This window comes from Meles meles, chromosome 15 (genome assembly GCF_922984935.1).
Source record: "Meles meles chromosome 15, mMelMel3.1 paternal haplotype, whole genome shotgun sequence".
NCBI classification, from domain to species: domain Eukaryota; kingdom Metazoa; phylum Chordata; class Mammalia; order Carnivora; family Mustelidae; genus Meles; species Meles meles.
This window is the reverse complement of record NC_060080.1, coordinates 40,168,699-40,238,870: the sequence shown is the minus strand read 5'-3', so window position 1 is coordinate 40,238,870 and position 70,172 is coordinate 40,168,699. Positions and strand designations below refer to the sequence as shown.

Below are 70,172 nucleotides of genomic sequence, written 5' to 3'. Positions count from 1 at the left end.
GTACAGATGTCTACGTCCTAGCTTTGCCCTGTGAGAGGGACTGGAAATAGTGACGTGACCATAGCTCTGAGCACACTCACCTCTAGATCTTGGTTTCTAAGTACCATCCTCTGAAACAGGGAAGCAGAGCTCCTTGGGAAATGGCTAATTCTAGGGCTGGAGCAGGAAAAATATAAAAGACCTTGGAAGACTTCGCACTGCTAGAAAACATGCCCAGAAACAATGAGGACATTGTTTCTGGGACATAAGAGGACAAAAGGACTTAAGAGCTACACTGAAGGGACTCCTGGGGGCCAAATCACTTTAGTGACAAAATAAATAACGAGGGTAGTAGATTACAACTCACAGAATGAAGTAAATATCCATGACCAAAGATCGTGTTGGTAGAAATAAATAATTGCGTAAATAAGTAAATAAATAAATAAATGAGGAGAAAGGGAAAGCTCTTCCTTAAAGCGAAATTCCAATTAATAAAGGTAGAAGGAATGCTGGAAATAGGAAACTGCTAACATTATGGTAATAAGTGTTTCAGGCAAGAGCAATCAAAGACTGCTCAAACGAGTGGGTAAAGGTATGACAAGAAACAAGACATGTTCATAGTGTCAAGCTATCTCCCCACATGGTACTTATTCATTGCCAAAGGAAAAATAGTAATGTTGCCGAGTATAAATCTGATAGGCACCACTGCATCCCAGTGGGCAAAATTCACCAGGAATGCGACCCTGGCATGATTCACAGAGGACAGGAGGACACAACATCCCTTCAGTGGTGTTCGTGCCCAAAATGCAGAACCTCAGTCTCGTTGTGGAAAAACACCAGTTGCACCCAAAACGAAGAACATTCTAAAAGATAAGGGGCCAAAAGTATTGCAGTCATGAAAGACGAAGACTGAGGGACTGTCCCAGACTGGAGGAGACCAAGGAGGCACGATTTACACAGTGTGAAATCCTAGGTTGGACTATTTTGGAGCAGAAGAAGGCACATTGGTGGGACAGTGGGAAAGTTGGAATGAGGGCTGAAAGGAAGTTAACAGTGCTGTGTCAGTGTTCTCATCCTGGTGTTGATCGTGATACTGTGGTTATATAAGATGCTATTAGGAAAGCAAGGTGAAGAGTATATATGAATTTTTGTACTATTTTTGCAATGTTTTTAAAGTCTTAAATTATCCCAGAATGAAAAATAAGCATGCAATAAAATATATATAGTTTTTAAAGTCTTTTTTTTTTTTTTTTTTTTGACAGACAGAGATCACAAGCAGGCAGAGAGGCAGGCAGAGAGAGAGGGGGGAAGCAGGCTCCCTGCTGAGCAGAGAGCCCTATGCGGGGCTTGATCCCAGGACTCTGGGATCATGACCCAAGCCGAAGGCAGTGGCTCTAACCCACTGAGCCACCCAGGCGCCCCAAATATATATAGTTTTAAAGGGTTTTTTATTTTATTTTTAAAGATTGTATTTATTATTTATTTGACAGAGATCACAAGCAGGCAGAGAGAGGGGAAGGGAAGCAGGCTCCCCGCTGAGCAGAGAGCCTGATGCAGGACTCGATCCCAGGACCCTGGGATCATGACCTGAGCTGAAGGCAGAGGCTTTAACCCACTGAGCACTCAGGTGCCCCTAAAGTGCTTTTTAAAAAGCATTACAAAGTGTATCAGGTTTTTGCTTACCAAAAGTTTGAAACCCCCCAGGCCAGAGCCCAAATTCTCTGGTGTCTGGTCTCTTAGTCTGTCGGATGAACTTCTCTGTTTGACGTCAACATTTATCACAGCCCAGAAGTAGAAAGAAGAGAAATATCTGGGCAAATACGGAGGAACACACACGTGAATGTGCATTAGCTGTTTTAGCTAAATTACAGAACACACATCAGGCGGGCCAAGCCCTCCATTCCAGCTCTGGGATATCCCGAGCACAGCTTCTGGCTTTTGTTCCTCCATTTCACTGACATTCCCAGATCTGCACCCAGCGTGATCCTGAGGACCCCAGGGCTTATGCTTCCTGCTTTCACAATGCTGGCCCTTAGGTGTTCCACTTAAGAGGGGAAAGGAAGCAGATCCTATCTGCTGAGGGCTTGAAATAGTTATGATGATGATAATGTAGGTAAGTGATCACGTGCCAGGCGGTGTTCCAAAGGCTTTAATGCTTACACCAACCCTGGGGGGAAGGGTCTATTGCTACGGACCCAGGCGGACTGCCTCCAGAGTGCATGTCTTGAGGAAGGAGAATGTGCAAGGGGTGAGGGGCTGAGGTGTGGGGCACTAAATGCAGGGTTCGCTGGGGGTTAGCCTCCGATCCCTCTGGGTTTGGTATAAATCCTTCTCACCGAGTCTCAGGACAGAAGATCAGAGCTGGTAAAGCCCCTGCAGGGCCCCTGGGAGGTCATTCTGGACCTGACTCTCATCTTCCGGGGCTGTAGGTAGGGTTGGAAGGGGCGTGGACTTCCCCATGACTCCAGCTCTTTTATTATTAGCCATTTTCCCAGCCACGTAGCACTTTCTGCTGTTAAGTGCCATGATTGGGACACTTGGAGGTTCTGACTCAGGGGGATTCCTGACACGCCCGCTTCTAGGCAAAGCCGTCCTTGACACCTGGGGTGCTTGAGGCTGTTCCTGTCGCCAAATACAGCCCCGTGTTGACCCCTGCAGTGGAAAAGCTGTCCTCCTGGGACATGGAAACTTAAATAGAAGCATATTGAATTAGCTACAGCACCCCCAGATTTTCCTTCCTCGTGCCTCCTGAGAAGTGTGTGCTGTGGAAGTAAGGGAGTTGATCAGGAGTCCCAACCTTGCTCTATGACCTTGAGCCGGACTCGGCCCCTGGGCTTTGGTGACCCTAGATGTGAACAAGGGAGCGGGACCTGGCGATTTCTAGGGTCTTTTCCGGCTCTTGCGTTTCGTGGCGCCGGGAGCTCATGACTGGGCAGAAGGAAGCCAGGCCTGTTCCGGATGGACTTGAAGGTGTTTGCTTTTGGTCCCATGGAAGAGCTTGGCTGAGGTGTTGGGGAGGGCATGTCGCTGCTCCGGCTGCACACAATTAGGGCCGAGGTGACTCAGAAGTGAACACGCCATGTGTTAAAATCAGAGTCGGCATTTCTGAGAAGGGAAGTCCAGGAGCCAGCCCGGATGGGATTAGCTGTTGATAACGGGCCCTGCATTGTTCTCGCTCTCCCCTGAGGCCCACACCACATCCTAGAAGAGGAGAAGCCAGGTCCCTGGGACCTCGTCAGGACAAAGTCGTGGCAGAGCTGAGAATGCGGCCCTGGGCGTCTGACTGGGGCCGTGGGCAGGAGTGCCGCCAGCGCCAAGGCCCCTCTGCTCTGCCCGGGACGCTGAGTGCCCTGGCCTGTCGCTCGACTTGATTCTCACTCCAGAGTGAGAGTAGGGCTGAGGGGGCAGCGGAAGCAGACACTGAAAGCTTAGCCCAGCAATTCCGTGCCCCAACCCCCACCCCTTCAAGGTCCAGGTAGAGCCGAGAGCCTGGGAATGCAGTATGGGGAAGTACGGGAGCTCTCCAGTTTAAGACTCTTCAGTCTCGGACAACAAAGTCTGACAGGAACGTGAGGAAACCACTGTTTACTTTGTTTTAAAGAGTGTTCCACTGAAGGGTGTTCTAAAATAGGTCTAGGTAGAGGACGATGGGGGAGCTGAGGCCTGGACCGTGGGAACTGGAGATGTGCAGCTCTGCAGAAGCCTGGGTGAGAAAGCCTGGATTCGTGAAGAGGCCATCTCTCCTCTAACTCCCAGGACAAAAGTCTTCACAGGGGAGGTGGGAACTAGCGGCTTGTGGCGTCAAAAGGGAGCCAGAAAAGGAATGGGCTTGGGGTATCTCGTAGGAGCAGCAAAGGCCCAGACTGATGCTTCAAAGAGTCTGGACATTAGTGACTCTCCCAGGGCTTGGCTGGTGGCAAGTGATAGACATCTATTAATGCTGGTTTAGCTAAAGAGGAAATTAGGGGAAAGATCTCACGGAACCTAAGGGTAGCATGAGAATGAGAACGGGAAGCAGGAAACTTGCGGAACAATGTCAGCCTCCGGGTTGGTGCCTCAGCCCTCCTCTCCTGGGCTGTCTGGCCACTGGGTCTTTGTTGTTTGTCTGCAGACCTGGTCTCCCATTGTGATTATTGCTGCTAGCGGCCTCAAATAATCTTTCCCCGTGTGGCAACCATAGACCCTGAGGCTCATGATCTTCCAGATGGAGCCCATCATGCCAGCTCCCCAGAGACCCTGTGGGTAATCCCCAGATTCTGTATTTGGACAAGGCTGGCCAGAGATGCACAGCTCGTCCACGGGAGTTGGCAGGTTCAGAAGAACGACGTGGAAGTGCTTCGCTTCTAGGAGCCGTGGCAGGCAAGACAGAAACAAGGGAGACATGGGGGCTGGGAGATGGGGCAGGACTGGAAGTAGAGAACCAGGGCCAAGGAAACCCCATGGCTGGGGCTCCAGGTGAGTAGAAGCCCAGCACAGAACCGGGAAGAAATGGGAATCCAGACCAAGCACCCATACCCATGAGCTGGACAATTTCCTCACAGACGATGAAGAGTGGTTTGAATTTTATAAGTGAGAATTTCCCTTGAAGAGAATCTATAATCTGATAGCCATCTATATAGCAAAAAGGTCTGATCTCTCTAGAAGGCATTTTTTGCTCAAGATAACTTCAGAGACAGAATTAGAGAAGTTTAAGAGGAATACATTTTTCTTGGCCAGGGGAGGAATTTCCTGCCCAGAAAGAAACCAGTGGGGAAAGGTCAAGAAATGTGTCTGTGTGTGTGTGTGAGAACCTGGGCACAACCCCAGACCACCAAAATCAGAATCTCTGGGGGTGGGACATGAACACCCTAGGTGGTTCCCACTTGTGTCCAGAGTCTCAGGACAGACAACAGGTCACCCCCTTTTCTCCATGACAGGCATCAGGTAATTGAAGCTAGCTAATGAACGTCAATGTGACAGATGTTGCTCCACTACCTGGACCTTGGGCTCTGCCAAGCAACATCTAAGGGCCCTGTGGGAGCAGAGCAGTGCTGTTGCCACCCTCGTTCCTGTCAGTGAAGCCGCCTAGCCTCTGAGCGGGTCAGCTCTGAAGCCATCTCCTCTAGGCATTCAGGGTGTTGGTAGGCATTCACCAAGCTGTAAGACCTTTGGAGCAACTGGTGCATCAGAAGTTTCTGGCAATATTGAGAGGTGGAGGCAGTGTTCATAGGTTCACAGCCCTTGTAAAGTGACCAGTTGTCCTGGTTTTCTGGAACTTTCCTAGTTTGAGTACTGAAAGTCGTGCATCCCAGGAAACTCCTCAGTCCTGGGCAAACTGGGACGGGGGCCATGCTGCTCAGCAGCTTACATGAGGCGGAGCACGTGTGGGAGAAGACACTAAATCAAGGATCAGAAGAGCCCCGCTGACTGCTTTTAGCACCTTCCCAAGCCCTGAACTCGCGGCCTTCTAGAGGCGTCTCTTACCAGGGCGTTCCAAGTCCTGCTTGTCTCTCAGCGCCGGGCTCTGCCCTGTCTTGGAGAATGTTGACTTTTCTCACACCCACACATGCACATACACAAGCAAAAACAAAAACAAAACAAAAAAAAAAACCAAAAACAAAAAAGAAAGAAAGAAAGAAAAAGAGTCAGGCATTGTTTAAACTTAGAGCAGGTTATATTCTAGGAAAAGTGGTGTAAGTAAAAAAAGATAAAAATTGGATCAATTTTCCCACAGAAACAATACCATGATGAGAAACTCTGAGCAGGGGAAACAATTTTATAAAGAGTCCTATCCTAGCCGTGAAAATTCCTCTAAACTTCTCTAATTTTCTAAACTTTTCTATTTCTCTGAAGCGACACAGAGCAAAACAGTCTCTTAGAGAAATCAGACCCCAAAAACAAGTAACTGAGAAGGAAATACCTGTACTCACGGCCGTATAAGACCCTCAAACTACATAGAGATCAAAGGAATGGGCAGATTCTGGATGAGTCAAGTGCAGTGTTATTCTATTTGTTGAAAAGGATCTCTATGTGAGGGGCTCTTTGAGTTAGAGCAGAGCTTCCCAAACATGGCTGTACACGTGGAATCACAGGGCATCTGGAAAGCCTACTGATGCCTCTCCCACCCTACAGATGCGGGTGACTTCAGGGGTGGCTTGGGAGCTAATGGGTGGTGGTTGCATCTGGGACTAGGGACATGGGTGCTGGTTGGGAGGGGGTGGAGATGCATGAGGTCTGGGGTCAAGGCCAGGGTCTTGAGTGCTGGAGCATTGAGACACATACTAACTGAAAATGAGACCTTAGTGGTCATTGAGGTCATTCTTCTTGTTTTGAAGTTAGGGAAACAGATCCAGAAAGGTGAAGAGATGTGCTTCAGTCCCTAAGCATTTAAAGATTTATTTATTTGTGTATGTGTGTGTGTGTGTGTGTGTGTGTGTGTGTGAGAGAGAGAGAGAGAGAGAGAGAGAGAAAGAAAGAAGGAGAGAGAGAAAGAAGGGGCAGAGGGAGAGAATCTCAAATAGGCTCCCACTGACCATGGAGCCCAATACAGGATTCAATCCTACAACCCTGAGAGATCATGATCTGAGCCAAAACCAAGAATCAGTTGCTTAACCCACCAAGCCACCCAGGTGCCCCTAAGCCCCTCAGCATCTATTTACTTATTTATTTTTAAGATTTTATTTCTTTATTTGACAGAGAGATAGAGAGCACAAGTAGGCAGGCAGAGGGAAGGGAAGAAGCAGGCTCTCTGCTGAGCAGGGAGCCCGATGTGGGACTCAATCCCAGGACCCTGGGATCCAGTCCCTCAGCATTTAGAAGTAAAATGAGAACATAAGGATTTTGACTCCTCATCCTGTACTTGTTTCACATTTTGGTGATTTAAAAATGCATCCACAAATTCCTTGATATTCCTCTCTCTGAAAGAGGGAGCTTTGTTCCCTTCCCCTTGAGTGTGGCCTAGACTTAGTGACTTATCTTTAAGGAGTAGAATGGGAGGGAACTGACAGTTGTGACTTCTAAAACTAGATCATAAATGCTCTGTCTTTTGGATCACTTGCTCTGGGGCAAGTTAGGTGACACGTCTATGAGGACACTCAGGCAGCTTTAGGGAAAGGCCGTGCAGTGACTCTGAGGCCCGAGGCATCCCGCCAGCAGCTTTCTGAGGGTGCCCTCTCAGAAGCAGAGTCTCTAGCTCTAAGCATGCCCTTGGATGACCACAGTCCCTGCCTGTATCTTGACTGCAACCTCATGGGAATCCCTGAGCCAGACCATCCAACGAAGTCACTCCTTAATTCCTGACCCACAGAGACAGCGAAATAAGAAAGAGTCATTGTTTTAAGCAGCTAAGTTTGGGGTAATTTGTTACAGAGCAATTGATAACGAATACACACACACCCCCTAAAATATTGTTCAGAGCCAGTTATACCCAATTCAAGCACCAACTCTGGTGGAGCAGGAGAAAAGAATTAAAGATATACAGAGTATACCAGCATTTTCCTTCTAAGAAAGGATGACTCCAGGTTGATTGGGAAACCACTGTCTATAGGAATCCTTTCTCTCTATAGAGGCCTGTGGAGGATGGAGAAAGGAAAGTGGGAACTTCAAGGTGTGGGGCAGGTCTTTGTTCTGTTGATGCTTACAAGCTAGAGTAGAAAACCTTTGTTTTAGCAGAGCTCTCAAAGCAGGTCTGAGACTCAGTAGGGGTGGAAAAAAAGGGACAGAGGAACTTTTAAGAGCCACTGTGCCTGACATTTCATCCTCTTTGGTGTCAGTGTGACGTGGAACTCCCCTGGTAACCTCTGAGACTCCTGTGAAGTCCACTGCCTTGGCCTTGAGGGGCTCCAGGAAGAGGACTGAGTTCTCTGTGTGGGTCAGTGCTGAGCTGGGGCTGGGAAGAGAGTCAGAGGGATGGAACAGGAGGCTATGGAGAGAGAGGAGGCTGGAGCTCAGAGCCAGACAGCAGAGAGATCCTGAAGGCAGGGTCAGGGCAGGCCAGGAAACAGAAGCCATTCTGCATCTTGAAGACCTTGGCCCGAAGCCCTGGCATGTGAGGGGAGAAACCGACTGGAAGCGGGAATGCTTGGAGGTCTGGGATGTGTCTGCATCAGGTGTTGGGAGTTGGGTACTGTGCTCGCAGACCCATGTGCATAAGACCTTGATGTGCTCACCATGTTCGGTTGTTTGGGTTCCTCGGGGGTCTGAGGGCATTCTACCAGCTTTTACTTGGATCTAGTGAATGTCTTTAAAGACAAAGCATATTTCTAAAATAAGCATCATCATCATCATTCTACCTTTCATTCTTTATGAATTCCTGTATCTCCTCTGCCTGTCGTCATCTGACTAGTAGAAAGCTAACAGGTGTCCATCCTGTCCTGTCCAGGGAATAGGGTCGGAGTCCACAGGCAAAGAGCCCTCAAAAGCAAGTAACACACAGATGAGACCAGTCCTTGGACAGAGGCTATGGGGCTCTGTTAAGCCCATCCCTTGTGAGGAAAGTTCTGGTGGGCTAAGGCATGGAGTCTGAAATGGGACTCTGAGATGGAATTTGAATTCTAGCTTATCTGTCAACTCACCATATGACTTTGGAAGAGACTCGTGACTTCTCTGAGTCACAGTATCCTTATCTGTGAGATGGGAGAAGGCCCATCCTCTCCACTTCTGAATTGTGTTGGGAGGACAAGGGGTTGGAGGCCTGGGGTTTTTTTGTGAGCAGTGATGAACACAGGGGTCTGTGGAGGGATAGCTGGAAATTGGGGAGTTCCAGACCAAGATCAGGGATCCCAGTAGCAGGGTGGAGGGAAATCCTGGATGGGAATCTCCCCAGATTTCTGCATCTGTAGGGACGGAAGCACCCCACCTTGACCTTGGGCTATTTCTAGAGCTGGCCAGGCCGCTCTCCATGACGGCAGCAGCTGGCTGCCTCCTCACTGGGCCTGGCTGCCCGCTTGTTGGCCCTTGCTGGACCTGCTCCATGCTGGGCTATCACTGGGTGAGCTGTCAGAGCTGAGCGGGAGCACAGGGCCCCCGCTGGGTCCTCGGGAGAAGCCCTGGGATCTCAGAGGCACTACAGCTGCTGCAGAGAATAAAAGACCTTGAGAGGAGTTTGAGTCCCTGCCACCTGCAAGAAGCCAGCCCACAGGGCTAGTCTGGATTGGTCAGTGATATGTACCTTTGCACAGTGTGTTACCCTTTACAACGGCCTTCTTATTCGGTCATTCCTCCACTCCATAAATAGTTACTGGAGGTTGAGGGCCCCCACAGTGAATAAACACGTAAATAAATGTGAAAAGCAAATACAATTCCAACTTGTGGTTGAGCTAATCAGGAAAGGAGCAGCGTCTTTTGGCCGGGGGCCTCCCAGAGGAGGTGTTCTTCAAGCTGAGGCTTGAAGGAGAAGGACCCAGTTCTGTGACGAGTGCAGGAAAACGTTCCAGAAAGAAGGTAGAGCATTTGTGAGAGCTCTGAGGTGGGAAAGGCTCGGTGCCTATCTCTAGATAGCAAGGAGTCAGGGGAACTGGAGGAAGGGAGGGGAGGAGATCGGGCCAGACAGACCGGCAGGGCTCAGATCTTACGGCCAGAGGCAGGAGTTTGGATTTTATTCCAGGTACAAGGGAATTCCAGGGAAGCCGCCAAAAGGTTTCAAGGAGAGAGTAAGAGAGTCTGGTTTCCATGGTAAGAAGGTTACTTTGTGTTGAGGGAGAGAAGAATGGGAGCAGGGGGCTACAGTAGGGTTTTGGGTGGGATGATGGGATGACATTAGTGTGTCAGACAGGATGGGCTAGGCAGTGCCACAGTTACAAACAGCCACTAACCTCGATGGTTAATATAATAAAAATTTTGTTCTCCTTCATGCTCAGTTTTTTTGTGGGTCAGCAGAAGGGTCCTGCTCGTCTTTATCCCTTGGAGATTCAGACTGACACGGTCCCCATTGCCACATGATTTCTACAATCTCCATGACAGGAGGAAGGGAACTGTATTGGCTTTTAAAATTCCCCACCAGAAGCCACAGACGTCTCTTCCTCTCTCATGTCATTGGCTAAGGAAGTCACATGGGCGTGCCTACCCTCAGATGGGGCAGGGAAAGCACCATTCAACCGTGTTCCCAGGAGGAGAAAAGCCCGACCACCGTCCAGGCTGTGCCAGTGCAGATGGAGAGTACGTGGGTTTAAGATAGATTTTGGAAGTGGAAGTGACAGGTCTTACTGATGAGTTATATACGAAGAGTAGGGGAACAGAGAGAAGATTCTAGATTACCCCCAGGTTTGCAGTTTAAGCATCTAAGTGGTTGGCGGTTCTGTTTTGCCAAGTGGGACATGGGAGTGTGAAACAAGTTTTGAGTGGAGGACAGGATGAAGGGTTGAGAGTTGACACAGTCAGGTGTGGCAATTCAATGACGGAAATTTTCGGGAGCTCCGAAAAGAGGCTTGGGCTGGGGACAAATTTGGGTGTCATCCAGGATTCGTCATGACTGAAACACCTTGGGACTGGAAGTGTGCACCTTAGGAAAAGGTGTGGACACAGAAGTGGGTGCAGGGTTGAGCCCCGGGAACTCCCAACAGGGTGAGACTGGGAAGAGGATGAGAAGAGTGGGGGCGGGGAGGGGAGAAGCTGGAGGGAAGAAGCTGGAGAGATGAGGGGGAAGTGGGAGACTGTGCCTCATGCACAGCGAGAGAGCGCAGGGTTCCTAACAGAAGGAGAGGCGGCTAAGAGGTGTTTCCTGATGAGGCAGAAAATGCCCCCCACCCCCCAGCTTGGACACGAGCAGGTCTATGGGTTGAGAAACACGGGCAGGGAAGCCTGGAAGTGGATGGGGTCATGTGTGGACAATGGAGCGGAGAACTACAGCCCGCTCTAGGCCCAAACGATATCCCTGGAGATAGTTTTCTTCCCCCTTCCTTGGCTCAGCACAGCAGACCGGTGTCCCCAAGGAGGCAAGAGGGCAGCCTCCACTTCAGCCCCATTTCCCTCTTGGGCCCCGGGGAAGGGAGATTCCTAGGGATCTCAGCAGCATTATCATTGCTTGCGTTGGGTCGTGTTTCTCTCTTTGCCTGAATTAACCCCAGAGCCAGGGACTCGGGGAGTCTGATTGTCCCAGCATGGACTGCGCTGCCTGTGGTTCCTAGAGCCAAGGGTGGGGTCAGTGACCCCAGACATTTCACGAGGAGGTTGATCCCAGAGGAAAATTAAGGCCCACATTCCAGAAGAATGAGTTGATATTAGATGGCGAGAGTAAGAGATGCTCTCTAAATCAAGTTAGATTTGAATTTCCCGTGTCGAAGTTGGTATTTGCTGTGCTGTTTACATAGGAACCAAGAGCCACCAGGGGGAGGAATTGCCAACAGCATGTTGCTTCAGGCCACACGGCACTTCTGCACAGAATCATTGCCTGTGCAGAGGGGCTGTGGGCCTTCCAGAGCCTGGGGGACCTGTGAGCCCTGGCATGTCCCAGGAAGCAGGTGTCCTGACCCCAGATGGTGCCAACTCGGCAGACACTGAAATACATTCTGACCCGTGTTCCCAGAGGCAGGGACCCCGGGAATGGGTGCTCTGCCTAAGTCACAGAGATAACAACTTCCAGAATTTCATTTAAAAAACAATTCTGAAAGGTATGGAAGGATAACATGGGGAAATGTCCTCTCAGTCAGTCCCACTCCAACTCCCATCTGTCATGTCATCTTACCAGAGTCAAACCTTGTCACCTGTCTCTTATGCGTCATTTCAGAACTTGTCAGTGCAAATGTGAGCAGATATGTGTACGTTTCCTGCCTCTCTTTCTGTGTCCTTTTTACAGAAACAGTTGCATCTCATACTTTTCTGTACTTGTTCATTCCTTCTTTTTTTTTTTGTTTTAAAGGATTTTATTTATTTGAGAGAAAGAGGGAGAGAAAGAGCATGAGCTGAGGGAGAGGCAGAAGGAGAGTGAGAAGTGAGAAGCATACTCCTTGCTGAACAGGGAGCCCAATGTGGAGCTCGATCCCAGGACCCCGGGATCATGGTCTGAGCCGAAGGCAGATGCTAACCAACTGAGCCACGCAGACACCCCTTGTTTGTTCCTTCTTAATATTATTTGGCAATCGGTCATCTCAGTACAAATCTAGTTGCCTTATCCTATTTAACGACCGCATCGTACTTTATAGTATGAATGTACCATAATTTATTTAGTCCGTTCCCTGTTACACTGGTTGCTTTCAAACTTGTGCCAGTAAAACAATGCTGTAATGATTACTTTAGATCCATATGTCTTTGTGTGAGTGTATATTTAGGATGAATTCTTTAAAAAAAAGTCAGAGTATGTGCATTTATGATTTACCCATGGCTCTCAATATTCCCCCTCAAGAAAATTTTTTTAACCAGTTTACATTTTCATCAGCGATATTTAGGGCTCCCGCTTCTCCACCCCTCACCAATACTGAAAGTATCTGAATCCTTGTGGCTGTTCTAGACTTTCAGTGCAGCAGTGGGAAAGGCAGAGCAATGGGTTCACGGGACGTGTGGTAGAAAGGGTTCACAGCAACGGGTTCGTGGACTTTCCCTGCAGAGCGGGGGAGCTCAAACTCTCTGTGGTTGAAGGATCAGGCTTCTAAAAATTCCAAACATCATATTCCAGTGTCTTTGAAAATGCAATAAAAGCAAATTACTAGAGAAACGAAATTAAAGAAGACATTCATGATACAAACGCCATTTGTAATTATTGGGCCAGACTTGGTGCCTTCACTTGTCATCAGATTTTGATTTTGCTGATGTCGAGGCCGCCACGGGCATCTTAATTATTTCCTTGGGCACAGCTTCTTTGCCAGCACTGGGAGGTGGTGGCAGGCAGCAGATACGGGTCGGGGAGACAGGCTTATAGAGAAAGGGTCTCACGGGGGGGAAGGGATGGCAGAGAGGGGAGTAGTAGTGAGGTGAAGGGTCACCAAGATTCTCTTATAATAACAACTGTTACTTCTGTGCATCTTACTAGGTGCCAGGTGCCGTGCTAAGCGATTTTCATGTATTAGCTCTTGTAATTGGCACAAAACCCATAGGAGGTAGGATCCGTATTATTATCCCCATCTTACAGATAAGGAAACTGAGGCTTAGGTTGGTGAAGACCCCTGAAGTTTATACCGTGGGTGAAACTACACAGCTCTCAGTTGACAAACATCCAGGGCCCTGGTCTTCACAGTTCCTGGTGCTATGTTACAAAGCAGCATTCCCCAGACAGCTCTCAAGTGTGCCTCCAATTGTAGGGGGGGGGCCCTCTTCGTTCAGGTGTGGTGGGGTGTTGGTGTTTAGAAGTTTGTCCCAGAGAGCAAAAGCTGGAGTCCTTAGAGATGCTGCTCAGCCAGGGCCCAGGAGGCCACCAGGGGGCAGCAGAGGCCTGAGCTGGCCCTGCTGCCCTGTCCCCAGCTGACTGCCACCTCCCAGCAGCTGCCCCAGTCAAAACCTGAACCGCTAGGGGCCAAGAATAGCAAGGGGCTGTAATTCACATGGGTACTCCTTCCCAGGGTTTCGAAAGTCCCTCACGTCATCCCTATCATTTCACAGTCCTGCTCACAGAGCACTTTTTCCAAGTTCCTCAAACAGGTCCAGTCTTCAGGGACACACGCTTCCTGCAGATGGCATGTTTGATGCTGGGCTGTGTACTGGGATTAAGAAAAAAAAAAAACCAAAAACCGAAACCCCAAAACAGGTCTTGCCCCCAAGGCAGACTGTCATGTAAATAAATAACCAGGGTACACTGTGTACAGTGCCATAATAGGTATGCCTGTGAAATCTGGTGGCAGCACAAAGTGGGGGAAAGAGAAGTGGAATTAGAACGTAGCCATTTAGTTTGGAGGGAGCCCAAGGGAGCGTGCCTGCCTGCAGGAGTCATCTTTCCCTGTGAGCTGAAGCAGAGAAAGAGGCTGACGGCTCTGGTCTAGAAGGATGTTGGGTCTCTTGGATGCTAAGAGAATATCCAATGTTCCACCAATCATAATGTTGGCATCTCTTAAGTCCTTTCAGGATGTGGGTTGGGATGTTTGAAGCAGGAACTAACCTGGGCTCAGGAAGATGGCGAGAGAGGGTAGAGGAGTGTGGTTAGGAGGTTATTATGTAGTCCACTGACAAGGTCAGTGGGCTCCAAGACCCAGCAAAGCCAGTGGAGAAGAGACCCAGTCTAGCCTACCACCTCTTGCTTCTGACGGCAGCTGTGGTCCTTCATCCCTAAGTATGACAAGGAAGCTGGGACCAGCCCAGATGCCCCCTACCCTAAACCAATGGCACGGACTCTCAGGCTTATGGGGTGGGGGGACGTTTCCAGGTCTCCATCCAGCCCATATCCCTTCTCCCAAAAGAGTTTGAAATGGGACTTGGCTGGGTCTTTGACAATCTGGACTCATTCTCGGTTGATAAGTTGTGTGTGGTCGCTGAAGCTCTGTGGTCCCCCAAGATTGTCCGACAAGGAGTAGGGGTGCGAGGGGAGATGCGGGCACTGGGGGCGCTACCCCCCCAGTTTGTCCCCTGCAGCCCTGCAGCCCTCAGGCCTGTCCTGCCCCCCTCCGTTGACACAGGTGTGCTACCCCACGGCCAAGGGAATGCCGTGTCACATGGGACACTCCTGCTTTGCCCATCTTTAATTTTATTCCCAGGCAACTTCCTTCCTGGCAGGCTGACCCCAGGTGGCGGCTTGGGCAGCCATCCTCAGCACAGCCCAGGGCCAGGGAGAGGGAAGAGCCCCGGGGCCTGGGGGTTCAGCAGGCAGTGGCCCCACCACAAGCCAAACATTTTGTGATCCTCTCATGCTTTTTCTTTTTTTAAAGTTCACATGCCTTTCGCCTTCTACTTTTTAGTGTGTCTTGGCAAGCTTTAACATAAAAACAATGTTTTAAATGACTTACTGTTCAATACAAAGTGAGCTGAATGGCTGGTTTATTTTTTTCAGTTCTAAGATGCTGTCGGTTGCAAGAGGCACCATGGATTTAAGAACATTCAAAAAAATTTTTTTAGGAGCAAGGAACATAGCTGCATTGACAGACACATCAACACATTCAGATTTTTAGAACTGTTTATATGAAAAAAACACACAACTTCAAGTTAGGGAAATCCTTGTTGGTAATTTTCAGCCTCCGAAAAAAACTCGAGTGCAAATTGGCTCTCCTGGCAGGTGTGTGACGCTTGCCCTTGGCTTCATGTCCCCCTCATGCGGTGGTGAGAGGCACAGGGTGATCTCGTGCTTGATCTGAGTTGGCCCCTGGGTTTTTCCAGAGAGTTTTTTTTCTGGTCCCCCAGAATGCTCAGGGACTGGAATTCAGTTAAACCGTTCCTGTTCCATAAGGGCCCCTCTCAACACATTTCAGAATTTTTTTTTTTCATTTAGAAAAAAATTTTTAGGGGCGCCTGGGTGGCTCAGTGGTTTAAGCCGCTGCCTTTGGCTTAGGTCATGATCTCGGGGTCCTGGGATCAAGTCCCGCATCGGGCTCTCTGCTCGGCGGGGAGCCTGCTTCCCTCTCACTCTCTCTGCCTGCCTCTCTGCCTACTTGTGACCTCTCTCTGTCAAATAAATAAATAAATAATCTTTTAAAAAAATAAATAAATAAAAAATTTAAAAAAATTTATTTATTTAATTTTTTCTGACATTTCAGAACTTTGACTTCTGAAGTTAGAAATTGTTCTAAAATATCATCTCATCAATGAGCATTGATGAATCCCAATACGGATCTAGCGCTCTATCTTTACGTCGTCCTCTCCGTACCACCAACGGAGTCTCACGCTAACGGCTGACGACTTCATGGAGGTCCTCGGGGCCTCTGTCGCTGACACCAGTTCTCCAGAGCTAGTAATTAAAGAAGTGGGAGAGGGGAGGAATGAGAATCTAGGCCATTGGTGTGTCCTAGTTTTTGGCCAACACTTTGTCTCGTGTCATCTTGCATGGTTCTTACAACAACACCGGGAGTATAATTACCACAAATGTTCTCATAGGACCAGGGAAGAAACGGAGTCTCTGAATGAAGAAGCACCAGGTGGTTAGTGAGTGGCAGAACAGGCCTTCCACTGGGCTCTCTGGTGTTGGGTCCCCAGGCCTCCCTCTTCCTCACGTGGCTTCTGTGGTTGTGGGAAACACCTGGGGTGATTTTGTTTCATTTGTTTGTTCCAACACCAGAATGCTTTTTGAAGCATCTTTCCCTGACACTGAGGGCCAACCCCTAAGTAACTCTAAGACACTGAAGAGGGAGAGAAAGAGAGAGAGAGAGAGAGAGAGGTGCTTGAGAGCCTGGAATGTATGTGGGTATAGGACAAAGGCCTATTTAAATGAATTTAACTGGCGACTATTTGTCTGAGTCCCAACTGTGTGCCCACCATGGGACAGACAAACCCCTAGAGTGGGCTCCCTATTGCCCTCACCCACCTTGGGAAGTCCTGAGGGGCAGACCCTGGTGACCACAAGTCTGTCAGAAGACTGAGTCACTTCTGAGCTCTGCCAAGGTTCAGCCTGCCCTGGAGACACTGCTTGTCCCTTGCCCATGGGCGACATGGGCAGGTAGGCTGGGATGCCCTCTGCTAACATGGCAGGGCGAGGCCAGTGTGGGGATGGTGCTGCCCAGGCTCAGAGGCGGGCTCGTGAATCTACCAGTGGAGAAGGGCATAGAGTGGAGGGTGGGCTCAGAGTTTGGAGGGGGGGTGTTGTATCCTTGAGGAGGTGACATGGGAGCTGCCCTGAGAAGGATGAAAGAGATTCACCAGGCGGTGGAGGGCATTCCTGGCAGGGGAACAGTGTGAGCAAAGCTCAGAGACTTGAGGGTCCATAGCAGAGAGGATGGTGTGGGTATGAAAGTGTGTGTGTGTGGGAGAGAGACAGAGACAGAGACAGAGAGAGGCAGGCTTCTATTTGTGTCCACGGGTCTTTCCTTGGCCTCTGGCTCCGGGGACACCATCCCCAGAGCAGCTGGCCCAGCCCTGAACTCTAGGGGCCTCTCCCCGCTGTCCTCTGTGCTCAGAGCTTCTGCACTTCAGCCCCACAAGTGCTTCCCTGTTCCCGCAGCAGCTCCCCGCCTGGACTTTGTTCCTCCGAAGGCTGCCCTGAGCGGGCCTCCAGAGGGACACTTGATCCCGTCCCCTAGCCACCGGTGGCGCACGGCCCTTGCAGCAGCTGCGACGATGGCGTTGACTCCAGATGGAAAGTGTTTCAAGAATTCTGATGTGACACCACACCGTCACGACGATGCACTGAGGACAGTAACTGATCTGGGAGGGGCCCAGTGAAGCCACTCCCAGCTTTGCCTCTTGTCAAGGGCTGGCTCCGATCAAGGAGCTCAGTGTGGGGGTGGCCATCTAGACCCAAGCGGCGGCAGAGGGAGAGGCCTTCTGGGTGTGCAGACCACTGCCAGGAGCAGTCTGGAGGCACACATGCTTCCATCCCCTGTGACTTGAGCCTAGTGAAGGCCACGCACTCCAGCCACTGGCAAGGCCTCACTGGGCATCTCTAGGTTCTCCGACACCACCCTGGGGCCCAGACTGTCTCTCCTCCTGCAGGCCAGGCCTCCCCTCCCAGACACCGCCAGAGTGCTGCCCGTGGCGTCTCGCGGCTCAGCCCTCCGGTCCTGCTAATCTCTGCTGAGCCAGGTGAAGAGCTGGGGCTCCCCAGCCACACACAGAGGATGAAAGGGGAGCGCCCTGCCCCAGCTGCTATCCGCGCCCTGGGCCCAGACCCAGGACTTGTCTTCAAGGCACCATCTGTTGCCTGCCAGGGCTGAGCAGGGACAGAAGGCTGGCACTGAGGCTCAGGGGCCAGAGCTGGGAGGGGACGTCACAGGGGCCCGCGCTGCAGGTTTTGAGGGCTCCCCGGTGAGTGATCCCTTCCTTGCCCCTTCTGCCACCATCAACCACTGGTTCGAAGTCTGAAGCTGGGGCTGAGGGATAAAGGAGGTCGAAGTGGTTAGTCCCTGTCTCGGGCTGGCTTCAGCGTCCCCAACATCTAAGAGCATTCCCTTCTGGGGAAGCCAGAGGGCACAGCCAGATGGTCTCCAGCCCAGGCAGGCATCCAGTTCCAGGTCTCACAACAGTCACTGTGGAATCATGAGACAGGAGCTGGCACTGGGCATCGGTCCACGGATGGGCTGCCTGGGGTTGGCGGCCTGGCTGGCTCTCTGCCCCTCCCTGGGAGCAGGCCATCCTCAGAGCACAGAGCGGGACAGGGCAGGAGGCTCCTCTGGATGGGAAACAACCCTACCCTGGGCAGGGCCCTTGGGACAGGGGCATGTCACAGAGACTGGGGAGAGGGGGGCTGCCTGTGCCTGCCACTTTGGAAGAGGCCAGTGGGTTGGAAAGAGAAGACAGAAAGGGAAGAAGAATAGATTTGAAGATTGGGAAGGAAAACAAGAGAGAAAAATGTGAGAGAGGAGAGGAGGAAGAAGGAGAGGAGGGAGAAAGGAAGGGTTGGTCGGGCTCCTGGTAACAGAGACCCCAAGATAACAGTGACTCAAACAAGATGGCGCCTCTCTTACATAAAGCTGTAGGTGATGGTCCAGGGCTAGTGTCAGAACCCAGGCTCCTTCTTCTACAATTTCCCAAATACAAGCTGCGGTGTGGAGGAAGTGGTGGGCGGAGGGCAGACCCTCACTTTTGGACTAGAGTGGGAGTTGCTTACTCCCTCTGCCGTGTCACTGATCAAAATGGAGTCACAGGGCTGCCTCTAGCTGCAAGAGAAGCTGAGGAAGATAGTCTTTGTTCTGAAAAAGCTCCATGAGAAAGCAGAAAATGGGTATTGGGGCAGGGGGAAATAAAGAGGAAGAGAAGCTCTTGGAGTGGGGAGGGTGGAGGGAGGGAGCAAGAGGGGAGGAAAGACTCTTAGGAGCAACTTGGACCTATGGCCACACCTGACCTCCCATCACACTGGGACCCACCTCCAGGGCTTTGTCATAAGCAGGCTCCGTGGGGGCTGGGAACTCTTCCCCTTCCCCAGAGATGCATTAACCTGCTATCTGGGCCCCGACGTGACATGGATTGGGGATACCTTGGCCACAGTCTGTGGAGAGGGGTCTGCATCTAACAAAAGGAAACTAGATGAAGTGCAGGCTTTACTTTCCTACTTAGCCAAGAAGAGGTTCCAGGGTGCACTCTGGTCATGAAGAAGGATGTGACGTTATACCGAGTAATATTCTTTCTCATTGTTAAGGAAGGAACTTGACCAGTTTTCTTCAAGATACATGAAAGTACATAAAACTGGGATCATTTCACATATTGCTCAGGTCACTCTAGGCCACAAGTAACAGAAAACCCAACCAAAATGTTGGCTAGGAGCATTTATTATCTTTCAAAAGAAGAGGTCCAGAGGAGGGCTATTCTGGGATTGATTAAGTCCACAGCTCCATGATGTCTGGGCTCTGGTTCCCTTTCCTGGAAATCCTCACAGCTCTTCCTTTTGGTTGTAACACTGTAGCTAGACCCCCTAAACATATTGTCCTAAATCTGCTTTCAAAGGAAGGATGATTTCTCCTCACCAGGGCCATCTTATCTATGAGGGAAACCTTTCCCAGAACATCTTCATCAGAATTGTTTGGAATCAGAGTCCTTTCTTGGCTAGAATAGGTTACATCTCTATCCTTCGACCAACCATTGGCAAGGGTGACATAGGGTCACCCCTTCCCATGGGATGGTTGGTTTTGACCAATCAGGACTTCTCAGCTGGGGCCCCCTTCTCTGAGCATGTTGCAGCTGGATCCTGAACAAAGACAAATTCTGTTATCAGAGAAATAGGGAGCCACGGCTGCTGGTTAGGCTCAGGGTAGGTATTAATAATCAATTAGAGCTCTTTTTCTTGGACGGGCATTACCAATCAAAGTTGGCACAGGAGACAAAGCACATGTATCATCTTGGCCTTAGATGATGTGGAGTAAGGAAGCCATAATTCAGGGCATCTTCAGTGACCCAGTCATCTTGTCATTGCTTCCTGTAGGAAGCAGGAAGGATTTAAATACATCTCAAAATACTTTTACAGTGCACCCTTCAAAGGGTGATAGGTAATCCAGACCCTTTGAGTGTGGTCTTGATCTAGTAATTCATTTCCCGGGAACAGAAAATGGCCGAAGTGATGGTGTGTGGATTTTGAACGGTGTCATAAAAGGCAGTGTAGCTTTCGCCTTGCTCTCTCTCTCGGATCAGTTGTTCTGGGGAAGACCAGCCACCATGCCATGACAATGCTCTGACAGCCCTTCAGAGAAGTCCCTGTGGGAAGGAGCTGAGACCTTCTGCCAACAAACAGGTGAGGAAGCCATTTTGGACGTGGATCTTCCAGCCCCAGTCAAGTTTTCATATGACTGGAGTCCCTGTCGATATCTGCAACCTGAGGAACGCTCCAAGCCAGTATCCCCCAGCTAAGCCACTTTCAAATTCCTGACTCACAGAAGCCGTGAGATAATAAATGTTGATTGTTTGAAGCCACCATGTTTTGGGGTGATCTGTAGTGCAGCCAGGGCTGGGATGAGGTGGAAGCGAGTGAGGAACCCAAGGCATGAAATTCAAGGACCATCCCTGAGATTGAAGCTCCTCCTTAAATTGTGTGCCCTAGCTTCCTCACTCACTTCCCCCTCATCCCGACCCTGTGTCTAGCACTATATAAACTTCCATGCCTCTTCCCGTTTCCCAGTATTCTCCCGCTTGCCCTTGGGGATCCTTGGGGTTCTGAAGACGCTGCCTCCATCACTGGTTCCAAGGGTGGAGTGTGTGACTAAGCCTGTCAGCACATTCCAGTGCCCTTAGGTCTCCGCAACTTAATCAGCTGTGGCCTGTGGCCCAGTCCTGCCCAATCAGAGGAGATACAAGCCTTTTGCGAGGGATCCCGGGACAGATAGGATTCCATTCTTGTCATCAAACAAGGTAAGGGTAACTGTGCTGGAGGGCCTCCAGCAACCTTTCTGGGACCTCTGGGTTGGGGTTGGGGATAAAGCTCCTAGTGAGATCCAGAGGGACTGAGTCCTGGGGACATTGTTCAGCTGCTATGTTGGTGCTCACCTGAAGCCAGCCCCCTCTCCGGACTTTGCAGCCCAGTGAGCTAATAATTTCCTTTCAAAAAATTTAAGCCAGTGTGAGTCTGGTTTTCTGTTACGGGCAAAGGAAAGCGCAAATGTGATGTTAAACACACAGAGGAGACCCCACATCAGTTACTCATACAGATGCTGCCAAAGGTCCAGCTGTTTCGCGCTGTGCTGAGTGAGTATCCAGATGTCCCGTGAAAGTGTTCTCGCTTCAGCCAGATGTTGAGCATCTCGTAGATGGAAGGTTAACGTGATTTAATGCTTAAAAGCAAACTTCCTTCCTTGCCCCATCTCCACCTCCGTGCCTGCTCACTCCGAGTCCCTTCTCGGTGGTGGTGTCCCACACGAGTCCTCAGGCAGGCGTCCCATTTTGCATCCTGTGATATACCCTCCAGTCCGCTTGTCCCCTTCTTCCACAGCTGTTTGGGCTGGAGATTGGTATCTAGCCCAGAGAGCCGGTCTAGAGGCTGGCCAACCACCCACGTGTGGCCAGGCATGAAGGGATCAGCCGGGGCGATTGGTCTTTGTGTCTTGGAACTAAGGCGTTCTGAAGAAGGAAGCAGTTACAGGCAGAGCTGCAAAGCAGAGACGGGGCGGGGGGGGCGGGGAGAATGATCAGTAAGTGGAAGTTATGTGGGAGCGGAAGAGAGGAGCAGGTGAGGCTACAAGGAGAGAGCTGCCCCAGAGCCAAGGGCAAGAATAAGCTGGTTGATAGAAGAGGGTGGGATGGATTCACAGACAGAACAGACGTCCTGAGTGAGGGAGAGTGCCACAGAGAAGGAGACAGAAACCAATTAGTCAGATTAGGCTAGACTCGGCTGTGGAAATGAACAGTCCCAGATGCCAGCAGCTGACCCAGCCAGAGTTTGATCTTGACCGCGCACAACCTGTCCATCACAGGTCCACAAGGACAGCGCGGCACGGTCCGGGGCCATGGGGCCTCAGACTTATAGAAGCTCTACCTTGGCAGGTTCTTCCACGGGTGCAGAGGCGGGGAAAGAAACCCAGCCAACTGCTCACCGGCTAGTAAGACTTCTGCCCAGAGGTGACACATGACCCTTCCACTGACAATTAATGACAGTACTTTATTTTATTTTAATTTAATTTAGTATTTGACACAGAGAGAGAGAGCACAAGTAGGCAGAGCAGCAGGCAGAGGGAGAGGGAGAAGCAGACTCCCCGCTGAGCAGGGAGCCCAATGCGGGGCTCGACCCCAGGACCCTGGAATCATGACCTGAGCCAAGGCACCACCTTAACTGAGTGAGCCACCCAGGTGCCCTAACTGTGCTTAATTTTAAAGGTGGAAGTGTAATGCCATGCTACTGTGTGCGTGCAAAGACGAGAAATAGGAATGTTGGTGGCCAGCTTTAATGATGTCCAGAGAAAGCACAGCTAGAGAGTCACTTCGGCCTGCATAGGTCTGGATCTCACGAGGCACTGCTGTACTGTGGTCCAGGTTTGCACGCACACGAGATCTTCGTCACCCTGACTGGCCCGTGCACGCCTTGCAATGCCCACTACCCTCCACGCACACGCTGGCTTATTTCTTGTCACTTAAGACCTCACTCCAGGGACTTCATATTTCCTTTGAATGCTCCTTTCTCAATGGGGTACTCTGTCTCTCAAAAGCCTAAAGTCAGCACAAAACACCTTTGTGTCTCTATTTTATAACAAGGTGGGGATCCCCAGGCCTGCCTGCCTCAGGTATGTCTGAGGAGACTGCTGGAAACTCTATTTGCACACACTGAGCCTTAGCAGGTTCCCCTGGCAGGTAGTAATACAAATCCATAAAGTGTTCTAGGGTTTGCTGTTAGCCAAACGCTATGCTAAGAGCTCCATCTGAATTCCTTCATTGAAAATACTTTCAGGCTCACTTGGCAGGTGAAGAGACTCTGGCATAGAGAGGTGAGCAACTCCCTTGAGGTCTGATTTTTGTATTTGTGTTTCTCACATTATAGGAAACCCCCAAGAGAGATGGTGAGGAGGGTTTGGGGCCCAGCCGTGGGGGACTGAGATTGATCTTTGGGGAGGGAAAAAGAAGGGTTAAGGCCACCCCAGGTGGGTAGAGAGCTCACCTCTTAGGAGGAGACCATCCGGGATCTGGGAGAAACACACTTAATGAGACAGGGTGTGGTATCCTTTAGGTGCCCTTATGCCTCAAGTCCTTCTTGGAGAAGATTAAGAAAATATAAACCAACCAACCAACCAACAAATAAATAAATAAATAAAAATAAGCTGTCTTTGAGCTTATATAGTGATCAGATTGTGGTCTCTAAGCATCTTTCCTCACTCAAAGGAACCACGACTTCTTGGAGAATTAATTGGCTATTTCCCGGTCTGGAGCAGGAAATTTACAAGAGGAGCCCAGAACGTCTTATATCGGAAGCCAAGAAAGCTATCAAACACTATTGGGGTCGTGTCGAAAGGACGCAGGTGGCAACTTGAAGGAGAACCTGCTAGACGGAAGGGGATCATTTGTGCATCAAAATAAAAACTAAACAAGTAAACAAAAACCTTGCCACGAATTGCAACATATGAAATATGTTAAAGATCCATAAATTCAAAGTGATAATAATTTAAAAAAGACACTTGGAGGATGCTTACAGGAAACTAACTCACTATTCTGAGAACTGAAAAATAAAGGGAAAGAAATTATTTAAAAGCTAACTTTGGGGCCTCCCAATAATAAAGTGAATTTGAGGCCTGTTGGAAGGCTTCTCGTGTATTCCCAAGACTCTCCCTCTGGCTTTCTCTAGGCCTGAATTTCCACCATTAGAGATGAATTTCTTTGGGTTAAGAGATGTTCTGAATCAAAGCCAAAGTACCCTTGGTAACTACTTCCCTCACAGATTGTGCTAGAGGAGAAGTGGGAAGTCCTGTGATTCCTGGGTCGGACAGATAAGGGTACAGCTAGAACAGAGGAGCTGGGAGGGTCAAAGAACCTGGCAACATCATCTAGGGGCCAGAATTGTTCAGCTTGAATGCACCCAAGAGTACCCTGAGCTGGCTCTCCAAAGTCTAGCTCCTCGGTAGCCCCATCATATGGCATCTGTTCCAGGAGGTGGAAAGCAGGGCAGAAATGTGTATTTTATTGTATGTCCCAGGTGATTTGGACCCAGGTGCTTCTGTCCCCATTTTCTGGGAGACACTGGGCCAGGGCTCCTAGATATTTCCTAGTAGCCTGTGTGGTTTGCTGCTCCAGCAATGGCGAACTGTCACAGCTGAGTGCTCCCAGCTTCTGCAAACTTTCACAGACCCCTCTCCCTGGGACCTCTTCACCACTGCCAGGCCATTCCTTGTGTGGGGAAGCTGGCACCATGGAGAGGGGACCCAGCCACATGGGTCCCAGTGTGAGCTCTGAGCTGCTTACTCTCCCCTCTCCTGTGGCTTCCTGAGCTGTCCTGACATGCCCGGCATCTCATGTGACAGCCCACTCACCCCTGGCCCTTGGTGCTTGACACCACTTGTTGGGCTCCCCTAAGCCTGGGACCGTGCATCTCAACTGGAGGGATTCCTCTCTCCTCCCTGGTGCCTTCATAGGACCCTTGTTCCTGGTCAGGAGGTTCTTCATACCCAGCCAATCAGCTTTGTGTCTCAACCCAATTTAGGGTTGATCTGTCCTCACTCCGGCATCTGCTAACCACCTCTCGCTGTCCTCTTTCCCACCGGATCACCTCCCCAGCTTCTGCCTAGCCCTTGGACCTCTCCCAGTTCCTCCCTCCTGCTTCACGGCCCTCCCCTGCTGAAAGGGCACCTGGATTCCAGGCCTGAGCCCATCCTTCTTCCCCAGGGACCGAGCACCTGATTCAGGGTTGACCTTCCGAGTGCCATCCCCACCTGCTCAGCCCTTGACGAACAGCCCCGGGTTTGGAGCGCTTAGCTCCCCTCTTCGGACACCTGGCCTTCACCTGACCCCACGACCACCAGCTCTGGCCCTCCCCGGCCGGCCTTTTCCCCCTGCCACCCAAGCGTGGGTTATGACATACTTCCACGGAGTGGCTCTGATTCGAGAAGCAAAGACAGTGGTGTCCACGGGCACGCGCACACACACCCTTCCTCGTCCTGACACCCTCTCCCACTGCTGCGAAAGTCTGGCTGGCTGTGTTTATTTTCCTTCTTCTAACTTCCCCTTCAGAACAAACACCAGTCCTGTAACACCGACCACTACCTGCACCGCCCCCCACTCCCAGATCTGTAGCCTCCCCACCCGCGCCCTGTCCTGCTCGCAGCTGTGAATGAGAACAGAGTGAGTCTTTTCGCAGGAGGCTGGGGCCTGAATGAATTGATCACAGCCTCCCAGCCAGCAGGGGAGGGGCCGGGAGCCTGCGCGTCTGCTTCTTAGAAACTCTTTGCACATCCGAAGCTCATAGATTTCCATGTGCCTCAGAGCAAACTCCTCCCCACCTCACCCGCCTCCTTTCGAATTTTATTTTAATTCATTTTTGGTCCCATGTATTTTGTTTTCTGTTTTCTACAAGGGAGCCTGAATCAGGGCCTCAGAAAAACAAGGTTGAGCTGCCAACTGGAAATGTTTGCTCTGGGGGCGAGTTCGGAGGCTGGCGTCAGGCGGGGCAAGATCTGTGCCAGTGGAATGTGATTTGGGGGGGAAGCTGCAGGTCACTCAATTGCTGGCAGCCCGCCCAGAGCAACTGGATGCTTTCTGGGCTCTGTGTGTGTGTGTGTGTGTGTGTGTGTGTGCTTGTGTGCGTGTGTACGTGTGTGTGTAGACTTTTTTCCCTCATGCAAACAGAGCCCTGGAGATGTGGAGACAGAAGCATTAGGAAGAAACTAGACAGGGGGTTGGAAAATCAGGGAGCTGGGGAGATTAGGCGGGTGGGGATGGGAGACTGGGGCCAGGAGCTGCACGGCAACTTCATCCAGCACCCACCGTGTTCCCAGCCCGGAGCTGGGGGCCCTCAGGAGCCAGGGGAGATACAGACCACCTTGGCTCCCTGGGGCGGGGGAGAAACAAGGCTCACAGGACAGAACACAGTCAGGCCAGCCTGGAAGTTCCCCAGAGCAGGCTGTATGATTGACTGAAAGTGTTCAAGGAAGGCTTCCTGGAGGAGGTTTGGTGGGGTCCAAGCCCCGAAGCATGAAGTAGTGCTTTGAAAGGAAAGGAGAGGTGTTGAAGATAACAGTTTGTGGCTATCGTACGCCAAGCCCTTTACACTGACAATCCCCTTCAGTCCTCCCAGCAACCCTAAGAGGGTCACTCATCTTCCCATCTGACTTTGGAAACAAGAAGACTGAGGCCCAGAGAGATGAGGGAACTTTGCCAAGCTCCCAGCTCGTAAATGGTAAGCCAACATTCAAACAAGGGCTGTCCCACTCTAAAGTCCCATTTCTCCTCATCAAGGGTCCTTTTCCACTTAGCCAAGTTCCCCATGTAAGGGCCTATTTTTTTAATTCTTTCTTTCTTCCTATCTATCTATCTATCTATCTATCTATCTATCTATCCATCCCTGGATAGAAAACTGTTAAATTCAAAGTGGGGATCTAAGGTGCCAAGGCAGATTCCCAGAGACGGTATGACAAGTACTTGAAGATCACAGAAGACCCTGTCTGGCTTCACCATTCCCAGGAAGTGGGGGCTGGGCCCCTTGGTAGTCCTGCCAGTTTCTGTCCAAAGCCGAGCCTTTCCTGCAATCTGACTCACCTTACCGATGGTCCATGTCCCCTCCCCACTCCCTAGCGTACCCCCTTCATATGCCAAATTCTTTCCCACCCCAGGTGTTCACTCTGGGACTGCTCATTTGGGGGTCCTCAGAAGCTAGGTAGGCTCCTCTGAGTGGCGCATGAAACTCAGGTGAACCAGACAGAATGGATTTCTCCAGGGCAACCAGCAGGACCCTAGAGTGTTGAGAGTAAGGAGGTCGAGGGCTGCCATGACTTCCCAGAGGTATCTAGCAAGTCCTCTCCCTGTTCATGTCTCCGTTTTCTCAGTTTTACAATGAGGAGTGGCCTGGATGGCCTCAGTGAGAGTGGTCTGTGTCCTCTGCCACAGACGGAAGGAGAGAATCTAAGAATGCAGAGTTGGGATACAGGTGAGAGGAGTTTGTCTCAGGTGGCCAGCGCACTGTGGAGATTCTCTGGCACAGGAAGCAGAGGCCATCACAGGCTCAGGAGGAGAGAAGGAAATAAACCAGCCTTGGTAGGACAGAAGTCAGAGTGAGGGAAAGTGGAGTCACGCTCAGAGTGGTTAGACCCAAGCTTGTCAGGCAGAGATCAGATGGACGGTAATCTATTGGATTAGGATGACTCCAATGGCCACGTGGGGACTTTATTGGCCTGAGGTCAAATAGTTGGTTAGTCTCCCCCATTGGTTCTTTTTGACCTAACTGACCACAAGTATTAGTAAGCACTGACTTGGGGTCACCTGGGCCTGCCAGATCACCTACGTTGGTTGAACTGACTTATCAATTCCACAAGACAACTGATTTTACTGTTGTTTCCAGGAAACAGGTAATTGACTGAATTCACCAAACCCAATAATTGTTCTGGCTTTTCAGAGACAGTCTTTAGATCTGATCTCTTTGGTCCTCAGACAGTTTTAGGCTACTTGCTACTTACCAACAACAGCCAGACCCTTGAGAAGGCTGGGGAGGTGGGGGAGGAAACCTATGAACAATAAGCTTTGGGACTCAGTCTCTCCAACAATAAAATGGAAAGGTTGGACTGGATCAGGTGTGGCAAACATATGGTGTGAATACTTCCACCCTTCCTCTTTCACCCATGGCAGACATTGCTAATCAATCACAGCACTCATTCCCATGGGACCAGATGCAGCTTCAGACTCCTTTTCAACACAGGGCTTCGGGCAGCCCCTACCAATCAATTAGATTTGGCATGCATGATAAAAAGCATTTGTCTTCTGGGCACTAGATGGTTTCCAAGCTTCCCTCCAGCTGTGCTGATCTAGGCTTGCAACTGATTAGGTATCTGAGGGCTCAGCCTGGAGACCACCAGATCGACAGCTGTCCCTGGGGCTTCCCAGGTTTGTGGAGCTGCCCTTGAGCTGGGCCAGGGCTGAGCTGGTGCCTTATTAATTTTCCTCACTGCTAATAAATGTGCATTGCGTCAGCCCCACTCTGCCCCCTCATGTTCTCCGGCTGCTGCCAGCAGCGGGGACTTTTTCAGAGAGCTGTAAAAATAGTTTTTTTAAGGAGCTTGCACAGAAGAAGCAGCCAAGCCTTTTTTGTTTCCTTTCTTTTCTGAGGGAATGGGGGAGATGGGTAGGGAATACTTCACAATGAAGGAATGTGCTCCTTGGGGAATTTAAAGTTGTTTTCCCTTTTTTTTTTTTTAAAGAAGTTATCACACTCTGTTTTCACATCTAGCCACAGAGCATGTCTGTGAGGATTGGTAACCACTCCCCGGAGATCACTGGCTTAAGCCAGGTCTTGTTAGGCTGTTGACAACTTGGTGCTGATGAGCGAGCCCTAATGAGCCACTTGCTTCCTCCCCCCTACCCGCCGCCGACTGATCCAGCTTCGGTGTTCCGGGGGCTTGATGGCTCCATGAGACAGCTTTTCTTGCTTGCAATGGAGGCTAGGCATGCAGGAGAACTTTCCTTCCAACAAGTGAATGTTTTACTTTTCCCCCACCGGTGCTCTGGGTTTTGCAGAGGTTGCTGACCAATGCTAAGATGGTAGGGATGGGGAGAGTCTCAGGAGAGGTAGGCTCCAGCTCCCCACCCACTCTTCCTATTTCGTAGATGAAGAGACTGAAGCTTCAGTGGGTAGGAAGGCAGCGCAGGCAGGAGCCCGAGGGAGGGTACTCCGAGTGGATCCTGGGAAGAGAGCGCCTCTCTTGCCTCCCAGACCACCAAGCCAAAGCTACAGAACTCTGATGAGTCTAGCCCAGAGCTTCTCAAACCTGAGGAACATGTGCCGTTGTCTGAAAAGACAACACATCATCACTGAGCCCTGGGACACAATTGTACTCTTCTGCTTTACGCTCTTTAAACTGTTATATAATTATCAAGAGAAACAAATCAATAAATTAATAAACAAAACTACAAAGATGGTAAAACATTCATGACATTAAGTTAGTACGAGGACAGGAGATGGGGAGGCCAAGTTGGACACTGCTCAGAGGAAGCTGGGAGCCTGGACACGGAGCTCCTTCAGGCCAGCCCTCTTGTCCTTTAGCTAACTGTTTCTTCCTTGGGCTGGTCTCCTTGACACATAGATGATCCCCTGGCTTTTTAGCAAAATCTCCAAAACAGGCAGTACCATGTGACCCTCTCCCCTCTCCTCTGCCATCTCACCCACCCGTGGGAAGAACTCTTGTTGGGCTTTGCAAGGAAGCAAGTGCTGCTCCTTCCCATCTCCTTTGGGTGAGAACAGACCATGAACATGATGCGTAAGTAGACCATCAAGGGTGTTCGCAGCAGGAAAGCGCTGGTGGTTTAGTTGCAGAGAGGTGGCCTCAGCAAAGAAGTGACATGACAACAAAGGCTTGGAGGAGGCAAGGGAGCAAGCCATGGGTGTTTGTCAGGGAGGCGGCCTGCTGAGCCGAGTCCCAGTGCTCTCCAGCATGGTTTAAATGTCCCTTCCTCCAGGCAGTCTCCCAGAGTTATTCCACCACGCTCAGAACTCGCATGGCTATTCCTGCAGCATGGAGCCCTGTGCACCCTGTCTTGGAGCTCTTGTCAGGCTTTAGTTATTCTTCTACTGGACCAGGAGCCCCTTGAGGTTGGACATCACGCCTTCCCCCTCCGGAATGTCCACCCTCTGTGGGCAGGGCTGTTTGCTCTCCTCACTGCTGTATCCCCAGCCTCAGTTGGTGACTTATGAATGCAAACTGATTTGTCAGAGGTGGACCAAGTAGGGGATGGGATCAGTCTGTTGTTTGCACTGGGGCTCCCGATTTGGACACTTTATCTCTCTGCCACGGTCCCATCATGAGACCTGAGTGGGTCCAACATTTGTCAGATGAGTGACAACTGCTGATTAAAACCCATCCTCCTCCACTCAATTTATCAGCAGAGAGGCCAAAAGTCAGAGAAAAGAGGCGGAATCTGTCAGGCGTACCCATTTCCCGTGGTCGGAGCAGCCATTCCTGTACAGGACAGGCTCTGTCTTGGGATCCACTTGCTCTTCTGTCAAAGCAGCTGGTTGGGTGAAAGTTGAGCGAGTCAATATCCCAGCTGCGCAGCGGGCCTTTGTTCATTCAGCCAGTACTTTCTGAGCGCCTACTGTGTGCCAGGGATTGTTCCAGAGGCTGGGATACAGCAGTGGACCAGGCAGGCCAAAACCCCTGCCCTCAGGTAAGTGCTTGAAAAATGAAAGCAGGGAAAAGGGATAAGGGAAAGGGGGACACAAACTCTACCTGGGTGCTCAAAGACAGCCTCACTAAGGTGACACAGAAACCCCGGAAGGGGAGAGGGAATGAGCCATGAGGATACCTGGGGGCAGAGCACAGCAAAGGGAAGAGCCGGTGCAAAGATCACTTGGATGGAGGAAGGTAGAGGGAAGAGGGGAAAGTGAGTCTAAAAGAGTTCCCTGCACGGATGTCTCATCCCCGTCCCCTGGACCAGTGTCCTGCTGATTAATGGTGGCCATGTGGACCCTGTGACTGGGAGCCAGGGAGGGGCTTTGGGGGCCCTCAGGCTTAGTATCCTACTTTTTGCTCACTGTCCTGGGTGACCCTATCTAGGGCTGCTGTGAGGATGACTGGGTGCTCTAGTCATATGTAGCCCATTTCCTTCCACCAATCCAGTTTCCACTCTTCGACCCTTTCTTTTTTTTTTTAACTTTTAAATTTTTTTTTCAAAGATTTTATTTATTTATTTGACAGAGACCACAAGCAGGCAGAGCGAGAGGAGGAGGAGGAAGCAGGCTCCCCGCTGAGCAGAGAGCCCAATGCGGGGCTCGATCCCAGGATCCTGAGATCATGATCTGAGCCAAAGGCAGAGGCTTTAACCCACTGAACCACCCAGGCACCCCTCTTCACCACTTTCTTGATTAGCTGATAGACACACCCATTTTGGAACAATCGGGACAGCCAGCAATGAAGACTCCAGATTCAGGAATATAGAATTTCATGCAGCAAGAGTCCAAGGTTCCATCCCATCTAGATAAGAAGATGGCAATCGCTGGATGTCACCCTGCCAAGCTGTCCTATCCTCACCCATGGGTGTTGTGTGGGCACCAAGAACTTTCTGGGCAGGTTCCACTCAGCAGTACTGGGAGGGCTCCAGTGCTTGGATGCCAAGATCTGAGATCCATATGCCTGAGACCCTCGAAGGTCCAGAAGTGGGGCCCTGGCATCTGATCCTGACTTGGAACGAGCTGGAGCACTGGGCTGGTCCAAAGGGAGGCCAGTGGCTTCGGCTGAGAGGTGGACAGCAAGCAGCTCACCCAGGCTGGCAGCACGTGCAGGGACAGGGAGGATGCCGAAGAGGCCAGCACTATATGTAGCCCAGCTTCTCAGTCCCCCAAATGCAAGTCCCTAAGATCTCAGGAGGCAGCAAAGCATGATAATTAAAGCTTGGGAGTTTGGGTCAGTTGCCCTGGGCTCAAAGCCCACTTTGGTTATTTCCTTTCTGCTGGCAAGGTTTTGACTCTGGGAATAGTTTCCTCATCTGTAGAATGGGTTTACCTCCTTGGGTCATCGTAAGGATTTAGAGAAACAGAGCCTGTCATCAGTCCCTGCGTGGAAGTAATGATTGCTGACTGACTGTCTAGTATTTGTTCTCAGGGGCCTAAGACCCAGAGCTCTTGCCTTTCTTTCCCTTTCCAGCTTCGTTCTTGTTCTTTGGAACAGCCATCCAGGGGATGTGGACCCTCCCAATGGCACGAACGTGCTAGCTCAGAGTAACATCCAACAGTTGAGTCAGTGGGGGAATGTTTTTAACGTAGGGCATAGGTTTTCTTGGGGTGTCTGTGTAGTGCCATCCCAAGCAGAGGGTGAGACTACCTTGAGCCTCAAGAGTCCTTTTACCCTGGCAACTCTACGATTTCATAAAATCCGCATTACTGTCATCACAAGGCTATCACTGGCAGCTTCGAAACGTGCAAGTTCCTTGCAGGGAGATGTGCGGTACAGGCAGCATCATACCACCAGGGGGCGCTGCCTGGCTGCTCTCGCTCGTTCCGCCCCCCCGTCCCGCCCCCCACATTTTCCAAGGAGGCTGAGGGAACGCAGAATCAGGAGCCCTGGGATGCAAGTTTACCCTGAGGCTGGGGGTCTATGGGCGGCTAGCCTGGGCCTTGAAGATCTGCCACCTGGTAGGCTGGGAATGATATTAACAGGGACCCTCCGCTTCACTTGGGCCCTTTACAGTTTGCCTCCTGCTCTTGTATACGCATTCCATCTTATGACCAAGGGGATAATGCCCAGAAAACGAGCATCATGGGATTCCAGCGACCTTCTATAGTTTGGGGGAGAGCCGGTGAGGGGCTCAGGCAGCATGAGTGGAGCCTTTGATACTCAGCCAACATAGGTGCTTTCCCTGGAGCACAGCCTGATTTTTCAGTCCTGCCAGTGACTTCCAAGCTAGCCACCCCAACTAGCTATAGACACCCCAGCCCGCAACTGTTCCCCAAGCAGATGCTGGGATGCAAGGAGCCCAGGCGGTCTGCAAACAGGAGGTGCCTAAGGCCACCGCTCACTCTACATGGTCACTATGGACAAAGCTGTACCAGCAGCCTCATGTAAGCCCCGTGACTGCCCTATGAGGCACAATAGCATGATCTCTGTAGGTGAGGACTCTGAGGCTTAGAGAGCACCCCTGCAGCTCTGGGTGAGGGTGGGGTGCCTGGTTTTGCTCCCATGTCTGCCACTGACTGACTAGACGCACAAGGAAAGGGCAAGCACAGATCTCAGCCTCTGCTTGAGTTCTGGAGAATGTAAAGGACAGGAGAGCTGGCTGTCCTCCAGCAAAGGTCTCCTGAGCACCAACTCTTGGAGACAGGGAGGAAGGAGACTGTGGGCTTCCAGGAGCTCACAAACTAGGGGGCCAGCCAGGTCCTCAATAGAGGACAGATTGCAGCCAGACTTGTGAGGGAGCCTTTGCAGAGGCCAGCAAGGGCGACAGGGACCTCTGGGGGTCCGCCCAGGTTTACAGGAGGAGGAGACACTGTAGCCAGTCATCAAAGGGTGAGGAAGAGCATGCTCTGCAGAGGAGAGATGTAGGAGACCTGTGAGCAAAAGGCAAGGTGTTAGGGTCCCGGGACTGGGTGGGGAGACAGCAGATGAACAAGGGCTCCTCTCTGGGGCACACCCTTGGTCTTACAAGAGAGAAGGAAGGTGCGGGAAGATGCTGGGCATGCATGGAGGGGTGTGCCTCAGGAGGCCCATACATTATGAAGAGTCCTCTTGGTGGAAAAAATGAGGTTCAGGATTTACTATAGTCAGAAAACTGCTTGCCTCCATGAGTGTGAATGTGTACACATGAACGTGCCTTTGAAGCCCTAGGTCAAAGTCATTTTATATCTCCAATCTCTTTTTACTTTTCCAGCTTCCCTGAGAGGTTGACTGGACAGAAATATCCTTAAGGACAGAGGAGAAAACAGAACTCTAATGGGATAAAAATGTCTGGCCTATAGTTATGAGGCTCAATAGTTGAAAAGCCAAGGTCTATCATGGGCTCCTGGCCCCAGCTCTGTGCTCCTGCCCCAGACTTCTGCCTGGACTACCATCCTATCTCCCAGGACCCTGCATGCCACAGGCCACCACGCCACCTGCCCCCTCCTGCCTTTTCACAGGAGAAGCCCCACCAGGGAGCAGGAGTGAAGGACTGAAACAGAAAGATGAGGTTCCACTGGCTGCACAGGCCAGAGCCCACAACCAGGATAGAGGGTCCGTCTTCTTCTCCCAAACTGCTCCATGTGCCCGTCATGGCCTTTAGGAGGAACTGCCGCAGAGAAGGGACCCGGGAGGGCTGAGGCCCTGTGCTGGTCCTCCAGGGCAGACTTGGGGAAATGGGCCTTGGGTAAGAGCTCCCTAGGTTGACCTCTTCTTTCCAGAATCTCCAGGGGGCTGGCACTGAGGATCGAAGGTCTGGGAAGTCGACCTCTGCTCCCTGCCCGTGCTAGTGGGCATGTGCAAAGCTCTCCCTTAGCACCAGCCTGGCTCTGAGCCCTGGCACACATACTCTCAATTTCCACCCCCCCTCCAGGGGAAGGTTCGATTGTTACCTCCCTTTTACAGCTGAGGAAAGGGAGGCACAGAGAGGTGCAGTGACTTGCCCAAGGTCACTCAGTTTGTAAGTGGCAGAGCTGGGGTTGAACCTAGGAAATCTGCCTCTAGGAGCTACTCTGTCCCTGTTATTAGTAACATTCATAAGCAGAGCCGTCATTTGACCAGTACCTCCTGTGTGCCCCGGGTTTAGTTGCTCACAGCAGCAAGCCTGGGACTTAGGCACTATGCTCTGCACACTTCTCATTTCATTGATAAGCAAATCCGGGCTTAGCAGGCAGCCTGGGGTGAGGTGCCTTCAGAATCTCACGGATGCCAGGTCTACCTGAATCCGAAGTGTCCACTCTCCCCAGCCTCTCTGACTCGCAGTGTGAGTGGGGAAAGCACATGCCTTTTCTGAGCCTCAGTTTCCCTAGAGCCTAGGCCTTCTACTCCTGGCCTCCCTGCTCCAGCAAGTGACCAGTGGGTGGGGTTGTGGAGCTGTGGGAGTGCGGGTCTGGGCAACTCAGGGCCTTTCCCTTCCCCCAGCAGGCCCCCTCACCTTCCCCTTGCAGAAGTCCCCGCTCCGTTTTTTGTTTTTGTTTTTTTCTCAATTGGTGATTTGGGACGGGGAGGTGCTGGGTGCAGAAGGTCCCTCAGAGGTCAGCTAGGTTGGGTAGAGAAGGTCAGCTCGGATCTGGGGAAGGGCCGAAGGACCCAGAAAGCCACGTGCTCGGGGTAGTTCTGCGGGGGAGCTGACGGTCCCTCTGGGGAAAAGAGAAGCGCCCCGGACTTGAGGAGGGGCGGGGAGGGAGAGTCAGAGGAGGCAGGTTCTGGACAGAAGGGATGGGGGTGGGGGGAGGTAGAGAGGACGCGGACAAAGGAGGCGGCCGGCAGCCCAGCTGTTTTGAAAAATGCTTCCTGTTTCTTTAAAGGCGCTCGCGGCTCGGGCGGCCGGGGCTGGGGAGGCGGCGGCGGCGGGAGCTGCCTCCTCTCCGGGCGGCGGCGCTGACTGATCTCGCGAACTGGGCTTCTGTGTAAACTGAGGCTAAACAAACACAGATGGAGCGCAGCGGGCGTTCTCCAGAAATGCTGGCAAGGCGGCTGCGACTTCAGATGACACTCTGAGCGCTCCGGGAACGGACAGCCCGGCGGCTTCGCGGAGCCGGCGGCGCAGCTGCCCCGGGCGAGGGGGAGAAAGGGAGGGAGGAGGGCGGCGCGAGCGGGGGGAGAGCCCGAGACTCCCAGGCGCTGAGCGCGGCGGCCGCCCCGGCAGAGCCGGCGCGCAGCGTGCAGAGCGAGCGCGGCGGGCGCGCGGCCCGGGCAGCCCCACGCCCCTGCCTCGCGCGCTGCCCGCGCCATGAAGCACATCCCGGTTCTCGAGGACGGGCCGTGGAAGACCGTGTGCGTGAAGGAGCTGAACGGCCTCAAGAAGCTCAAGCGGAAAGGCAAGGAGCCGGCGAGGCGCGCGAACGGCTATAAAACTTTCCGATTGGACTTGGAAGCGCCGGAGCACGGCGCCACCGCCACCAACGGGCTGCGCGACAGGACCCAGAGGCTGCAGCCGGTCGCGGCCCCGGTGCCAGCCCCGCTGGCGCCGGCTGTTCCCTCAGGTGGGGGCGCGGACCCGGCTGAGGAGCGCCGGGGCGCTCGGGCGCCGGAGGTCTCCGACGCGCGGAAGCGCGGCTTCGCCCTGGGCGCAGTGGGGCCGGGACTCCCCACGCCGCCGCCGCCGCCACCACCTCCGGCGCCCCAGGGCCAAGTACCCGGGGGTCCCGAGGCGCAACCTTTCCGGGAGCCCGGCCTTCGTCCCCGTATCTTGCTGTGCGCACCGCCTGCACGCCCCACGCCGTCGGCGCCCCCTGCGCCCCCGGAGTCTTCCGTGCGCCCCGCGCCCCCCACGCGCCCCGGGGAAAGTTCTTACTCGTCAATTTCACACGTAATTTACAATAACCACCCGGATTCCAACGCGTCGCCTAGGAAACGGCCGGGCGAAGCGACCACCGCTGCCTCGGAGATCAAAGCCCTGCAGCAGACCCGGAGGCTCCTTGCGAACGCCAGGGAGCGGACGCGGGTACACACGATCAGTGCAGCCTTCGAGGCGCTCAGGAAGCAGGTACCGGCTCCCAGCCGCACACCCTCACTGTGCCCGGGGACGGTTGCTGGAGTGGGTGGGTGAGTGGCGGGGAGATTTTCGGGAGGATGAGGGTGTGTGCGAGGAGCAAGTTATTCCCGCCGGGTCAGCCCTAGGGTCCAGACGGGGTTGAGCTCTCCAAGGGCAGTAACCTTCGCCACAGCTTTGGTACGGATCTTAGGGTGCAAAGTAGGGGCAAAGGGTCGAGATCTCTGGCCCAGGCAAGACTGTTCTCCCGCCAACCCCTGGCGCGACCCTTCTGCGCGTCTGACTTTAGCCCTCATAGTTCACTTTTATGGGCAACAAGTATTTGTCTTCCCGAGTCCCTTGGGCTCGGTGAGGAGTGGAGAGAGGGAATGTGGGAATCTTGTCTTTAGCGAAGAAGCGGTGGGGCGGGGGGGTACACTTCGTCTTCAGGCATTTAGCGTGGTCTGGGTTTTGGGAGGCCTAAGATGCTGCAGAGGGGTGGCTCTGGTTTTGCCAGACCCCTTTAGCCTCTACCTCCCAGAAGGGATGCCCCTACACGCAGACTGCTCTGGGGATCTGCAGCCCACCCCCTGGTATCCTTAAGGATCTGGGCTACAAGCCTACCTCCCCTCCCCAGGGGCAGCCTCAGGAGCTGGCTGGTGAGAGCCTTCCCAGGGGATTCTCCCCTGCTGCTTTTCACCTCATGGTGAAGCACCAGGGTCTACTGACAAGACCGGTGGTTTGGGGGACCTTCAGAGCCTAGTTCGGTGGTGGGTCAGGGCTTCTCAGTTTGGGGCTGGTGGGTGCTGCCCTCACCAGACAGCGTCCTCTAGGGGGTTGGAGAAGAATATTTATCTGAGAATTACCCGCAATGGGGAGGGGCAGTTTTGCAATCACATTTTAAACAAGACTGGGACTGCCCTGGGGTTCTAGACTTCTCATTTTCTTAGAGAGAAGGGAAATCTAAGAAGAAGGTAGTATGTGCCCACTGCCCCCATCCCCAAAGGGACTGGGGAAGGATTGGTGTGGATGTGACGGGTTTGGATGGTCAGGTTTTTGCTTACTCTACAGCTGACTTCCTGTGTGACTCCAGGAAAGTTACTCAACCTCTCTGGCTTTAGCCAATAACAAAGTGTTTTAGAAAACTGGATCTTCTCTCTGGATCCCACTTCTTCCTTCTGTGGGCAGAATGGACAGGAGCATGTGTCCATCCATGGGAAGGGAGTTGAGCTCCTGGGAGAAAAGAGACTCTATGACTTGGGCCAAAGTGTCTTGCTTGGGTTTGGGTAAGATGCTTGGTCAGGGAGGTGGCCAGCCATACCGGTTGGGACCCTGGGTAGTGGGCCAAGTGGAACATTCAGGCTTACTCTTGGGCAACAGCTCTGTGTCTGAATGCTTGGGGAGGGCAGCCTATAGAGCATCAGGCCACCCACGCCCAGGATGGAAGGCTGACAGCCTAGGCAGAAAGATGCCTTTCCACTGGCTTACCTTGCAACTAGGGAAGATTGGGGAGGCCACAAGCCCATGGCATCACAGCTGGTGGGTAGCCGGGTAAGGCTGACACCTAGGTCGTCTGACTGCCAGTTCAGGGCTCCTTTTGTCCCTCTGGCTTCCTCTTTCATTTCCGAGAAAGTATCCTTGTCTCTGCGTACTCAGCTCCACTAAACATCTCATTTACACAGTGGTTTTTCTTCTTTCAGCCATATTCTACCTTGCTTGATCTTAACATCCCATCAGGTTGAATTATCCCAGTTAATGGAATGGAAAACTGAGACCCAGAGAAAGAAGAAAGGAGACTTGTCCAAGATCACCTAGTGGGTTAGGGAAGGTGACAGCAGCTTCTGGAATGCCTGTCTGGCCAAATGTGTCCCACAGTGCCCTCTGTATCTGTCATGTTTATTAACAATCGGAAGCTGATGTACCCATGACTGGATCCGAGAGGAAATTATTTAAATCCTGGTCTCCTTTCACTTCTCCCCTTTCTGTGGGGCAGTTCTACATAAAAAGGACAGATTCGGGGACGTACCTATGCCTATACACATGGTCACTACCCATGCCCAAGAGCACACACAACACATGGCCACATGTGCCATGTGCCTGCCCTTGTTTGTTTCCTCCTCACTCATTCTGTTCCTTCCCCAGAAAGCTGCTGGGTCAGAGTGGGCATCTGCCTGCTGTCTGCCAGGGAAGGAAATGTAGGTAGGGTGCTGGTGATCTCCGAGCTGGGGGCTGAGGCCACACCAACCACAGCTCCCAACCATGGAGAACATCCTCTGGAGCTCCTTCTTCCTCTGGGCCTCTGTTTCCCGCACGTAAGAAGCACATGTGAGTACACGTGTGCACGCATACACGCTCACACACCCCAATCCAGACAACCTGTAGCCCTGGATCCAGGCTCAAGTTTGACTGTTTGAAATGGGCCCTCGGCAGAGAAGGGAAAAGCAGAAGGACGGTTCTGCCTGAAATGAAGGCTTGACCATCATGGCACCAAGATCAGTTCTGGGATTGTGACTCTGGTCCAGGGTTTTGTTTCCCTGAGCTGCTTGTGATGGGGTTAAAAGAGCACTGGGCAAGGAGTCCAGAGGGCAGGGTTTGAGTCATGGCTCTGTTCCTCCTTTCTGCCTAACCAGGAAAAGTCACTTTCCCTCTCTGGGGCTTCAGTTGCTCAAGCTGGAAAATGACCATAAGTCTTACTCCCCCCCACCCATAGCTTCTTTGCAAAGAGCAAACGAAGAACGGAATGGGGGCTGTAGGAGGAACGAATATTCCTTGAGCATTCGAGGTGTCCGCAGTGCCAGGCAAGGCCTTGAGCGATGTGGAAATAAACATTCTGTAATCATTTTAATAACAGTCATAGGAACCACCGTTTATCAGATACTTGCTTTGTGGTGAGCACCATGTTGGGTATGTTATGTGTATTAGTTCATTTAATGAAATGGGTGTAATTATTATCCTCTCCCCATTTCACAGATAGTGAAACTGAGGTTCAGAAAGCTTACCTAAGTCAGTGGAGGTCTCACAGCCTTCAGCTAGTGCACGGGGCCTTGTGGGTTCTGTACTGCCTGGCTCCTCGTCCAGCCATTCGCTGGATGTGGGTGTGCTGTGCCTCCTGGGCATGGAGCTGTCAGGGCCTGCATAGCTGTGTGTCACTGTCACTGTAGAGCCTGGATTCAAATCAGAGTCAGTGAGTCACTCCAAAGCCCAGGCTTTCAAGAGCTCTGCTTCTCAGCCTCTTGAATGCCCTGCAGCTGTCCACCCTCAGTACCCACCCACCGGGAAGCCTTCTGTTTGGTCCAACCCACTGTGTTCTTAACTGGGAAGGGAAGAGAGGGAGCTGCTTGGCCACGGAAGTGCAGGTGGGGGAGAGGCCCTCTGGTCTGGTGGAGAGGGAGAATGTGTGGGGCAGATGGTCAGGCCACAGCACATGCCACCAGCCCAGCTGCGTAGGGCCCTCCCTGCCGCCTCATGTGAAGGCCATGTGTGCACAGCTGGGCCTGGCCCGTGTGTGGGGCTGCTCCAGGGCCAGGTGGGAGGGGGTCGAAAGGAAAGTCTGGCCTTGCTGGGGGGGCGGGGGGGTAGGGGAGAGGCCAGTGTCCTGGCTTTGGCCTCCAGACGGCACATTGGGACATCTGGTGTGTGTGCAGCTTTCCTTCTTCCCCTCAAAACTTGAAGCCCCTCAGCTTTGAAGGAGGAATGGCGGCCTTGCAAGGCCGAGGCCTGAGGAGGCTGTGAGGAGCCCTCAGGACCTGCTGAGGTGACTCTTCAGGAAGGGGGTGCCAAGCAAGTTGGGCCTGGGCCCCCTTCTCTGCTGCCCCTGGAGTCTCCCGGGGGATCCTCACAGAGGGAATTCACAATGAACCAAGAGGGGGGATGGGGTGGTGCCCCTAACCCTGCCCTTCCCTCAGTCACAGACCCCACAGCAGCCAGTGCTTGCCTCCCCAGGGAATGGGGACAGGCCTGCTTTGGGGACTCTATCCACATGGTTGAAGGGTAACAGAGGTGTCCACTCTGCCCCCTCAGGACCGGTCACCACAGTGGATCCTTACTGAACCTCATTGCACCGGGGGAAGTGCCCTACCTGAGCCTGTTGTTACGTGTCTTTATGGTCCCCTTTCCAGGCCTGTGTGGCTCTGGGGTCGTGGCTCACAAATACCAAGACCCAGGTTCTCGAGGTCCAGCCTCATGGCTGTGTGGAAAAGGGATTTTAGAGAACCTATTTCGGTAGAACTCGACTAGGATCTTGAACAGCTCTGCACCAAGGGGTTTCACCCCAAGAAGCCAGCCCTCACGCTGACATGAGAGGTTAGAGAAGACGTTCCAGTAGAATCGGGCGCTCAGTGGTAAGCCGTGCTCACAGTGCGGTGGGAGCTCTGCTGACCCAGGAGTCGGGATGGGCTTCCAGGAGGGCGTCCTGGGCGGGATCTGAAACAGGGGATGGCTTTGAGCACTTCGCTGCATGGGCTGGTAGCTTTTCAGCGTTGTTTCTCTGTGGCAACTGCGTGGGTTTGCTTCCCCACATCCCCTTCTCAGGTCGTGGGGACTTTAGTCATTTTGTTGGTAAGGAAGCTGAGATCCTTTAAGGTCATGAGACTGTCAGGGCCACAGTGGATGGCCAGTGGTAGAGCCGGGTCCTCGGGCTCCCAGGACAGTGCCCTTCCTACCTTTTCCTGTTTCCTGGAGCTAGGAGAGAGTCTGGCTTGGGTGGGTGGGATGGAATGTCTGGGGGTCATAGGGGACCTTGTGACAATCCCTACACCTGGTCCTCTGAAGCTTAAAAATCCTTATGGGGTGAGCACAAGGCAAGTCCTTTTACTTTCCTAGAAGTTGGGCAGTGTTAGGAATTGAAGACAGGAGACTGTGCTGCCTCTTTTGCCCTGTGTCATTTGACTAGGGGAGCAGACCGCTGCTGAGGGGGTCCTCTGCAGGTGGGGGGGTGGCTGGTCATGCCCAAAGGCTAAAGGTCTATGGGATCATCAGTCCAGAACTCTCCAACCCCAGGTCAGAATGGTGGGCTGCCTATCCCCCGAGGGCTATAAAGCCTTATCCAAATCCACAAGCTGTTGCTTCCAGCTAATTGGAAAGAGCCCGGCTAAGGCATCGGATGCTTCTCTGCAGAGTGGAAAAGATCATTTCTACCTCACTGGGCCCTTTAAAGATAAATATAGGCATTGTATTAAAAATACCCTTAGTAGGTCACAGTAAGCAGCCAGGGGTGGCCTGGGTACCCAGACATTGTTGTTCCCACTCTCCAGATGAGGAAACAAAGGCCCAGAGAACCGAAGGCACCTCCCAAAGTCGCTGGTAAGTGCCTGTGGTTCAGACCAGCTCCTTCCACCCTTTTCCACTTCCCAGAACTAGGACCTGCTGCCAGACTCTCACTTTGTGGGGGCTGGGCCAGGCCAGGGTGCTTCCGAACTGGGCTTCTGGGGGCACGGGACTGCATCCTAGGGAATGGGTACCAGGAGGGCCTGGAATTAACCAGGTGAGTCAAGGAGTACCTCCCACCCAGGGCAGGAGGATGAGGAGGAGGATAGAGCCACCTGAAAGGTGCCCTTGGCGTCCTACCTGTGGTTACCTGTGCTGGAGGGAGTCTAGGGAGCTCAGTGGCCATGAACCTTCCTTGGGTACTAGACAGACAAGCTCCTGGCATAGCTTCAGGTCTTAGTTCAGTGAACTGGGACCCAGGATGTCTACTGCTCTGTATCTTCATGTGCAGATGGGATGACTGTCTTTTTTGGGGGGAAGGTTTTAGATGGGACAGACTACCTATAAATAGTTATCATGGTGCCAAATATTCCACCAGAGCCCGATAGATAGTTTCCTTGTCAGACCTGGATTTTGATAGAAGCAATGGGACAGAGTGACAAAACTTGGCTCAGAACCTGGACTGGAGCCCCTAAGTTGGCCTTGGCCTCATCTGTTGCTCTGTAACCCTACAATGACCCTGGCTTCTCATGCTCAGATCCTTCCCAAGATCCCTGGTGCCCACTGGCAGGAAAGCCCATCTGTTCAGGGGCCAAGGGCTCAATGAGCTGGGTAACTCCCAGTGTGGCCCCTGGGTGAAAACACCAGGAGGGACCTGTGCCACAGAGCTATGCCCAGTCCCCAAGGGCCTCTGGCAGGTAGGCACTCCCTCCTGGCTGCTGGGCTGGCTCTTGAGACGTCCCCCTCCCCTGTGCCAGGACTCCAGGGAACCTTTCTGTCCCACTGACCTTGTTTATTTGTTCAGGCTGATAAAGCAGGATTCTCTGGACTCTGGTTGGGAACAGGCAAAGTGCATTGTTCTGCCGGCTTTTCTTGGATGGGTTTGGAGCTGCAGCTGGGCCTGGGGGGTGGGCGGGGGTGGGCACTGCACAGGAGGCGGCGTTCTCTCCGTCACCAGCCTGCCCCTCCTTCGGTTTCCTAGTCCAGTGAGTGGCAACTCTGTGGCTGCTGGAAGATTCTAAAAGGGGACAGCAAACCTCTGGTGGGGGGGCCATTTCAGGAGCCCAGCTGGTGGGGAGGGGGCGGTGATAAGCAGGCATCTTGTCGTGCTTCTCACCTGCTCCAGAACCCTGCCTTGGGGACCTTCTGCAGCCCCACTCCTAAGTACTCGCTGACTTATCTCAGGCCTTACTCTCTGCCGTGTGCCTGTGGTGGAGGGTGCGGTCCCGCGAGTAGATGGAGAGGAAGCCAGCCCGTGGAAAGACGAGCTCAGTGGCCTGGGGTCTGCTAGCCTGGGACAGCTAGAGTCGGGAGTTGAGCCCAGATGGCCAAAAGGTATATGGGCTTCAGCTCTACACCGAAAAGCTAAATCTCCATCCTCTGGTAGAAGAAAGGGTTTTGAACACCTTTCCAAACATTACGCAGCCTCCTGGTGAATGTGAAGGTAGGCCGATCGTTTGTTCATTCGTTCTCTCATTCAACAAACCTTTTGGAGGGCCTGTTAGGGGCGAGATCTGTGCCAGGCCCTGCAGACGTAGCCTCTGCCCCTCAGCTCTCTGGGAGACTGGCCATTAAAGGAGTCACAGTAATCACAAGTTGAGGACAGTGTGTGGGGGGGCTATTAGTGCACTATTAAGGGCAGGGCCTGCTCTGGCTCTCCTCCCCTGACCCCCTAGTTCAGGATTGGGAAGTGAAGGTCTGAGAGAGCTCCGGGACAACGTGAGAACAAAGTGGACTATGCATTTTGGGTCCCCATCTGAGGGGACTGTCTTAGCCACGCTTTCTCAATCTCTGCGTCAGTGGTCATTCGGGCTGGGCAGTTCTTGGTGGCGGGGAACTTATAGGACCCTGTGCACTGCAGGATGTTTAACAGGCTCCCTGGCCTCTGTCCAGCAGGGGCCAGTACCACCTTCCCTCCACCACTCCCCAGTACTGACAATTATGTCTGCAGATATCACCTACAGTCCCCGAGGGACAGAATCATCCCCGGTTGAGAAATATTGGCCCAGAAGAGGGGCTGGTATACAGGGGATACTCACCAAATACTTGTTGAGTGTTCATGCTGGGGCAGCCCACTCTGCGGGATGGGGTTAATGGGTCCCACCGTCGGTGGTAGGAGTGGGTGCTGTGTCTCGATCTGGATGCCAGAGCGAGGAGGAAACCGGAGCCCTGGGGGCTGGGTAAGCACGGCTCAGCCATTCGGGTGAGCGGTACATCAGAGAGGGGGTAGGCTCTGTCGGATAGCACCCGTCAGATGGACGGTGTGGGGGCATTTCCTCGTCTCAGCACAGTCTTCGTTGCTTTTCGCTTGCGCGGTTCCAGCACTGACGGCCAGTGTTAGAAAGTTAGATGCTCCGTCTCTTCACCCCATACAAACCCCTGTGCAAATTAGTGAGCGTCTGCTTGGCGATGAGTCACTGACAAGCATGTCAAGTCTGGTTGTGGCTGTAAATATTTATTATGCACCTGTTGCCTGCCCAGCAGCACCTGCAAGTCCAGGGGGCATAAAGAAAAAGAGAAAAGAAAAAGGAAGGCCCTCCCAGCTAGGCACGGGTCCTTTCCTTCCTGTAAGTCCCCAGAGTCCTGGGTCCCTAACTCTGTTAGGACACTAACATCTCTCTCAAGTGTGAGTTCTCTGAAGTCAGGAAGCAAGTTATTATTCAGAGTGGGACCCGCGAGTGTCTAACAAAACAAGGTCTGCTGACTGAGTGAGTGGGCGGATGGAATATCAGAGCTAAAAAAGAGGAAGCGTGTCCGTTCTGTCAGAGAGACTCCCTCTTAGGGACTGTGGGGGACAGAGCTCTGTCAGCGTGGGACCTCACATGCTTCATTCCTGTTGCCCCGTGGGCGTGAGATGAGCCTCGGTTTCTTCCCCTGCAAAAATGGGAACGTGGATGCCTCCTGGAGATTGTGAGTGGACGAGTTGAGATGCGTGCAGGCACACAGTGGGTGCTGAGAACAGAAAATAAAAGTCAGATCAAGGGAATCGACAGGCCACCTTCACTGCCCGGGGGTCCCCTCTCGGGCAGTGGGATGTCATTGTGAGTGGCCTCGTCTGCCTGGTCAGGGCCCAGAGCCCCACCCCTCCCACCAGCAGCCCCTCCTGATGCCTTCTCAACCCCCAGGTGCCGTGTTACTCCTACGGGCAGAAGCTGTCCAAACTGGCCATCCTGAGGATCGCCTGTAACTACATCCTGTCCCTGGCACGGCTGGCGGACCTCGACTACAGCGCCGACCACAGCAACCTCAGCTTCTCTGAGTGCGTGCAGCGCTGCACCCGTACCCTGCAAGCCGAGGGACGCGCCAAGAAGCGCAAGGTACGTGCCAGCAGCCACTCGGCAGCGGGAGAGGTGGGAGCGGAAGTTGGGCATCCTGCTCTCACCCAGGCTTCTGATGGGGCCAGCAAGGTCAGCCTCCTGGAGGTATGCTGGGGGTCGCTCCCTGGGATTACAGGGGTGACCCTACTCCTGGTCATGGGGCTGTCGGGGACCTTGCACAGTCACCCCGGGCCTCTGGGTCTGGGTGTGCTCCCTTCATGGGGAAGGTGGTAGGTCTGGAGCTCTTTTCTGGTTGGTGCTGATGCACCCAGGTGGCCCCTGATAGATGTTGTATCAGAATGAGCCAGACTGAGCTCCCCTGAGCCGGGTCACTGGACCGGAGAGCTCTTCAGCACCTTCGGGAGTATGACTTGGCCTGGGGATTGCCTGTGGCCATGCATTAAGGCGAGTGACGTTTGTAATTCATTCTTTCATTCTGGAGAGATTTGCTGATCCCCAGCCCTGTACCAAGCATGCCCAGCAGGACTATAAAGGTGACAAATGTGGTCCCAGTGCCCATGAAGCTCACAGGATGGTCAGAGTCACCCTTCTGCCAGTGGATATGGGTGGCAGAGTATGACAGGGTGGTGTCGGAGGTCTGGGCTAAGGGCGGTGGAAGGCCAGGTGGAGGGGGACAGCTCACTTCTGCCGCCCAGGGGAGTTTGAAAGTGCATCTTAGGGTAAGAGGTATTTGATCTGGGCCCAGAAGGACAACCAGGAGGTCAGTGGGAAGATGAAGCAGGGCCCAGCATCCGAGACAGAGGAACCAGCCTGATGTGTTTGGAGAAGGATGTGCGGGAGGAAGGGTGGTGGGCCCCGCTATGGCCCCTGAATGGCCTGTGCTCCCCTGCCTTTCCATTTGGGGGTCCGTGCCAGGCAGTACTGAGCAAGGCTTACGGCAACCCTCTGGATCTCTGTTCCTGCAAGGCCAGGGGAAGAGTCATAAAGCATGGGACCCCGTCTGTGTCCATGAGGTGGAGGGAGGCTGGGGGAGATGCCTGCCCCCCTGGCCATCCAGGGCTGGAGAGGGTGGTGGAGCCCGGTGACTGGCATCCTCCATCCTTCTTTCCTGACCTGCCTCTCCCTCTCATCCCTGACATTCCCCGCCTAGCCCCGCCTTGCCAGCAGGCTCCTCTCTGGGTTCCCCAGGTTTCCCAGAGACCTCTGGGCCCAGAGCCACGGAGGCCTCCCCATGGACTGTCTTGCCTCTGCCAGGGAGGGCCCCCTCTGTCCCCCCTGCCAGCCAGCCACTGCCGCTGCTGTGGTAATTGTACGTTGCATTCCTGGGAGTGATTTAACGTGGACCAATTAGATGAAATCCTCATCAAGTGGGTGAGAGAGGAAGCGCCACTGGCTGCTGGCAGGGCCGCTTTCCTCTGGAAAGTGACACGGGTAAATTAAGGGCGTGATTGATGGCTCCATGCAGGGCTCTGTGACAAAGGAGGTTTGTAAACTCTGGGTGAACTTCCCATGGCATTGGGGCGGCCCGGAGGTGTGGATGGGCAGGGTAGGCAGGCGCCGTTTGCTCCAAATCCACCTCTCATCCCCTCCCCTCCCCACCGTGTGTCCCCCACTCACGCACCAAGACAGGAGGGCCGGCCCTTCCCTTCCCTGTTCCTTGATTGGAGCCAACGGGAGTCCTGGGCTGCGGAGGATGGGAGGGGAGCCGGGTGAAGATGCCAAACGGAGATGAGCTTGTGGCTTCCCCTGAAATCCCCTCAGATCTGAGACACATTAGAGACCATCGTGCCCAACCCCCCATCGCCCTGATTGGGAGAGTGGGGTGGCAGGTTGTGGTTTGCTGCTGATAAAAGTGGGCACCGTGGGAACCTCATCAGTGATTTCTCAGGCCCTTTCCAGCCTCCATGTCCAAGCGGAGGTCTTGCCTCACCTCGGAAGAGCAGGGGACCACTAGTACCCTGCGTCCCCTCCTGCTGCGCGGTGGGCCCGGGACTGCTGTCCCCCAGGGGCTGTGTCTGCGGTCAGCACTGCCGGGAGGGCGTAGATGGCCAGGGTCCTGGAGGTGCCAGGACATCCAAGGACCTGTCCCGCACCAGTGTTCTGCCCTGGCTGGCGGGGGTTCACAGGGCCACCCCTGTTTCTGTGGCTTGTGCTTTCCTGCGTGTCTGTCGCCATGCAGGTAGGTGAGTCCTGAGGTGTCCTCGGGGAGGGTCTCCAGTGACCTGCCCAATGGCCCTGGGCACTGGGCTGGGACAGGCCCCCATTTTGTTCATCAGAATCAGGGGGGCTGGTGCCCCTGGAGATCCCCTGATGATTCATTCATTCAGTGTTTATTGAGCATGTGCAGTGAGCTCCGAACGGGGGCTTCACCCTCCGCAGTCCTTGTAGACAGAGTGGATGGTTTAGGGGCTGAGATCAAGTCTCTGTCCCCCTCCCCCATGGCCACCACGGGTTTGGGGATGGGAGTGAGCCAGGCTTACATCCTAAGGAGAGGGGGAGAGAGAGCAAAGAAGGGAAGAAACTAGAGAACACGTCCCAGGGTAAGTGAGTGGTTCAGAGGAGGTGCTCTGTAAATGGCAGCTGTGGCGGGGGTGACCCTCACCAGTGCAAACAATAGCAATTTCATCCATTCCCCTCAATGGCGCCCTCACAGTGAATGTGAACCCAAGAGGCCGGGAGACCCTTTCTTGGGTTACCTCCGTGAGAGACTGCGCACAGTGTCCTCTAAGATCCCTTGTAGCTCTAATGAGCTGCCTTGACACCCCCCCGCCCCCCAGACCTGTGTTAGGAATGGGATATAAAGTGAATTCAGCTCCCACCCATTCCCCCCGCCCCTACCAGGCCCCAGGTGCCTCCTTTTGCCCATCTCAGTCCTTCCCTGCCAGGGCCGGAGACCTGCATCCCTTGACCTGTGGGTCCTCTGTCTCTGGGCCTCCCAGGACACAACTTTGAGGGTTCAGAGCCTCGTTAGGGAGCCAGGTAGTGCAGCGAGGCCCGTGTCAGAGGCTGCCCAGCCCAGGGATGGGGGCAGGGGCAGGGGGGAGGAGTGGATGGGCCCTGGAGAGCTCAGTTCTGACTCTGCTGTAGCTGAGATAATGCACTCTAAGCACCTGGCTCCGGGCCATGTTTCTGCAGCTCCTGTTTTTAAAGCAGCAACTCCCGGGAGCTTCAGAGGAGGAGGAGGAGGAGAAAGAGGAAGAACAGCAGGACTGTTTCACACCTGGGCTGGGGGGCCTTGTCAGACCTGCAGAATAGCAAGGGACTGGTCTCCCACAATCCAGGGTGCTCTTTTCCAGCCACTTTAACCCCTGGAGTACTAACCAGAGGAAAATAACGGCTACTGACATTGACGGCATAGTTTCAACCCTGGTGCTAGACGGCCAGCAGCAAGTCCCTGCCTTCGGTTGCTTGCAGGCCATTTGGGGGGTGGGGCTGGCTCTTAGAGGCTGGGTGGCTGGACCTGGTGGTGCCTGCTGTGTACATGGACAGTGCCCAAGCCCCAGAGCACATGAGGCAGAGTCTCAAGGGCTCCTGCTCTGGCTGGATCCAGTAATCTGTGTGCAGGGCCTCCTGTGTCCCCAGAGTGTCCACTGAGGGGCACTGTCCTGACTCTGCCCCCATCCTCATGTCCATGGTCACCCCCGCTGGGGCCTCCTTGTCCACTTCTGTAAGGTTGCTTATCATCTGAAGTGATTTCTCAGGCCCTTTGGGGTTGGATCTTTCCTGTTTAATGACTGTCCGAATGACCAAACGCGTCGCTCTTACTTTCCCTGTGCCCCGCGTGGGCGTTTCACACAGACCTGAGAGTTGCTCCCAGAGACTGCTGGGACCCCCAGGCAGTGCATCCCAAGAACACTGATAATACATGAGGTGCTCAGAGCCTGGATTACATGCTGGGCACGGAGCTCAGGTCTTGTGATGAATCGCCTCGTGACTCTTCCCGCCAAGCCTGTGAGGTGGGCACCAGGGCTGTCCCATTGTCCAGATAACAAAGCTGAGGTTCAGAGGCCTGAGGAGCTTGACCAAGGTCCCTTAGGCAGTGAGAGAGGCGTGCAGGGGGCCTGCCCTTCCCTGTCCTGCCTCCCACATGGACGTTCTCTTTCCACATCCTCCTGGCGAAGTTACTGAGTTAAATACCATTTGCCTAAAGCCCACAGAGTCCATCTATGCTGGGATAAAAGGGGGGTGGGTGGGAAACCACCATCAAATTCCCTTCTAGTCATAAAAATGGATGCAATTTATTTTTTCTGGCATTCCAATTACAGAGACGTATGTCGCCAGCTGTTTGCTCTAACACAGGGTGTTCTCTCAGCTGCCGCTTCTCCTCTCACATTTGACATCATTAGTCCACAAGTCTGGCAGGGACTGGGTTGGAGGGATCATTGGCTGGGGAGCCTCACAGGTGAGCTCAAAGCCAGCTCTCCCCGGAAGGCAGAACTCGGCCCTCTGGAGTTCCCCGGTGGTTCCCGGGTTGGGTAGAGGTGAGGCGCCGCTTTCCTCTCTCCTTTCACACTCTCTTCACCCTGCTCAGTCCCCTTCTCCAAATTGCATCCCCTCCTGACATGCACTCACAGATCCCTCCCTTCTCCCCACAGCAAGGAAGAACCAGAGCCACAGAGACATGGGAAGCCCCCTCTGATTCGCTAACTTATCACCCTTTGGGATCCAAAGACCCTTCAGAGAACACTTTCCCCCCCAGAGCACCCCTTTGAGCCACGGTGGTCCTCTGGAAATCCCTACAGAGGCTCGGTGACCCTCGGTCCAGGACACTGGAGAAAGGGTGTCTGTGTAGGTGCAGGTTGAGTTGAACCCTACGGTTCCTGCAGTTCTCCGTGGTGCTGGCATTTAACTCTAAGGCACATAAAAGCATGACAAGCATGACAAGCAAGACTGTGAGAAGTAGAGAGCTTTGGAGCCAGAGACCTGGGTTTGAGTCCTGACACTGCCACTTTGTAGCTGTGTGACCTTGGGCATGTCACTTAACCTCTCTGATCCCACCCCCCAATCCTCTCTCATCTGTAAAGTGAGAACCCACATGCCTTCCTTGCCACCTTGCTGGAAGGATTAAACGAGGTCCCATGTGAGAAAGGGCTGGCATTTTCTCAGTGAGTGCCGGAGAGGAAATCTCAGGAATTTACAGCAATAAGGTAACAGCTTCCCGTGGAACCCCATGAAGGAGTATCTCAGGGATGAGGCCATGCCAGGGGTGCTGAATGACTGATCAACCAAAAGGCAGATAAGGATAAATAGCTCCGAATGGGGGATCCGTCCCTCTCTAGCACTTCAGCCCACAGCCCTGGTCCTGGACCCATAACGGGAGGTGAGCGTGCAGCCCACCCAGAAATTCTGGGGCTTTCGAAGTTCGTGGATTCATAACCACAAAACATGCCCAGTGTTTGGCTGCACACACTAATAATGCTGACAGACTGTCGCCAAGAGTCGTGTCAACCACGTGCTTAAGTGCCCACTGCCTGCCAGACACCCACATACGTCATCTGTACCTCACGTTTCACTGACCCTGCAAGTGAGGACCACTTCCCCCTTGCACAGAGGGGAAACTGAGGCCAAGGAGGGGCATGTGCCCAGGGCCCTGCGGCTAACAAGCAGTGGAGCCTGTTCAAGCCCGTGTCTCTTGGGTCCCAAAGCCCCCTGCTCTTCAACCCTGGAGACCTGCCCGGCCCTCGTGCTTGCACGCTGCCCAGCGGGGTGGCCCGCACCCAGAGGCCCCCCGCAAATAGCGGGGTGGCGCGTCTCACCCGGAGCAGCGGCTCTTATGTAAGCAGCCGGGGCAGCAGCACGTGGAGGCTCCATTTAGCCGCAGGGAGCCAAGAGCCGCTGGCGGTGGCGTGGGGGGTGGCGCCGGGTGGGGTGGGCGGGGGGGGGGGGGGTGTCGTCGGCCCTGAGCACCCCCTGCGCTGCACCGCCAGCGAGGCCTGACACCGGGTTAAGTCGCCTGGCGGCCTCTGGCTGCAGCTGGGAGCACGCCTGGTTCCCATTCGGGGCGCTGTGGTTTTGATTAGCTGTTCTTCGAGGCGGGCCTGGTGGCGAGTCCATGGGAGCTCCGCGGGAACAGAGGGTCCCCCGCCCGGCCGCCATGGCCCCCCCTCCTGGCAGCCCCAGACTCCAGATGTTCTGAGCGCTCGCTGGGAAGGCCTGCTGGCGCCACGGAGGGCAGAGGGCAGGGAAAGCACGCGAGCTGGAAGCCCAAGCACTCAGTCACCGCGGGCTCTGGCCGCCCGCCCAGCCCGCTGCTGGCACATTCCCCAGCTCTCCCCTGGCCATCTGTTCCCAAAAAACCCTTTCAGAGCCTCATCATCACTCAGGATACAACAGCGCGAGCAGCTGGTTTGGAGGCAGAAGGGAAAACCGTGCAAAAGGTCCTTTGTGAGAGAGGAAACTCACTTATGAATAACAGGGCTGGACGCCGTAAAAGTTGGCGGCTGGGATCCTTGTTTCTCAGGCGCCGCTGTTTTCTCTGGACTTTTTATCTCTGGTTTTTATTTTGTTTCCCCTTGTTTTCTTTTTATGCTGTTTCTTCTTCCTCTGACACCCCGTGTGACTTTTCTTCCTCCTCGAAGGTGCCCGAGGACCACCTAATTGGTTCTCCTGGATGCCGCCAGATTCTCTTCCTTCTCGAAACTGTTAAAGTCGGGGATCGTTGGAAGGGACTGTTTTTGTAAAACCTCGGCTGGAGGGGACAGACGGGAAGGAAGGTGCCTGGGAGGGCACGCTATGGGCAGGGCCCAGGCCGTCAGGGTTCAGGTCTTGGACAAGAGGTGCAGAGACGCCAATAGCACCGGGGGCGGTTGGGGGAAGACAGAGATGACGCCAAGACCCCTGTCAGCTCCTCAGAGAGCAACACGGAGGTGCTTGGGGAACACAGTGACGTGAATAAACACCCTTGTGCTCGGGCCTCTCGGCTGATTGCACTATGACATGAAGCCTTTTTTAAGAACTGGCTTTCTCTGCCAGGAAGCTTCTGGGAGATGTCCGCCTAGAATCTGGGCTCCTCCTGGGAGCAGTCACTGGGTGGCCTGTCCGGAGCCCGTGGGGTGTTGGGGCAGGGCTGGCAGCTGGGACACCAGCATCAGGGAGAAAGGGAGATGGCAAGGTGTGGCCTGCCTTCCTCACACCCCCTGGAGCCCAGATGAGGAGCCGAGAGTCAGGCAGGGGGCTGCCAAGTGGAGGTGGGGAAAGGGATGCCCCCTAAGTGTCAGAGGCTGGGATTTCGTGGCGGGGGAGGTACATCAAGGCCAGGGGACTGGGGATCTTCCCTTTCATGTCTCAATTCCCTGCACCCCTTTTCCACTGCCCCATCCCAACAGACCCAGAAGCTCTGGAGCCCGTCACGGCCTCAGTGGGGAAAGCCTGATGTCCCGTGTGGGGGGCTGGCTTCTTGCAACCCAAGGCCTTGGGAGTTGGAGGGCGTCTCTGTGTCTCATCTGCATTGTACCCAAGCCCCTGCTCTTCCTTCCTTTGCCCTCCTTTCCTCGCTCCTTCCTTCCCCATCTTAGCTGGAGAGAGGCAGCTCCAGAAGGGCCGAATATTTATGGTGATCGCAATTTCAGGACCATTAATCTCACCATCTGAAGGATTTAGAGAGGGTGAGATCTACCCTCCTGCTTGGTCTCCACGGGCAGGTGTCTGGGTCTGGCCTCTGAAGCTCACCTCAGCTCTGCCGTGGGGCTGTGTGACCGGCGGCCTTGCTCACGTGTCCTATCTGGAACACACCCCGCCTGCCTCCCCGACCTGCTCAAGGATGGAGGCACAAAGTATGCGAAATTTTTTTGTCAGCTCCCTTCTTCTTCCCCTGTCTTCTGCCTGAGAAATGGGCTTCGTGGGGCCAAAGATGAGGAGAGCCTGGGCAAGGAGGAGGGACCACTGGCCCCAGGCCCCTGGTTGTACTGTGGAGTCAGCCCAATGACTAGAATTTGTTTTCCAGCCCAAGGTCTCCAGAGGACAAGGGAGGCAGGGGGAGGACAAGCCTTCCCACTGCCTGGCCCTGAGCCCCTGGACCCAGCACAGAGGGAGGCCTGGATGAGAGGGGTGTCAGCAGGCCCCCGTTCTTCCCTTGCCCGGGAGCCCATTATCCCCTTTCCACCTGCCCTAGCAGACCAGAGAGCTGGTTCTAGTGGAAAATACCAATCCCTGCTTTCCTTGAGGTCCTAGTAAAAATATTTCTGGAGGGAGAAGTAGAAAGCCACTCCTTCCTTCAAGACCCTCCTGCCCTCTGCCCAGAATTCACAGCCACCTGGGACCTGGCCCAGCTGCCCAGCCGCTCAGTCAGGCCCCACCTGAGCTCCTCCTAGCCGCTCAGCCACAATCCAGGTCTGACCGCCTCGCTCCCTGCTCAGGACCCCCAGGGGCTCCCCACAGGCCAAGAATAGAGGCCACGCCCCTCCCCCAAGTGACCTGGCTCCAGCCGGTCACTCCCTGTGTCCCAATTTACACTCTAGCAACAAGGAACTCCTCGCCCAAAGGGGTTATTTTTGGCCTCTGTGCTCATGTTGTCCCTTCTGCCTGGAATGCCCTTCTCCCCTGTCTGTCTGACTAACTCCTGCCCATTCTGGAAGGCTCCGTTCCTCCTGGAAGCCCTCCCTGACCCCTACCCAGCCTCCTGCTCAGGGCCTCATAGTGGCCACTTGGCGACCTTTACCACAGGGTTGTGTATAGTCTGCTTCAGGAGCGTGTCCTGTGATATGCTGTGAAATAATGATATAAATGTTCTGTGATGAGATCTGCTGGAGCTCGTGTTACGTCATTACCTTATACTTTTAGCTGGTACATTACGTGATATATTACATTATATTGTAAACCCCGTGCTACATTACATCATACAGTCTTTGTAGTGCCTGCTTCTGTAGCCAGACTGGGTGCCCTTTCATTTTTGTGCCCCAGCTTCTAGCACACAGTAGGCCCCCAAATAATGACACACCATTCCTTCAACTAAAATCTGCACAACAGAGGCTGCATCTTCCTATGCTGAAGGAAGAGACTCTAGGGAAGGATAAACTAGGAGCTTTAGGATGCAACAGGGAAATGCCCCCATGTTGCCTTATGTCCTTGTTCCCTCGAATCATTGAACAAAGCTTTGCAATGCCGATCATGGAACCCCCTCCCCCCCGCCCAGCAGCAGCTTAAACTAAATAGGGGCTCCCGTTTCTCAGGAAAGCTGAAGAGAGGCAAATGCTTCCTGGGCGCCAAGGCTTCTTTTGGTGTTTGCCTCCTAGCTGCATAGTGGCTGCCACTGCACCGAGCACTTCATCCTTATGCTGCATCCAAAGGCAGGACAGGGACCTTGCTGGAAAGAGCATTTCTCCTCCTCTGTTCAGTTGCCCTGCCCAGACATCCTCTACCTGCCCTGGAAGAAGGGGCACTCCCCCTGAAACAGAAAAACAACGGGATCTCTATGCTGGGAGTGCAGCAGGCTTAAACAGCCGCATGGCTGGAGAATTGACCGTTTTGTGACAGGGTGGTTTTCTTCTTGGTGGGGCTGACCAGTGTCACCACATTAACCACAGACTCTTCACCATGGCTCCACGAAATCAGTGCCAGTACCTCCATTTTCGGCTGCCTGCACTGAGGTTCAAAGAGCCGGAGGGCCAGGCCAGGCCACTAGCGAACTTGAACCTCTCTGCACTGTGCTTTACAGTTTGCAGAGCCCTCTCGTGCCCCTTTTTCACTTGACTCCGACAGCAGCCACCCAGGAGGCATGTTTCTAACCATGGCAGGTAGATGGGGAGGCTGGGACCATGCCCATCTACCCAGATCACACAGCTGGGCAGGCCGGGCGGGGTGAGGCTGGCTCCTCAGCCCTGGGACACGAGTGTTTCTGAACCTAGACCATCTCTGTCCTCTGCTGCCCCCAGGGTGGGAGTGTGAACTGCACAGGGTGTCCACCCCGGAGGCAGGGACAACATGGATCTGAGGGTCAGCCCAGTCACGTCTGTCTCCCCACCTAGTGATTTAGAGAACGGATACTGGACTGGGCTGCCCACCGAGGACTTGGTTCCGTTGCCCAGGCAGGGGACACCCTGTTTGTCCCTCTTCTGGTGTGTGGGTGTGTGTGTGTGCATGCGCACATGTGCAAGTGTGCGTACATGCGTGTGCACACACGCACACATGCACGAACACGCACACATGCGCACAGGTGTCCTGGTGCATCTGTAGGCACCGTCTCTCAGGGTCGCATGGGGGCCGCCCTCATGGTGGGTTGCCTTCCTGTTCAGGGGGATAGCAAGTGAGGCTGAGAACCACGCGCCTGCTGCGTGACCACCACACTCTCCTGCCCGCACATCCCTGCCACCGTGTGCATAGCACGTGGCCGGGCGGCCAGTGGGGTTATTCGCAAAAGGTTGACCCACTTTGGCCCACCCACACCCTCTGCAGAGACACACAGTGATTCTTACTTGTTCTGTGTCTTTAGTTCCATAAGCAGAAGATGATGAAGGAAGCATGAGGGCTCTGCACGTTTACTAAAGAACACATACTTCAGAGAGTTTACTATGTACCAGGCGTTGTTCTGGGTGCCTGGTCACTTCAGAGAACAAAACAAACAAAGGCCCCACCCCTTGGAGTGCAGAGCTGGGGACACAAAGGCCACGCATAAAAGCTCATAGGAGAGCCCCAGGGGGGCCTTCTCCAGAGCCCACTGCCCTTCATCTGTGCCCACTTCTTACAAGCTGGATTCCCTGGAGTCTCAGATCGGAGCAGCTGAACAGAAATAACCAATTCAAGTGGGAGGCCAGCTCCTGGAGCAGGTGCAGAGACGGCGCCTGGAGTCACAGCCGGTGGCCTGATGGTGTGGGAAGAAACAGAAAAGCAGAAAGAACAATGCCAGACACTCTGGAGAGCCAAGAGGCTTGTGCCATGTCGCGCCTCTGGGGGAGGGGGCCCCAGAAGCCTCAAGGACCTGGGGAGGCTCCTGTAGCCTGATGTTTCTGGGCTTGACCTTGGGTTGTCAAGAGGAAGCTAAAGTACATCCAGTAACGTCTGACTGAGAATGCAGGGAAATGCTTCAGTTAGTGGGAAGGGACCTGTCCAAGCTGTTTGGCACAGAAAGTGCGAGGCTTCCTTTCCCTAAGGAAATCTGCTCCTGGGGAAGGGCCAGTTCGAGGATGTCAGCTCGGGGAGGGCAGGGCTCCTGGTCTTCTGTGCTCACTGCTGGATCCCCAGTGCCTCAGAGGGAGCAGGCATGGTCAGATCACGCAGGAGAGAGTTGCTGAATGAATGGGGGAAATGAAGCAGAGGGAAAGGAAGCAGAGAGAAAGGAAAGTTGTCGCCCACAGCATCGGACAGGCGGCTCCTCTGTGCCCAGTACTGAGTGGGACCCTGGCAGTCTGAGGTGGAGACACGGTCCTGCCTTGGGAAGCTAGCGGGCCAATGGCAGGGGGCCACAGACACACACTCGTGTGTCCTGATGTGGGGCTGCCCAGTGCCCGGCTCTTTGCCTTGCCACCATTGTGTTCCTGAATCTTCCCTACAACCTCAGGCAGTAGATCATTGTTACTACCATTTTATAGGTGAAGAAGCTGAGGCACAGAGAGGTGAAGTAACTTGCTCAAAGTCACACAGCTGGTAGAATGGGGGAAGTCAGGATTCAAATAGAGGCTGTGGGAGGCACTCCTGCGGCAGGGCTGTGTTGCTTGTGAGTAGGTGTGCATGTGCACATGAGTGTGGGCAAAATACTCGGTTCTCTTCCAGTCTTGGCCTGTCCCTGGCACAGTTGGAAGCTACTTTTGGGTCGTCGCTGATGGATGGGGTGGCAGTGGGTAAGGAGCCCTGATCAGAGATACCCTGCTTTGGCCTGGATCCCACGGTGCCTCTAGGATCTAGCTGTGAGGGGCCCAGGGACGGTGAGAAGGGGTAGGGGAGGTGTTTTTCCCATCTTAAAACTGCATTTGCATAGTGTTTATGGAAGTGATTTGATTTCGGGGTGCTGTCCAGGGAACTTATGACCATCCATTATTTCCCGCACTGGTCCTGGGGGTCTCCTGGAGACGCACTGTGGTCTTCACAAAGGCTTGCTGGCCAGCACTTGGGTGAGACTTGGCTTGTCTGCTCGGTGCCCCGTCACCCCAGCTGTCTGCCAATTGCGGTAAGGACTGCCGAGGAGGGTAATGAGAACACAGAGGCGTGGCGGCGGGGAGATCCCCAGCTGGGGAAGGAGCAGGCCTGACAGGGATCTGTCGACACGGTGGTTAGGTGTGAGTGTGTGTGTGCAGTGTTGTGGGAGTGGGGGGTGACGGTCATGGGTCAGGGCCCACCGGGAAGTGGCCAGGGAGCCAGGCCATCCTCACCTGGCTGGGCCACCTGTCTACCCAGCTGTCTGCTCCCCTCCAGTCTGAGTGCCTCCTCTGGTTGTGGGGGCAAGGTCATGGGCTCCTTGGGCTCCTGGGGTCTGGAAGAGCAGTGTGCAGCCAAGTAGAATTGGCTGGACAGCGTCGCAGAATGGGAAGCAGATGGAAAGCTGCAGCAGCTGGGCCTCAGGCCGTCTCTCGGGCCAGCTCGACCCTCACAGTGCCCTGTGCTCTGTGCCGGGTGGGGTGGGGGCCAAGAAAGACAGATAGGCTGATGGACAGGGAGAGATAAACAAAGGAGAGGCCAAGAGAGAGTTGGCACAGAGACACACAGGCGAAGCGTGGAGAGAGAAACCGAGAGACTGGCAGCCAGAGAGAGTGGCCTGGAGCCCAAGAAGGCGTCAGCACGGCGGGGGCTGTGGGTCTCGCTGGCCGTCCCTTGCAGGCTTAGTGGGTTTCTTATGGGCTCTGGCCCTGGCTCTGGGAGTGCCAGGCCTCCCAGTGCCAGCCACCTTTAGGCTAAAGGGACAAAGACAGATTTTCTTAGAACCCAGGAAGGTGGCAGCTGGGGGGGATGGCTTGGGGACTTGCCAGTCCCGCTTGCCAGCAAAGAAGCTGAGCTCTCCAGAGATCAAGGGGTCTGTCTGCCTTGCTGCCGTGCATCGTAGCGGGGTGACCTGGGGAAGCCAAAAACTGTGCCAGCCCCAAGTTCCTCATCTGCAAAATGGGAGCAACGATGGCCACCTCCCTGGGAGGGTGTAAAACAGCACGCGCAAAGGAGTGGAGTGTAGCGCCTGGCCCAAGGCCACCCTCGGCAAACAGAGAGCAGCCTAGCAGGACAGGGGTGCTGAGGACAACATGACCTCTTCCTTCCCTCAGGAGCTCGTGCTGGGGGTGCTTGGGGTGAGTGAGGGGATGATGGCCATCACACCACCAATAATCCGTGGCACAGAGGGGTGTAGGGGTCCATATGGGGTGCGTCGGGAACACAGAGGAGGGGCACATCTTTCTCAGCCTGCGGTGGAGGTGGGATGTGGCGGGTTAAGAGACTGGACTCCAGTTAGCTCCGATTATCCCGGATTGGGGAGACAGCAGGGACCCGGCCAGGAAATCCCGCCCTCACTGGAGCTTATGGTCCAGGCTGTAAGCCATTAGGACAGTGTGGGGTATGTGGACTGCGCCCTCTCAGAGCTTGCCTGCACACCTGGGACCCGGTTCCGCCTCTCACAGCTTAGCCCAGGACGGGCTCCAGGGCTGCCGGCTCTCATCTTGGCATTGTCTGATGCGGTCGGTCATTCTTGCTTACTGGAAGGAAAGTGCTTCTCTATGTCATGGGCTGACTCAGGTTTGAACGGATCCACTGGCCTCAGGAAATGAGGGGCTTAGATTGCCAGACCCACCCATGCTCCCAGCCTGGGAGGCTGCGGCGTGCTGGACAGGGCAGCCCCTTAGCCATGTGGACAGCTGTCTGCGCACTGCAGCCCGGAGCCCCTGGCAATCTCAGCCGCTCCTCTGGCAAGTAGCCAACATGACAGGGACCGGGCACCCAACAGCATAGACCAGCCCCAGTGACTTTCAGCCTCACTCTGGAGTCACGGTATCAGCTGCCCCCTGGCTGGGACTCTGACCCCATGCCTGTCACATGGCTGGCACCCAGTAGGGACCCAGTGTATCTTTGCTGAGTAAATGAATTCTCCCAATCCACGGTCCCCAGGAGGATTCTCCTGGCTCACCAAGGGCCTCTGGCCCTAACTTTGCAACTCTTAGATGGCTGGGACCTCAGAGGGCCCTCCCAGCCCGGACACAGTGGGATCCTTGATTCACACCATGTTCCCGCCCTCGGAAAATAGCAGCCAACTCCAACTGCTCATAAATTTCCTGCCTGTCACCCCTGGCGCCCAGGCCAGGCGGGGCGGGAGGCGCTGGGGTGGGCTGGTCCATACCTGCTTCCAGTTCCCTGGGAAGTTGGAAGGCCAGAAGCCCGGGCCTGTGCTTGTGCCCAGAATAACCTCCGCAGCGCCTGGCCTGTGGAAAAGATGGGAAAACACATGAGCCAGAGGCAGAGGCGGACAGGCCGGAGCGTTAGAACACAAACCCCAGCTTCCCGTGCGGTTGGCACAGCCCGCTTCCACTTCCATAAAATTCTATGTCGGTGTCAGAGGATATGTAAATAATAAACATTAAAAAAAAAAATAAGCCAGTGAATAAATAAATACCCAAGTAAATATCCCAAAAATATTCTATAGCTGTGTCTAAGCCTGAGCAAAGTAAAGGAACAGTAGTCACCCCATGTTCCCAGTGGGGAGATTGAGGTGACTGAAATTGTTCCTTCTGTTCACTCTTCTGTATTTTCTAACCTTTCTATAATTAAATTATATAACTACCTACGTAATTTTTAAAAACTTAACTGCTTGACTGAGATGACATCAGTTCACCCACTGGAAATGTACAGCTGAGTGGTTTCTAGTATTTTCACTGCTATGTGCAGCCGTCACCGCAGTGTTTTAGAACTTTCTTCTCAGGGGAGGAAGACACCCCCTATCCTTTAGCTCTCCCTTCCTACCCCACTGTCCTCCCTGCCCCCCACCCCCCGGGGACCACTAGTCTGTGGGTTTCCCCCCTCTGGACACTTCATGTGAATGGAATCCTAGAACACGTGGCCTTTAGTGACTGGCTTCTTTCACTTAGCACACAGCTTTCTAGGTCCATCCGTGTTCTGGCGTGTGTTAGTACCTCCGTCCTTGTTCTGGCCGAATAATATTCCCTTGTGTGGATACACCGCATTTTGGTTACCCATTCATGAGGTGATGGACATGGCTTGCATAATTTTAGAAATTGTGTCTATTTTTTTAAAAATCCATCAAAAGCAAGGTCAAGATGACAGTTGGTTCAATGTGACTATTTCTGATTACCTGAGACTTTTCAGACTGTGATGGCTTTTTTATTTTATTTTATTATTTTTTAAAGATTTTATTTATTTATTTGACAGATCACAAGTAGGCAGAGAGGCAGGCAGGGAGAGAGGGGGAAGCAGGCTCCCTGCTGAGCAGAGAGCCTGATGCAGGGCTCGATCCCAGGACCTTGGGATCATGACCTGAGCTGAAGGCAGAGGCTTTAACCCACTGAGCCACCCAGGCACCCCTAGTGATGCCTTTTTTAAGTTTTCAGACACCAGCTCATCAAAAGAAGCACCCAGCTTTTTTCGGGGAGGTGAGCCAGCACGTTCCCGTGCCCGCATGGTGTGCGAGGTCCTGCTGGGGGCACGCCTCCATTGTCTCATTGATTCTCCGCAACTGGCCTGGGAGGCGGGTACTATTACTGTGTTCACTTTAAAGATGGGGAAACTGAGGCATGGAGAGATTAAACCCACCTGCCCAGGGCCCCGTGGTCTGCTGACTCTGGGGCCACAGTGGACCCCAGTGTTCTGCGTTTAGAACCAAACACAAACCCCCTTCCCAGCCCACATGTTGGTGTACTGAGAAGTGAAAGCTAAAATAATACCTAATAGTGTGGGGGTTGAAAATGCATCTCTCGTGTACTCCCTGCTCATCTTCCATAGTTTTGTTTTAAAACAATGTTTGAAATCTGACTGTTGTTTTTAAGAGAAACAAACAAACAAAGCTGTCAGGATTTCCATTCCATTGGTTCTTTTTCTGCATCTGGAAGGCTATCTCCAAACTGCTAAAATATTAAAAAAGGATAATTCTAAAATAGTAAAAAGTGGCTAAGGAGGAAAATGAATATGCAGCTCATAAACTGAAAATGAATTTAAAAGGCAAAACACCTTAGAAGGCAGATAGAGAGATGCCTGGGTGGCTCAGTTGGTTAAGCGTCTGACTTCGGCTCAGGTCATGATCTCAGGGTCCTGGGATCAAGCCCCACATCAAGCTCTTTGCTCAGCAGGGAGCCTGCTTTTCCCTCTCCCTCTGCTGCTCCCCCTGTTTGTGCTCTCTCACTCTCTCTGTCAAATAAATAAATAAAATCTTAAAAAAAAAAAAAAGAAGGCAGTTGGAGTCATTTTTTAAAAAGGCCCCTAAAATGGTAAAATTGTGCTGTTGTACACAGAAGTGATCGAGAGAGGAAGCCAGTCCCCATAAAGCCAGAGACAAACTTGGTAAGCGGAGGAGGTATCATTAGAATTTATAAAAAAAAGTGGGAATTGAACAAATGTGAAAAAGGTGCAACGTTGCCCCAGGATTCACAACAATTACCCAAAGTTTCCCTGAAGCACAGGCATATTTACAAAAATGCTAAGTTACATTTGAAACAGGAAACATATTCCGTGGTATATAAAAGCTATAGTAAATAAAATGCCCGTGCCTGGAAATATTTATTTCCTGGTTCAACACATTTTTATTGAGGTGCTCCTGCGTGTCTAGACTGTTCTAGGCTCTGGGGCTACATCAGCAAACAAAACAGACCGTGTCCCTGTCCTCGTGGAGCTGATGTTCTGACCACAAATGAATGGACAGTTCAAATGATGATTTCAAATTTGATGAACTCAGCCGCTTTACCACACTGACCAAATCCCCTCCTTCGCACTCAGCATGGCAGACCCACAGAAAGGGACCTGAGAGGCCATCTTGTCTAGTCATGTTCAAAGTTCATTTTCACGTCAGACCTTGTTTAAAAGACATCTTCTATGGTAAGGGGCTGGGGTTTAGGGGGGTCCTTAGGGCAGTGAGCCAAGAGCCTTTCCCAGCTGTACCCAGAGCCTTGGCCCAGAGGAAACACCCCCCACAAAAAGCAAGAGCTGGATGGTGTCGAGAGGCCCTCTCAAGCTGTGTTTCTCACATGGGGTGACCCAGGATGTTGCCCCTGGTTCCATGAGAAGGGGTCTGTGGTATGGTTGTCACAATGGGGATATTTGCCAGCCCTCTCCTCTGTATTTACAGTTATCTGCCTGTAATTCACACACACACACACGCGCGCGCGCACACACACACACACACACACACACACACACACACACCCCCTGCCTCTTCTGAAGGGGCATCCATGGGTTTGTCTCCTATCCCTCAAGCATAGCTGGTCTCTGGAAGAACTCTGAGGCTGGACCAACCTGCAACCCCCACTGGACATTGGGGTTGGGATGCTGAGGCAGGAAAGAAACAGATACTTGAAGTCCAGGAAAGGGCCACAGATCGCCTCAAAGTGCAGTTGTGATCACAGGATCAAATGAATTCAGCAGATAGTGGATAAATAAAGCCAGGCAAATTTCTTTACTGCAGGACTTTTCAGAGCCTTTAATATACTAATATATGTAGTGACTTTCCAAGATGAGCCCTAGGTTTGTGGTGTTTCTCAGACTCATGGGATATACCTCACCTGTCTAGTATTCTACAAAGGACCCTTTGGGGGAAGCGCATGTCTATGTCTATGTACTTGTATTTGCTGTATAAGTGAGGGAATTAAAGCACAGAGAGGGATGCTAAGTTCCCCAAGGTCACAAAGCTGTTTAATCTCAGAGGAGGTGCTGGCAACGAAGACCTCCTTGTATTCTTCCGTGCCCCATCTGACATAAGACTTCCCTGGATGGTTGGTGCATGTGCTGGGATTCCTGCGCGGAGGTGGGCGGTGGGAACCCAGGTCCAGTGTAGACACCAGGGAAAGGGTGGAATGAAGTCCTGAAGGTCAGGCTTTGGCGAGAGGAAACTGCTCCATTGCTCTTGGTTGCCCTTGGGCAGTGGTCATAGCTTCCGCAGGGCCCGAGAGCCAACAGAGGGCCTGGGACAGGGTCCCGGTGCCTTGATGGAGTGGCCAGTAGGACAGCTTGGGCGGCCAGCCGGGCCAGCTTTCTGTGCCTTTCCCCAGACCACAGGCGGCCCGGCCTGAAAGGGCCCGCCCAGGCAGCCAGCGCCTGGCTGACGCGGGCTGTAAATCACCCCTGGACCACAGACCCTGTGCCATCCCCATGGGTTTCCTTCCCGCCTCTTAATCCTCCTCCTCAGACGTGGTAACAGAAAGCAGATTCCTGCCGGGGCCAGGCGCACCAGTGCACTGAGGAGGTGAGCCTGGACGTGGGTGCACGCAGTGCTCCCTCCTCCCTCCTCCCCCTGCCTTTCTCCTGCCTTGGGCTCCGCTAGCTGGGCCACCCCTCCCCTTGGACACCCTGCCTCCAACCCTGCCCCCGCCTCGCCCCTGGGCCATGGGCCAAGCCCAGCGCCCCAGGCCTGCAAGGCTCCCCGAGGCTCCCCAGAGCCTGCGGTTGGCAGCCCCCCAGCCCCGTGGTTTGGCTGCAACCTGGCTCCCCAGGCCTGCAGTTCAGCCAGAGCGGCTTCTCTGCGCCCGAATAAATACCGTGGGTCCCTTTTATTCTTCTCCTATCCCCCTAAGCCCCCATGTTGCATCTCCACGTTATATGTTTATAAAAAATAAAAAATAAGAAATAAAAAAAAAAAAACACCGTGGGTCCAGATTCAGATCCTGCTGTGGCCAGTTTCCTGCACCTCCTCTGAGAGGGGGACAAGAACAAGGCCCCTGGCAGGGCAGAGGGGCCCCACAAATGTTTTACTTCAGAAACAAGCATCTTAGCTGTGTTGTCCGGGGTGGTTGCAGGAGTCCTGCTATCGTAGGAGCAGGCCACGCCAGGTTAAGGCACCCCTGTTCCCCTGACCTGTTCTGAGAGGACATGTCCTGACGGACCCACCCCCACCGCTCTGACTTCCCCCACAACCTAAAGTCCCAGTGGTCCCTGTGACCTTTCTCCATCTCCTGCCCCTTCCTGATAGCAAGTCACACCCTGTGGTCTCCGTTCTCAGGAGGAAGAGCAAGGCCAGCGGCCAGAGGGAAGGTTCCAGTGGTCAGCACAGTGATGTCCCTACAGATGGTCTAACCTAGTGGTTTCCAAACTGTGCTCCTTAGCACCCTGGGTTCTCAGAGCTGTCCAGGCCTCACACTGGAGGGAATGCACCCTGCAACCCTCTCTCCCTGTGTCCCCCATACCCGCTGCTGCAGATACACCAGACCAGGTCTCTCTGTTCTGGGGTAGGCCTCCACAGTTCAGACCACATTTCTACGCTTGAAAGCAAGTTTGGCAATTACTGAGGTGGTCCCGTGGTGTCATTTTCTAGATGAGGACACTGAGGCCCAGAGAAGTTAAGTGACTTGTCTCAGGTTCCCCCAGCGGGCGGGTCGATGGGCCGCACCTCTAGCTGGCCCGGTGACTCAGGGAACAGTGCTCTTGTCTGAACAGTGGAGGGAAGAGGAGCTGTGGACGGATCATCCACATCACACCTCAACAGGGTGTGAGCTGGAGGGTTGTGCGATCAACACAGGTATCTCCGAGCACCCTTGAGCCCCGCAGACTTTGCCCATTTCCCCAAACTGACAAAATCATCAATGGCTCTAAAATGCAGTGAGGGCTCTGGGGGCAGTGGGTCCTGGGTTCAGATGCTGGGTGCGTCAAGATGCAGTCGCCTGCTGGGGCCACAGGAGTGCCTCTTGGGGCAGCAGCAAGGAGTGTAAATGAGAGGAGGGGCTGACAGTGCCAGACCCTGTGACCAGTTGGCCTTTAAGAAACAGAAGTCAGCAGAGTAGTGTTTCTTCTGACTGTTGGTTGTTTCTTTCAGGAGTGACTGGCCCCAGGCTAGACCAAGGATGCTGCTGTGCGCTTTCTTCTGGTCAAGCCTGAGGAGAAGGTGAGCTCTCCAAATCCAGCCTTGTCTTCTTCTCCAAGATGCCACCAGATGCTCAGACCACTGCCTCTCAGGGTGGGGCAGGGGCACACCTGCCTCCCTCTCACCCTCCTGTCCCCCCTCGGCCACTCTGGTGACTCCGCACTTTGCCCTCTGCCTGGTGGGGAGGGGAGAGCAAAGCCTCCCCCTTGCCCAGGGCTGCAGAAATTCATTGCCAAAGATTCCACAGAGACACTGAACAAATTGTGAGAACACCCCTCAGTGAGAAGCCGCACCATTGCTTTACGACTTTTGCTCCTCCTATTGCCAAAGCCATCCCAAGCCAAAGACGAGTCAGCGATCCCACTGGAAACTCATGGAAGGGATGGACGTTTGGTGACCATTGGAAGGGCTCGGCCCTCTGACCTGGAACTTTCTTTCTACACTGGGCCCTGAGCCGGCTGGGTACAAGATAAGCTTTCTGGGGGGTTGGTGAGAGAGGGCTTGGGGCACTTGCATGGAGTGGGATATGAGATCCTGGCCCTCTTCTTGCCCTCGCATGGGCTGCCCAGGCCTCTGAACCTGATTCTCAGTGTTCCCTGGGTCCAGGCTCCTTGGGCCCTGAGCATCAAGGCAAAGGACGAAGGGAGGAAAGAAGCAATATTGACCACCCTGTATTCCACCCCTGGGACTTGCCCCACCAAGGTCACCTAAAGGTGGCCTAAAGGTCACCAGCGAGCCTAGCCAGCCACGCCTTGCCTGTAGCCCTCACTCCTGGCTGGGAAAACAAGATGGTGCCCTGCACGAAGGCCAGTAGTCTGTTCCCGGTTATGCAGCGGGGAGAGGGGGGCAGAGGGGAAGAAGGGACCAGGGAAATGAGCCAGTAAGTTGGGGAGTGGGGAGGCATGTTCAAAGCCAAGGCCTGTTCTTCCTTGTGCTCAAAAGGCCAAAGCTGTTCACATCTGTGCTCAACCGTCTGCTTCAAATTGAAGTAAAAGCCCCAACATGTAAAGAAAACACTTGCTCGTGTTGAATGGACTCTGTGGGCGACCAGGACTGTGGCTGGTCAGTTGAGGGGCAGTTGTAGGGGAGGGGAGAGCCTGGTCTCGGCCTAAAGGTTGAGAACCCTTCAGGAAGTGGGCAGTGTGTGAGTGTGTATGTTTGTGTGTGTCAGGGGGTAGGCGGCCCGCACCATGACCTCAGCCTGGACTAGTGACCAGGACGCCTGGTCAGAAACATGAGGAGCTCTTTCCACCTCAGACCTCACTCACTTTGTTCAGCCCTGGGACACCTTCTCTTGTGTGTTCCTCAGGCTCCTGGGCTGGGGCCGGAGTGTCTACAGACCCAGTGGGCTGACTGGAGCCTCCCTCCCTTGCACAAGCGTTTCCCAGGCACAGCCCTTGGGCAAGAACCAGGTTGTTGAGCTGGTCTGGATCTGGGACAGAAGCAGGGGACCCGGATGTTCATAGTGCTCCTCAAAGCAAAGGTGCCCTGGAAGCCAGATAGACAGAGTGGGCTTGGGATGGGGGTGAAAAGGGGATGGTTCAGAAAAGGGGCACCTGGATGGCTCAGTCGGTGAAACAGCCGGCTCTTGATCCCAGGACCCTGGCATTGAGTCCCGAGCTGGGAGTCTGCTTGAGGCTTCTCTCTCTCTCTCCTCCTCCCTCTGCCTTCCCCCTGCTCACACACTCTCTCTCTAAATAAATTTAAATACATCTCTAAATAAGAGAGAGAGAGAGGTTGGTCACCTAGGACTCCAGGCACAGATCACAACCCCATTCTCTTGTCTCTCTGAATTTCTGAGTAATGCTTGTGGCACTTCCTAAGGAAACAGGAAGTGTGGACCAATCAGCATCAAACTTATTGACATAAGAGGACCCTTTCTGTTATTAAAACGTAGGGAGGTACCCCAATCCTGCTGCCAGGAGACCAGAGCCATTGCCTTCCCACCGAGAGAAACCCATCGCCTCCACTCCCCACCCCCTCTTGTTCCTGGCCTACATTACATACTTCTGTTTCATTCTGAATCTTCTACGGGTCACCGGCTGCGTATCAGACATGGAGCTAGGTGTCGGCAATAGACAGATGGCTCTCGAATAGCACTTTTCTTCACAGCGGTCATGGTTCTGTATAGACAAGCAAATAATTATGATGCAGTCAGATATCTAAGTTGGTGCTGGGAACTTCAGGAAAGGAAAAATCAGCTCTCCCTGGGCAGGTGTCAGGAAGAGCTTTCCTCCAAAGGGGCCTTGGGAGTTGGGTCTTGAAGGATGAATAGAAGTTTTCTGTGCAGAGGAATGGGAGAAGGGCTTTCTACGCATAGGAATACTTAGCCCTGTCAAGACATTGGAATCACCTCAGGAGATGATTAAATATTGATATGAAGTATTTATGCCAAAGTCCCATCTCCAGAAATTATAATATATTGGTCTGGAGTGTTCCCGGGGCACTGGGATTTTTAAAAATTCCTATGTGATTCCAATGTGCCAGCAAGGTGGAGAACTACTGGTTTAAAGTGGGCTTGGGTCTCAGACCTAAAAGCAGTTTAGGGGGATGAGGCTGGGCCAAAAAAACAGATGGATGTGTGTGCGTGTGTGTATAGCTCTGTGTGCACACGCACACACACGCGTGTGGGGAATGATTAACAGTCCATGCTTTTCTTTCTTCTTCCAGCTTCCCCACCAGCACAGCAGCTTGTGTGTTTTTGCATGCACCACACGAATATACACTCCTCCTCATGTTCCCATGCACACCCGTGTGCACACTTGCATATATTCCCCGGGAAGGGAAATCTGTTTAAGATAGGTTCAGATCTCCTTGACAGTCTTTTAGATGGTTTTACGTAAGCAACCATGCAAAAAGACCCTCGCCCACGTAAAAACGATGAAGAGCCACCCTCTTCATGTGTCCGGGTCCAGCTGAGGGTTTTGGTCCCGGAGCCCCTGCCAGCTTGTTTGTGACGCACCCTCCTGCTTTGTTGTTTGCTCTGGGTCCCGGCCCCACAGCCCTGTGATGGCTCGTGAGTCACCAGCCACGGGGGACCCAGGGCACCTGCGTGAGAGTGCACGCACACGTCTGCGTGTGTACCTCTGTGTGTGTGCCCGGTTCCTGCAGTACGCATGCTTTCTGCTCTCCGCAGGACAAAAACCCAGACAGCCGCTCCAGGATTTGGGGCTTCTGGCTCCACCAAGCTTCACGTGAGGCTTCAAAAACTCCGTGCACAGAGGCTGCACTGCTTCCTGGTTCCAGCCTCATACTACCCCAGAAGAGAGGCTTAAGTGCTGGGGAGGGCGGTCCACAAGTCCCCGGGCCCCTCTCTGGGCTCACAGCTTGGCCAGGGCCCCAAGCGGACTCTGTCTCACCACTCCGTACTCCCTTGGGTCCCTATGCACCCCCCCCCCCCCCCCCCCGGCCTGAGACCTCCTCCTACCCTCCCTCCACCACACCAACTCCTCCAAGGCTCTGGACTGTCCTTTTCCCTTTACCCCACCTTTGCCCCTTTCCCCTTTCTCATCGTCCAGTGAAGAGGAAGGGTAGGTCCCAGGGGTGGGGAACTGCGTGGCTGTGTGCGGGCACTGTGCTGGGAGCTGAAGGGACAGACAGAGCCCCTTCCTGCCCACATTCCCCGGGGGCGGAGGCCAGCGCTGCGTTGGGGTCAGCCATGGGAGGAGGCCCCCTGGGGGTTGGAGCAGGTGCTGCACTTGCCTCCCTCTTGCCGGGTTGTTTCCTGAGGGACAAAGTCATCGCCAGTGTCCTGGGGCAGAGCAAGACTTGGACATCTTTAAGTGTTTCCTCGAAAGGGTTTTGTACAGCCCTTCTCACTCGGACCTCTTGCTGCCGTCCCACTTGCTCAGCTGTGGTCTGTTTCCAGGCTCCAGTAGGACAGGGAGGCATGGGGGGGGGGGGGCTCTTCTTGGGGGGCATGGAGAGGGGGCAAGGAGAAGGGCAGCTGGCTTCATCCTCCGATACCCACCCCCATCCTGGTTCTCACCTTGGCACCCGTCTCCCCTCTGAGACCCCAGGCCCTGGACAAGCTCTGTCTGCCTTCCTGAAGCCAGGTACCTTCAAGGAACTTGGATTTGTACATAATGACCTGGTTTTACAGATATTTGGGCACATATCTAACCTCCAGATGGTGCTATGAATTCCTAGAGGGCAAAGATTGGGTCTAATCCATTTCCAAATCCTCTAAAAGGCCTTGCAAAATGTATATATTGGTTTCTCTGTTAAATGAATAAAAAGTGGGAAATACGGTGATTCACGCATTTATTTTCTTCCTTTCACAAATAACTACCGAGCTGCTAATTTGTTCAAGACCCTGAGAGAATGGGACACAGGCCTTTTCCAAAACCTTAAAGAGGCTCGGAGGGAGAAGGTCTAGAGCTGAGTGGAGCCTGGCTTGGGGCTCTTTGCTCCCTCTGCAGGTGAGCCTTGGAGAACGAAGCGCCCGCAGAGGACCACTGCAGAGCACAGGGGCTCGCTAGGAGCAGGTGGACAGCTATGGGCTGTGCCAGGATGAATGAATGGACACTGCCACACCCCCGGGCTGCCCCCACCGCACACATCGCCCATCAGTATCAACAGCAGTGGCTCTTCTCGCGGGGCTGGAGGCCACCTGACGGAGGTCCTGACAGCGCTCCGGGCAGTCACTATTAATCATTCAAAGAGATGCGCTCCTTTTGGCCTCCTGGAGCGCGTTTCAGTGGGAACATCCTTAGGCCAGCCTCCTGGTGCACCCCAAGGAAGAAGTGACTGAGGCTAGGTTGGGAGACAGGCTTCCTTGTTGCCCATGGAGCTGTGTGGCGCCCCCTGGCGGGCCTCTCTGTCCCTGATCTGCTATCGCTGATCTTTTCCTTGTGGTGGCCCATAGAGGTCTCTTTCTGAAGTCTCTCCCCTGGACCCACCTCAGCCAGGTCAAAATCCAGACTCCCTCGCTGCCCATCGGACCCTCCTCTCCTCCAGAGTCTCCAACGTCTCCCCAGTCTTTGTGACCCGCATCTTGGCGACCCCGGGGTGCTGGCGGAATCCCAGCTTCCTTTTCTCTGGCTGCCCATGAAACAACATTCTTTCTGAACCTTAGTGTTTGCTGCAGTGGAAACAGTTCCTTTTCAATCTAACTTTGCTCTGCTAGGATCCACCCAGCTGCCGCCCTGCCTCCCGCCACCCCAGTTCCTCCCAGAGCAAGAGTTCTCTCAGTCCCAGAACTTGGGCAGCCAGAGGGACCCTGCTTTACCCAACACCATGGCCTGGTGCTTGTCCTCCCATCCTAAGAGCTCCTCTCTCTCGCTCAGATATAAAAACATCTCGACCCCCACCCCAAATTCACAGAAGCCCAGCATGACCCCAAGTCTCCCAGGATTCTTGGGGGGAGGGTT

General features: G+C 53.6%; 1 protein-coding gene across 1 annotated transcript; it reads left to right on the top strand.

The window, feature by feature from the left end:
• The first annotated feature begins 34,974 nt into the window (after window positions 1-34,974).
• Window positions 34,975-69,040, top strand: ATOH8 (atonal bHLH transcription factor 8). Its single transcript, XM_045978973.1, has 3 exons — window positions 34,975-36,195; window positions 44,730-44,921; window positions 64,753-69,040. The coding sequence occupies exons 1-3, from the start codon at window positions 35,440-35,442 to the stop codon at window positions 64,756-64,758; spliced, it is 954 nt and encodes a 317-aa protein (XP_045834929.1). The 5' UTR covers window positions 34,975-35,439; the 3' UTR covers window positions 64,759-69,040.
• Window positions 69,041-70,172: the final 1,132 nt, after the last annotated feature.

What these genes read in the sequence shown, in the direction of transcription:
- ATOH8 (XM_045978973.1), top strand. Translation starts at nt 35,440, where the DNA reads ATGAAGCACATCCCGGTTCTCGAGGACGGGCCGTGGAAGACCGTGTGC. An exon ending in TCGAGGCGCTCAGGAAGCAG is followed by an intron (nt 36,196 to 44,729) that starts GTACCGGCTCCC and finishes CTCAACCCCCAG; the next exon opens with GTGCCGTGTTACTCCTACGG.